The sequence below is a fragment of the Papaver somniferum genome, chromosome 2, assembly GCF_003573695.1.
Source record: "Papaver somniferum cultivar HN1 chromosome 2, ASM357369v1, whole genome shotgun sequence".
Classification (NCBI taxonomy): Eukaryota; Viridiplantae; Streptophyta; class Magnoliopsida; order Ranunculales; family Papaveraceae; genus Papaver; species Papaver somniferum.
The window spans coordinates 149478989-149551077 of record NC_039359.1 but is presented as its reverse complement, the minus strand read 5'-3'; the positions used below and the strand labels follow the sequence as shown (position 1 = coordinate 149551077).

At 37.5% G+C, this 72089-nt stretch overlaps 2 protein-coding genes and 2 pseudogenes across 2 annotated transcripts; 3 read left to right on the top strand and 1 right to left on the bottom strand.

Moving 5' to 3' along the window:
* The first annotated feature begins 16730 nt into the window (after positions 1 to 16730).
* LOC113352210 (zinc finger BED domain-containing protein RICESLEEPER 2-like) lies at positions 16731 to 18604 on the top strand. The gene is made up of 5 exons (XM_026596055.1): positions 16731 to 16880; positions 17120 to 17181; positions 17236 to 17832; positions 17920 to 18011; positions 18129 to 18604. The coding sequence occupies exons 1-5, from the start codon at positions 16731 to 16733 to the stop codon at positions 18602 to 18604; spliced, it is 1377 nt and encodes a 458-aa protein (XP_026451840.1).
* A 17279-nt stretch (positions 18605 to 35883) lies between these two features.
* Positions 35884 to 36954, bottom strand: LOC113349432 (annotated as a pseudogene).
* Positions 36955 to 41321: 4367 nt separating this feature from the next.
* LOC113349431 lies at positions 41322 to 48774 on the top strand (annotated as a pseudogene).
* On the top strand, positions 43483 to 44272 carry LOC113352209 (mucin-13-like). The gene is made up of 2 exons (XM_026596054.1): positions 43483 to 43920; positions 44045 to 44272. The coding sequence occupies exons 1-2, from the start codon at positions 43483 to 43485 to the stop codon at positions 44270 to 44272; spliced, it is 666 nt and encodes a 221-aa protein (XP_026451839.1).
* Positions 48775 to 72089: the final 23315 nt, after the last annotated feature.

Genomic DNA, 72089 nt, shown 5'->3' with positions numbered 1-72089 from the left:
TCAGGTGAAAACTTACCTGTACTATTATGCATATTTGGTTTTCGGAATTTAACAATTAAAACCGTTCGCATACTGGTATGCAAAAAAGGTTCAATCATATCACAATAGTTTGCATACTAGTATGCATACTATAATGTATCCAGACAAAGGTTTATCGTTCTAAACTCCCAATTCAATCATTGAAACATCCTTAGAAGATGACAATAGCTGTCACACACAAACTATTAACTTATAAGTAATTTTCAAGTGATTGAATGATCAATACGAAACATTCCGAGTCGACATCAAATGACTATCTCACAAGAATCATGTAAGATGTTTCAAGCCAATTTTCACATGATCATATTTTGACTTATTATTTAGTTTCCAACAAATAAATTATTTCCAACTAAACTCGTCAAGAATGATGATGAACGTAGCTAAAGCAAAAAGCTTTCAACTCGTATTTCGAGAAATAGATAAGTGAGGTAAACTCAGCTTCAAATATCAAATGTGCATAATATGAAAGTATATATATCTATACGAATTAGTCTCATTAAGAGATAGAATATAATATACTTCTAACTGATAGATAAGTTTTAGTCTCTACATACCTTTTGTTGATGAAGTTCCTCCAAGCTCCCCTCAGTAGATCTTCGTCTTGAATCGGTGAACATCGTGAATTCTAAAGCTCAACTATACATTCTATCATAATCCGAGACATAGCGATAAGTATACTAGAAATCAAGACTTATAGTTTTGATAACTAAACAAACAAGCTTGAGATAACAAGGCTTGCGAGTTCGACCGAGCAGTGCTCTAACACCCATGCTAATTAAATAAGTAATTTTATGCTTTCGTGTTTGACTGTATAAATTAGTAGTACATATATGTTGTACTAAAAAAACTGGTTTACTTTGACTAATATGATCTATCGGTGCAAATACGATAGTTTTTTTTTTTTGGATTTTGATAGTGCGAATTAGCAGTACATATCTGTAATACCGTAAAAACCTAGTTGACTTTGACTAGTATGATCCATCAGAACATATATAACAGTTTCCCTTTCTTTTGACAGTTTAAATTAGCTATATTATCTCTTGTATTGAGAAAAACCTTATTCATTTCGTTTTATACACTATGAAATTCCAGTACATAAATCATATACTGAAACAAAACTATGATGTTGATTGTGTTAAGTTTTATACACTTTGAACTTCCAGTACATAAATGAAATACTGAAACAAAACTATGATTGTGTTTAGTTTTATATACTATATATGAACTTCCAGTACATAAATGGTATACTGAAGAAAAAACTATGATGTAGATTGTATTTAGTTTTATACACTATGAACTTCCTGTACATAAATGATATACTGAAACAAAACTATGATTGTGTTTATTTTTTTATACCATGAATCCCAGTACATAAACGATATGCTGAAATAAAACTAGTTAATTTTGCAGGTAAGGTTGTGACGAAATCCAAAAGGAAGTTATGTAGATCTGGTCTGACCGCATTGCATACTCTTGTACATAAAATTAGAACGAGACGCCAGTCGCAAAAGATTAGTGAACCCTCTTATGGAAATTTATTCTTAATGATATGGTATACTAACTATATGTGCAGGTGGTCATTGCTCGTGATTAAAGTCTGCATTTTCCTGGAAGAAGTTGGATTCAAAGCAGTCTATTTTTGGATAAGGGGCATATAAAGTGTATACGAAAAAAATGGTTTAGTTTTTTTATTTTCGTAGATTCGTCGCTTATTTGATAAAAAAAAGTTTTTGTAGTATCTAACTTAAGTGAAAGAATGTGATAATCGAGTCACTGAATTCCTGATTAGCTCAGTAATGATTGTGTGGTAATATTGGATGGTTATAGAATTCGAGTGCAGTTTCGCTACACTATGGTACTTGAGTAAAATGTTGTAGTACATATATGTTGTACTGCTTTGGTTTTTCTTTGTACATATCTGTAAATTTCCAATTTATGTAAGAATGTTCAGTGCATTTATATTGTTTACTGCTCGGGAAGCTACATTGCTTATAATAGTGAAACATTTTAGTACATGATTGATGTACTATTTTGATTTCACTTCGAAATGTTCGTGAACTGTAAACAAATCTCTTGTTTTCCCCATGACAAAGTCATAATCATTCACCAAATTGTTTCCAGAAAATGTACCAAAAATGTACTCAATTCCTTCGCTGTAAAAAAGTAAATAAATGTAAAAAACAACATTTGTAGACATATACGAAATTTATATGAATCTACAAGAGTTTTCTGTAACCATTAACTTCCTATTATGTTTTTTAAATGACTGGGTAAATACAATATTGGTATTATGAAAAATCAATTTTCAAATAGAAAAACCACTGAATTCATACAAAGTTTCCATAGTTGTTGTATCGCAGAACTGAGATGAGAACTTTTCCAAGATTTGCAGCACCCCCTGCAAATAGACGAGGCTCAAACCAATAAAGGGATTGCAAGTAGCGGGAATCAAATTGCAAGTAGTGAATTTATTTTGATCATCTGATTAGTAGTGAGTTCATTTTGATCATCTGATACGTCTATCTACAAAGAAAGAGCACATAAAAAATGAGCACACCAAACAGTCAATATATATGCACTTCAAAAACTGAGTACATAAAGAACACACTCTTTAAGGAACTGGCAGTACATAAAATGAGCACTCCTAAAAAGTAATAAGATACTAATATCAAAGCTCCAAACAATTCCTTTTATAAATAATAATCGCCGAAAACGTGTTCCTTAATGCAAGAGCACATAAAAATGAGAACATAAAGAACGCACTTTGTGAAAGTGAGAGTACACAAAAATCCCCAAAAAAGAAAAAATATTAACATCAAAGATCCAAACAATTCCCTTTCTATTACAGTACATTAGATTATTATCATATCTTCGCCTGCTGAAACACCATTAAACATATTTGTTTAAAAAGCATACTAGTTACTATCAAGCCGTTCATAGTCAATCCCCTCAAATGTTAGAAATTACCGAGAGGGGATCTATATCTAGGTAAAGAAAATGAAATATACACACAATGATGATATATAATCAGCATTATCAATCAAATATACTCCATTTTGCGACTACCAAAACTTAAATAAAAACAAAGTTAACAAACATTAAATGTGCAAGTCATTCACAGTACATTAAATCCTAAACACCCAAGCTTAAGATAAGTATATGGTCCCTTTATGTTGCCATAAACACAAATCCATAAACAATAAATCTTATCCAAACAGGAAATCCCCTGAATATAAAATAAAAAATAATAATGTTTTGAACTTATGCGGTGAGTGATGATTAACGTTTCATTTTATCATCATGAAAAGTACTGGGCTATACTTCCAGCAAACTCTAATAAGTAATTAGGAACACATAAGTATCTTATTTTATGGGAACTATTGTCAACTAATCATTGAAAAGGACCTCTAAATCACCGGATTAGACCACTCGTAACAGTAATGAAGCTGGCGAGAATGAACCTGTATATGAAGACTTTGCCAAGTACAAATTCATCATATATTGAGCGGTTATTGCAACGTCAGAGATCCATGTAGAAGACATCTATGCAGGAATTATCTCTGCATGCCTGCAAAGAAAGAAGAGAATACAAAATGAGAACAATGTATAAAAAATCTGTTAGATCACTGCTCGGTCGAACTCGCAAGCATTGATATCTCAAGATTGTTTGTCAAGTTTAGTTGCCAAAACTATAAGTCTTCATTTATAGTCTGCTTATAGCTAAGTATCGGATTAGGATAGAAAGTGTAGTTGAGCATTAGACTTCACGACGTTCATCGATTGAAGACAAAGAACTACTAATGGGATATTATAGAACTTCAACAATAGGTTTGTGGAGATTTGAATTCATCTATCACTCAAAAGTCTATCTACTCAATCTCATATTTGACACAAAAGTCGTATTGCTATATAGACTTCAATTATGCACGTTTGATATTTCGAGCTGATTTAACTCGCTTACATATTTCTCTAAATATGTGTTGGTAAGTTTTCGCTTTAACCAAGTTCATCTTATATTCTTGACGAAATTCAAAAGATGATCATGTGAAAATCACCTGGTAACATCTTACATGATTTGCGTGAGAGTCATTTGATATAGACTCAGAATGCTTCGTATTGATCATTCGATCACTTGAAAATTTCCTTGAAGCTAATAGTTTGTGTGAGACAGCTATTGTCGTCTTCAAAGAATGTTTCAATGATTGAAATAAGAGTTTAAAACACTTAAAAATGATTGGATTTTAAGCACAGTATGCGTACTTGCATATGTGTAATCCAAGTCCGGGAACCATAGTATGCATACCTGTATGCGTACTGGTTAGTTAATGAAAGTCTGGGAACTATAATATGCATACCGGTATGCGTACTAACGTAAGTTCAAGTTCCAGAATTTTCTGCTGAGTTTGGTTTATATTTAGTGGTATGCGTACCCGTTCGCATACTGGCGAGCCCAAACTTAGTCCGGCTACTTAGGTATGCGTCCCCATATGCATACTTGAGTAAGTTAAGTTCTAAAATCGATTTTGTTTAGGAAATAATACATTTATATAATAAGGAACGCAATCTTTTGCAAACCATGGTTATAATGTTCATGAATTGATTCAAGTGAATAAAAAATCGTTTTTGCTTCAATTGTGTCTTATGTACTTCTATGAGAATATAAACAATTGAACAACTCTAGAACTAGTTCATTTGAGTCATTTGTACTAGTTATGGTTAATATGAATAAAAGTGTTCATATGGATAACTTCAGTTAACTATTGTTGAGCCAACAAAGGTGTACACGTTTAGGTACGACTACCCATATCTAAATGAAGTCACTTTTCAACTGTGTGTACCAAGCTAAGTTCGATCTAACGGTTGAAAGATATTAGCTTGAGTCTAATCAGGTTTTCATCTAACGGTTAATATGAATGCTTTGTTACCAAGGTAACATTGATTTGAAACCCTGATTTGAAGATTATATAAGGGAGAACTCTAGAAACTGGGAAACCTAATCCCCACACCTGCTGTGTGATATTAGTTGCGACTAGAGTCAATTCTCCTTTAACTTAGGGTTTTCCATAACCCTGTAGGTTAACGACTTGAATACTTCATTGGGATTGTGAAGCCAGACCCAACTATTTTCTCTATAGTTGCGTGTTCAGATCTTGTCGTTTTCTATCGTGATTGAGTACTATCTTCTCTAAGATTTGCTCGAGATTTAATCTCCGATAGAAAAGATAAAAATTAGTCACAAACATCTTCGTCTCATCGTTTGTGATTCCACGATATCTTGTTTCGCTATCATGCGATTAAGATTATTGTGAGGTGATTGATATTTCTAGGCGAGAATATAAGTCTGGTATATCAATTGGTTCTTGTTCACCTTGATTTATCAAAAAAAGGTACAAAACTCATAGGTTTATCTGTGGGAGATAGATTTATCTGTTCAATAGACTTTTCTGTGTGAGACAGATTGGTTTATCAAGTCTTCGACTTTGGATCATAGCAACTCTTAGTTATGGGTGAGATCAACTAAGGGAATCAAGTGCGTAGAGGCTTGCCGGGATTCAGAGACGTAAGGAGCGCAAATGTACCTTGATCAGTGTGAGATTGGTTAGGGCTCAACTACATTCCAGTCCGAAGTTAACTTGGAGTAGGCTAGTGTTTGTAGCGGCTTAATACAATGTGGTGTTCAAATCTGGACTAGGTCCCGTGGTCTTTCTGCATTTGCAATTTCCTCGTTAACAAAATTTCTGGTGTCTGTGTTATTTCATTTTCGTATTATATTTGTTTATATAATTGAAATGTCACAGGTTGTACGTAAGTTCAATCAATTGTGAATCCAACCTTTGGTTGTTGATTAAATTGATTGACACTTGGGCATTGGTTTTTGATACCGTCCAAGTTATTTATTATATTTAATCGGGCTCGCAAATTCCTATTTGTTTGATTGCATATTGAATTGAGAAATTGAGATATAACTCTTTGATATAGTTTTCTTAGATTGAGTCTGACTATCTAGATGATTATCTTGAAAGTATATTGGAGTTAGTCCATACAGATTGCTAAGTAAAATATTGGGTGTGGTTGTTAGACTCCCCGCTTTTGCAATTGGTATCAGAGCAGGAAAACACGTCAAAGACCTTATAAGTGTGTGTTTGTAGCGATCTGACTCTATGGACATAAGTGTTATCTCTATAAACGTACCGCCAGTCTTCGATGGATCGAATTACCTGTGGTGGAAAATTGCAATGCGTGCCTTTCTTCAAGCGTGTGATTTCCAATCATGGGTTTACGTTGTTAATGGCTATGATCCTCCGGTTGTTACGATAGGAACTGTAGCTGTTCTAAAGGATATCAGTGATTATGATGCTGTCGAGAATATTCTTGCTACAAAACAGAATTATGACGGATTGAATACAATAATCCATTCCATTACCCCAGATCTTCAGCACCATGTGACTACGTGCACTCGGTCTAAAGATGCTTGGGATATCTTAGATACCGTATTTGAAGGAAATACCTGTGAGAAAGAAGCTAGGTTTCAAAACCAAAATTTGATTGGGTAAACCTTCGTATGGCAGATGAAGATTCATATGATGAGTTTAATCACAAAGTGTTTGAAATTGTTAATGCATCTTTTGCGTTGGGTAAGATTACTCCTGAAAAGGACATTGCGATGAAAATTCTCATATCATTTCCATTTAGATATGATTCTAAGAAACATGCTATCGTTGAAGGAATTAACCTTGATGTGCTTTCCAGAAATAGTCTCGTTGGGAAGTTAAAGATCTTTGATCATGAGCATGTATCCATATCTGGAAAGGATATTGCTTTCAAAGCACAAAAGAACACTAAAATACTTGATAAAAGTAAAAATGTTGGCATCTCTGAAGATGATCCTTCTGAAACTGATTCATCAGATGAAGATCTTGACAAGTCAGTCTCTTTGATCACAAGACAGTTTAGATATCTTCTTTTGAAGAGAAGTAAACAGTTCACTAGAGATAAACCTAGCTAAGTCATCAGTTAAACCTCATAATCGTGTTCCTCCTAAAAACAGAGATACTGACGATACTGATGATGAGGATATGCCACAGAGCTTCAAGTGTAAAGGCTTTGGTCATTTTGAAAATGAGTGTCCAAATCGTAGAAAATACACTAGAAACAAAGGTCTTACTGCAACTCTTGATGAAATATCTGATCAGTATAATTCTAATGAAGACGAAAAATCAAGTGTTGCACTCCTCTGTGAAAATATTAAATTTGAAAATTGTAGCAATACATACATCAATCTCGATATTCTTCCGGGAGAAACTTCAACCACCTTGGAGGATAAAACGGATTTCTCTTTGTCTACTGAAAATTCTTTTTTCTAATATTTCAGGTTCTACCATTTGTCTAGCAGCCTGCATATCCATGACGTCTGAACTATCCTCCATATTTACATGTTCTTATTGTACTCTCAAGGGTCATGAACTCTCCAAATGTTTCAACTACAAACATAAGATAATATATGTCAACAAACTTCAACGAATAGCAAATTGATTAGCAAACAAGCTCAAACTAGTTCAGAAACTGTCTGAGGTATGTAATCTCATATCTTCTCCGAAGAAGTTAGTTTCCAAAAATAAATAAATAGACCACTAGAGGAAAAAATACGGTCTAAACAGTCTGTGAAACAGGGTCCTAAGAATTCCATTCAAGAAGGTTATGGTGGACAGATTATTGTTCACCCCAGCATAACTTAAATGTGTTTGTTGTGTATCTTGTCTCATGTGTCTGGTTCAAAAGAGACAAGGGTTTGCACACTTCAGGCTTTAGGAAAAGAGAAAAAGAATTTTTCATGTTTTGTTTCTTGTTTTTGGTCTAGTTTTCACCATTTTGGAATTTTTCCATCTTTTCATATCTAATTGATATTGAAAAGGGTTTTCCTGTTTGATTCATAAAAGAGGGTTAATATCGATAATTTTTCCCTCTCTAGGGTTGTAAGTTGTGCGAACGTGAAATTTTTGATTGTTTAAAGGTTTCATAACCCTACATTCTTTTTTCCTTCTCTAAAAACTCTTTCTATCATAAGATTTCTAGTTGAGATTGATTTGTGATTTCCTCACACAATCATACTTGTATGGAGACTCCAAGCATTATGTCTTCTGATGGAAAATATGTTAATATGATTGTTAAGCCATCAATCATGAAGGAAAAATATAAATCTCCTTTACCTCAAACTTTGAAAAGAAAAAAAAGAAATGTGAGGAAGCCAAGGGCCGTTCCTTCAAATTCCCAGAAATTTTCTGGTGTTCTTAAAGAGTTGAAGGAAACAAGAAAGGATATTTAGCTAATAAAGGCTATTGTTTTGAGGAATATCGAAATTCAGAAGGCCTTGGTTCAGCATCAGTCTAGAAGGTTTGTTGGAATTGACCCCCATCTTCATGAACCTTATGTTCCCATGGCTGTGACGACAAGGAGTTCGGGGACGATAAAGAATTTTTTAGAGGATTTAATATCTAGGAAACTTCTTATGAGAATTTATTCTTGTGTTTTAAGAAGGATAATTAGGGTTTAGCAATTATTGTGAGTACACATAGCTATTTCCAACGATTTTCATCTTGCAATGTTTTTAGATTTATTTATTTAAATTCTAAAGTTTATTTGGAAGATGATTTTGCAGTATCAATCTTTATGGTTTTATACATTGCAATTTGTTATGGACATGTGTGTTCGCGTCCGTGAACTGTGATTGTCCCATATTTGCTCAAAAGTTAAGTCTATCATATGTCTTTATTGGTAAAAGATACAATGAACTTTTGACAACAAAGTTAAGCCTATTATGTCATTATGCAAATATTAATGGAAGATATGATGAACTTTTGTTTACAAAGATTAAGTTTATTACATGTCTCTATGCAAATATTGATGAAAAATAGAATGAATCTTTGAAGATTCCGCAGTATTGGTCTTTCCCTGATCCACATCTTTGTGTAAATACTGTGCGGCTCAGTAATTTCTCTTATGTGAGAATTTTCGATTAAATTAATCATGGTTTCTCTTGTGGTTAATTTAATTGAGTATTTTGGATACAAATTCATGTTTCATATGATTTGTTAATGTCCAAAGAAATCCTCCTTTTCTTGTGAAAGTAAGGTCGCTCTTGTTGTTCTTTCGGGAATGACATTTTATGGGGGAGAGTTCTTAATTGAACGAGTGCTTAATTGCCAAATATTTGTGGCGAGTGCGACTGTAGAATATTGTAGGAGTTTTCTTGTATCTTTATAAACTCCTTGATGAATACACTAGTTTCGGCTATGTGAAATGAAATCATCGAAACAAAGTTGATATGTTCTCTTTTGGTCATGAAATATCTCTATGGAAATTTCATTGGAATCCCACTAGTTTTCGTACCTTTTCCAATTTATATTGACAAAAATTGGGGAGAATTAATGTGTGTTCAAACTACAAATACATACAGTTTGCGTATCATTATGTAAGAGGGAGTGGTTTTCATGTCAGATGAAGTATTGACTAAGGGGAAGTGATACATATCACCATAGTATTGTTGTCAAAATTGTTATACAATTGGACTTTGATGTTGTGTAATAATACTATGACACTGTATAACAATGATTGAGAGATATTGTTTTCTCATTGTTATAGCTATGGATCTTCAACAACTATGATGTTGAGTTGAACACGTTCAGAATCACTGGAGTACTTGGAAGTGACGAAAATTCCGAGTAACGTTGAAGAACCAAGGAAATAAAGCATTTGGATGAGAAGCTAGGACGTTTGTTTATTTTGTAATCCATATATATTGATAGTTTTGTCACTAAAATTATAAAGGTGGAGATTGTTAGAGCATTGCACGGTCAAACTCGCAAGCGTTTCTATCTCAAGCTTGTTTTTCAAGTTTAGTTGCCCAAACTATAAGTCTTTATTTCAAGTATACTTGTAGCTAAGTCTCGGATTATGATAGAAAGTGTGGTTGAGCATTAGACTTCACAACGTTCATCGATTGAAGACGAAGAACTACTAAGGGGAGCTTGTGAAACTTCATCAACAAAAGGTATTTGGAGACTTGAACTCATCTATCACTCAAAAGTCTATCTACTCTATCTCCTATTTGACACAAAAGTCATATTGCTATATAGACTTCAATTATGCACATTTGATATTTCGAGCTGAGTTTAACTCGCTTACATATTTCTCGAAATATGTGTTGGTAAGCTTTCGCTTTAACCAAGTTCATCTATTATTCTTGACGAAAGTCAAAAGATGATCATGTGAAAATCACCTGGTAACATCTTACATGATTTGTGTGAGACAGTCATTTGATGTAGACTCGTAATGTTTCGTATTGATCATTTGATCACTTGAAATTGCCTTGAAGATAATAGTTTGTGTGAGACAACTATTGTCTTCTTCAAAGAATGTTTCAATGATTGAAATAAGAGTTTAGAACATTTAATCATGATTGGATTATAAGCACACTATGCGTACTTGCATATGTGTAATCCAAGTCCGGGAACCATAGTATGCATACCCGTATGCGTACTGGTTGGTTAATGAAAGTCTGGGAACTATAGTATTCACACCGGTATACGTACTTGCGTAAGTTCAAGTTCCGGAATTTTATGTTGAGTTTGGTCTATATTTAGTGGTATGCGTACCCGTTCGCATAGTGGCGAACCCAAACTTAGTCCGGCTCCTTAGGTATGCGTTCCCGTATGCATGCTTGAGTAAGTTAAGTTCTAAAATTGGTTTGTTCATGAAATAATACATTTATAAAATAAGGAATGCAATCTTTTGCAATTCGTGTCTATAATGTTCATGAATTGATTCAAGTGAATCAAAATCGATTTTGATTCAATTGTGTCTTGTATACTTATATGAGAATATAACAAATTGTACAACTCTAGAACTAGTTTCATTTGAGTCATTTGAACTAGTTATGGCTAAGATGAATAAGGTTGATATGAAAGTGTTCATATGACTAACTTTAGTTAACTATTGTTGAGCCAACGAAGGTGTACACTTTTAGGTACGGTTATCCATATCTAAATGAAGTCACTTTTCAATATGTGTACCAAGCTAAGTTCGATCTAACGGTTGAAAGATATTAGCTTGAGTCTAATCAGGTTTTCATCTGACGGTGAACATTGAATGCTTTTTTACCAAGGTAATATTGATTGCAAACCCTGATTTTAAGATTATATAAGGAAGAACTCTAGCAACTGGGAAACCTAATCCCCACACCTCATGTGTGATACTAGTTTCAACTAGAGTCGATTCTCCTTTAATCTTAGGTTTTTCATAACCCTGTAGGTTAACGACTTGAAGACTTCATTGGGATTGTGAATCCAGAACCAACTATTTTATCTGTAGTTGCGTGTTCTGATCTTGTTGTTTTCTATCGTGATTGAGAAATATCTTCTCTAAGATTTGCTCGAGATTTAATCTCCGATAGGCAAGATAAAAAGTAGTTACAAACATCTTTGTCTCATCGTTTGTGATTCCACAATATCTTGTTTCGCTACCATGCGATTAAGATTATTGTGAGGTGACTAATATTTCTAGGCTGTTCTTCGGGACTATAAGTCCGATATATCAATTGGTACCTATTCACCTTGATTTATCAAAAGACGGAACAAAACTCATAAGTTTATATGTGGAGGACAGATTTATCTATTCAATAGACTTTTATGTGTGAGACAGATTGGTTTATCAAGTCCTCGACTTTGGGTCTTAGCAATACTTAGTTGTGCCTGGGATCAACTAAGGGAATCAAGTGCGTAGAGTCCTGCTGGGATTCAACGACGTAAGGAGAGAAATTGTACCTTGATCAGTGTGAGAATAGTTAGGGCTTAACTACATTCCAGTTCGAAGTTAACTTGGAGTAGGCTAGTGTCTGTATTGGCTTAATACAATGTGGTGTTCAAATCTGGACTAGGTCCCTGAGTTTTTCTGTATTTGCAGTTTCCTCGTTAACAAAATTTCTGGTGTCTGTGTTATTAATTTTCCGCATTATATTTGTTTATATAATTGAAATATCATAGGTCGTTCATAAGTTCAATCAATTGTGATCTAACCTTTGGTTGTTGATTAAATTGATCGACACTTGGATATTGGTTTTTGATACTGACCAAGTTATTTCTTATATTCAATCGGGATCACAAATTCCTATTTGTTTGATTGCAGATTGAATGAGAAATTGAGATATAACCTTTTGATATACTTTTCTTAAGATTGAGTCTGACTGTCTAATCGATTCTCTTGAAAGTATATTGGAGTTAGTCCATACAGATTGCTAAGCGAAATATTGGGTGTGGTTGTTAGACCCCCGTTTTTACAAAATCTACTTCAAATTATTGGTACATAAAGAACGTACTCTAAGAAACTGACAGTACATAAAAGACTAACTCCCAAATATTGAAAACATATTAGGAACAACGAACCTGCGAAAACAAAACAAATTAACACTAATTTCAGAGCCAAAAAGCACAAACATATACACACAAAAAAGATAGATGTTAAAAAACTAATTAATAGATACAAAAAATCATTTCATCTTTAGTAATTCATATATGAACCGCTAATTCATTATCTAAATCAACTCCAAGACAAAAAAAATTGATGAATCTATAAATATAACAGAAGCGAAATCAGTTTTAATTCAGTATTTCATATACGTACTGCTAGATCATAAGTATTAACTGAATAAAACAATGAACAAAACAAGATTAAAGCAGTTCTTTTCAGTATGCCATATATGTACCTTTGATTCATAACTAAAAATCAACTGCATGTCAAAGAAACGTATAAATCTATGATTACAACAGAATCAAAACAGTTATATCTCAGTATTACATATATGTACTTCTGGATCAAGCAAAAAAGGTAAATAAAACTATGAATTTAACAAAAATAAAGCAGTTTTTATCAGTACGCCATATATGTATTGCTGAATCAAACAATCTGTAACTACAAACAAGCATCATTTTAACAAAAAAACAGAAACAAAAGGAAAAATATAATCAAATTGAAAGTTAAAGACATAATAATCTAACAAAGAAATCGAATAATTACAAACAAGATTCATTAAAGAACAACAAAAACAAAACACAAACAAAAATCTAACTTAAAATTACTAAAATAATAAAACAGAGTTACAGAAACATCATGTTCATGATCTGATCATCGTGAAATCAGTTGAAAACAAACCTAAAACATCACTAAATCGGTCTAATCATCAAGATTGAGTCGAAAACAAATCAGAAACACAAAAATATCAGCAATAGGAGAAAGAAGAATGAAAGATTATCACACTACATAAAAGATTATCACACTACATATCTGAAAACTAAAAAGAATCAGCAAAAACCCTAGGTCGACAAGTCCAGAAGCAAAAACAGAAGAGATTAGTTTCGGATCATAGAAAACTAATGGAGAAAAATTGAGGAAAGTTGAAATATCCGTAAAAACAAAAAAGGCTATTTATGAAATTTTTGAATTACACGTGATTGGTCTCGCACGTGTGACAGACCTGGAATTAAAAATTTTGATCTTTTTTTTTTTTTTTAAGTTTAGACCTCCCATTATGATTTCTTAATGGGTGAACCTGCTACTAACTAGGCACAATGTGTTAGTACCAATTCCTAATTCCTACTTAAAAGATTGTGGTAACATTGATTCTAAGCTATGATCTTGTGGTTGTGATAATGTTAAGAATACGGCTATGGTGATATCTATAATTACCAAAACTGGTGTACCGTGTACATCATAATTTACCGTGATGAAATAGAACAATAATTAATGTTGTTATTTCATTGTTTTATTTCCAAAATCAAATTAAGAAAAAAGTGGATGAGAATGACCTGCCCTATGAAAAAGATTGTTTTATTTCCAAAAACCAAATTAAGGATAAAGTAACTGATTTGGTTTAGATGTGAATGACTTGTATTATGGAGAAAAAACGTGTCTTCCAAAAGTAGTTACCACACCCTCTTATACTTTTAATTTGTTTGGTGACTCAAACAAACTACATTAGTCTTAATTAAACCAAGGGAATATCAGCCAATAATATGATAAGGGTTTTGGAGATTAATATAGGTAGTAGTTCCCCAGTCAGACAAAACAAAGTCTTTGGTGAAATTTTCGATTAGTTCCAAGAAAATGGATGGGAAAAGAAAGAAGACCCACAAACCATTTATGTAATAATGATGTTGCAGCTAATTAGGTTACACTAATTAGCAAAATGAGATGCTCTTATAAAGTGGCCTCTGGCTCTCGTAAAGTTCTAGTTTGCTATGTACCTACAAAATGTACGATAAGCAAGGGGACCTTAACTGTGGATATTTGCCCAGTGTACAAACTTTTCTTCATGTAATTTCGTTTCAGTTTATTAAGAAAAAAAAATGTAAGATTGCTAATAGGGAATACCAGATTAAGTGGGGTATCAAAATCAAGATAAGAAAAAACATATTTTTATATTTGACAAAATAAGTTTTATTTTGGCTTGGTACGTCTCACTTAACCTGGCACCCCATTAGCAGGCTTGAAAAAATGTTTCAGAAAAAAAGTGAGTTCAATCGGCTGACAACTATATAAAAAATTCTCAGTAATTAGATGTGACAAAATCTCTCACCTCATGTCCGATTAATGTTTTCTTGCGAGCAAACAACTTCTTACTTCTCCCAAGATTAGGCGAGGATTAGGGCTGCACACTAACCGCACTGAAACCGGACCGAACCGCAGATCCAATGGTCGATCACGGTTTTCATTTTAATAACAGTCAGATCTACGGTTCGGTGCACGATTCTACCTATAACCGTTAACTAACCGCACCGAAAAACTGATTTAATAGGGACCGTCGATTAGTTTTTATCCTGATTAAACCTAGCCATCTAGATAAAGCCTACACCATATATATTTCGAAACCCTAATCGCTACAGTCTTTTCTCTTCTTCGTTTCTCTTCCTTAGTTCCTCTCACTCTTAACCTCAGTCTCCTCCACCACCAGTAAACGATAGAACCACAACCCTGATCTTTCAAACCACCTCCATAAAGTAATCCTCAAACCCCTATCTAGTAAGTAAATAGATCTCTTGTTCTATTTCTCATTCTCGTTTCGACTGATTTGTTTGTTTTTCACTTTCTAGGGTTTTTTTTTAATTATTCTTCTATTAGGACTTAGGGTTTCTTTTATCGAAATCATTTGCTTGTTGTTTTGTGTTTATCAATCAATTTCTATTGTCAAATCTTATTTTTCTGATTACAGTCAAAGGTTTTTTATTTTAGGTTTTGGTTGAGTTAAGGGGAGGAACTCAAGGAAGGAGTCTGAAAGTTATTATATTCAGTTTGAGTTAAAGGAAGGAAGGAGTCTGATTACACGTAACTACTAACTAGTTCAATCTTCATTTTGACTTGTTCTGGTTTTGAACTTAGGGTTTGTTGATGTAAAATGTTTTGAAAAAGGTTTGTTGATTAATGAAGTGATTTATGATCTGTGACTGTGTGAAAAAGGGTTTTAATGGGTGTTGAATTAGTCAGGTTTACTATGAAATTGAAAGAGCACTTTGGATTTTGCTTGTTTGAGATATTAATGGTATGTGCCTGAAATTGAATGAATAGTTTGGATTTTGGTGGAGATTTATCATGTTTGATGTGATGAAAATCATATCCAAATTATTTTTTCAAATTTTGTTGTATTAATAACTTTGTAGGTGCTAGCCATTTCCAACTTTTGTTGTTTGCTTTTAATTAAAATTGAGTTAGATGGCAGGCAATGTCACTCACATGAAGTGCAGTTTCATTATCAAGTTCAGAATCAGAACTAACTTGATTGTTTTAAGAAATATGTGTGCTTGTATTAAGAAGTAAGAACTAACTTGTTTACCTTTGGCAGGGCAATGATTGGATCAAGTTCAGCTTCATTATCAAGCTGCAAGATGGCAAATGCATCTCCCTCTCCATCCACTGCAGCTGGTTCTACTGATGTGACACTATCTATAACACCTCAAGTTGATGCTACTCAAGAAACACAAGCTACACAAGATACACAATAGGCTACACAGGACCCTGCACCTGAAGTTTTACCGAAGAAGAAGGGGAAAACTAGATCAAAAGTTTGGAATGACTTTATAAGGATCAGCGAAGAAAAAACACAGTATAAGCATTGTAAGAAGAAAATGCAAGCACATAGTAGAGGAAATGGAACTTCCAGCATGAAGATACATTTAGGCACATGTCCAGAGAATCCCAACAAGAAGCTCAAGGGACAAAATAGTTTGGTGTTTCCACCACCAAGGCCTGGAAAGTCATCACAGCTGGTTGCAGTAAGTTATGACAAGGATATGTGTAGAAGAAGATTGACTGAGTTTGTCGTCATAGATGAACTGCCATTTAGAATTGTAGAAGGAGACGGGTTTAGAAGATATAGTGAACAGCTGGAACCTAGATTCAAGGTGCCAAGCAGGATGACCATTTACAGAGATCTTTTAATTATGTACAAAGATGAGAAAGAGAAGTTGAAGAAATACTTCAAGGAAAGTAAACAAAGAGTCTCTCTTACAACTGATACATGGACCTCTCCAAACAACTTCAATTATATGTGTGTGACAGTGCACTTTATTGATATCCATTGGAAATTTCAAAAGAGGATCATCCTGTTTTGCTTGATCAAGGGTCATACTGGAGAGGAGATTGGGTAAATGCTTGAGAAATGTTTGCTGGATTGGGGTCTAGAAGATCTTTTTGGTGTGACTTTGGACAATGTCAGTGCAAATAGTGTCGCAATTGAGTATCTTCAAACCAGTGTCATCAATTGGACAGGAGCAACAATGAGATCTCAATACATGCAGGTATAATTACTTTTCTTAGCTCTATTGCTATGTTTATTCTATACTTCTAGTAGGTTGATAGCATATATATTCAATATGAAACTTAAAACTGATTATATCTTAGTAATGGTTTTGTGCAGGTTGTTTAAGTTACATTTTAGTGTAGGTTGATTAAGGTACATGAAATGACATGCTTTATGATACTTCTTTGTACTTGTTACTGATTTTTTGATGATATTTACTTGTTTCATTCTTATCAGGTAAGGTGTGATGCACATGTTCTTGCGCTTGTTGTCAAAGATGTTGTGTTGTTGTATCACAAGTCAGTTGGAAGGATCAGATAAGTTATCAAGTTTGTTACCGGTTCTCCCTCTAGGTTGTCCAAATTCAAAGAATGTGCTGCTCTCGAGAAGATTGATTGTAAGAAGATGGTTTTCCTTGATGTGAAGACCAGGTGGAATGCTACGTATTTGATGCTTGAATCTGCCATTCCATATGAAAAGGTATTTAAGAGGTTAGAAAGGGAGGACAAGAGCTTTCGTTCTAAGTATATTTTCAAAGAATCTGAAAGTGAAGGTTTACCTAATACCGATGATGATACTGTTGTAATTGATAATGAAGATTATTATCTTAGTTCATCTAGTGAATCTGAATGTGAGGGAGATGTATCTAGAAAGAAGAATACTAAGAAAAAGAACAAGCCCCGTCATCATGCTCCCTATGCTGCAGACTGGTCATATGCTAGGTGTCTTGTTAAGTGTTTAAAAATCTTCTTTGATGTTAGTGTTAAGTTCTCGGCTTCAGTTCAGGTTACTTCACATGAATTTATATGGCAGTTGGCATTGATCCATGAACAGTTGGTTCGTCTTAGAGATATAGGAAACCGAGATCCTCATATTTCTAGGATGACAGAAATAATGTTTCGAAAGTACAACGCATATTGGGGGGATTATGAAGATATGAACTCTGTTATGTATTTTGCTAAGTTGCTTGATCCTCGGGAGAAATAATCTGGTTTGAAATTTGATCTGGAGTGTTTGTATGAGCAAGATGATTTCAGGGTTACAACTGTTTTGAAGGCTGTGAAACAAGATATGGGAAGACTTTATGATGAGTACACCAGCATGTATTCAAATGCCAATGTAGAGGAAGGTGACATCATTACTTACTATTGATCATCATTAGTTCATTACTTAATATTGCTTATCTGCTTTTTATCATAAAGATTGTTATCATCATTACTTACTATTGATTGTTCTGATGTCTTAGGTATTGGGTCAACAGCTGCTGCTGGTGTTGATGACATGGTTGTTTCTGTGCAAAAAGAGAACATTGAGGATATGCTTGAGTCAAGGAAGAAAAGGAGAAGAACGAATGTTCATAGCACTCATCCAAAGTCAGAACTTGAAAGGTATTTGCTTGATGACTGTGAAGCGTCTACCAGGGAGTTTGATATTCTAGCATGGTGGCAGGCTAATAGTATCAAGTACAAGGTTCTATCACTTATGGCGAAGGATATTTTGGCAATACCAGTGGCTTCTGTTGCATCAGAATCTGCATTCAGTACCGGAAAGCGCATTCTTACCCCATGGAGAAGCTCGCTATCTTCCAGGACAGTTGAAGCACTTCTCTGTACGCAAAGCTGGTTACAGAAACCTATCTCTCATGATTTTTTGTGTGACTATGTACCAGATGACAATTCCAACATTGAAGATAGTAATAGAATCTCTTCTCTTTTGACTTGAAATTTGAATGAATGTTATCTTCTTTTATCTGTTAGTTTTTATACCTTTTATCATTAGACTTCATTGAATATATTTGAATATTTCTTCTTTGCATTCTTGTTGCAGAAATTTTGGGAAAGGATGAAGATTAAGGGGATGATTGGCTTGAGAGATGGATGGACTGCAATCTTTTACTGGTCTGCTACTTGAGAAATGAAGATCAAATGGATGACTCTTTTTCTTTTACTGGCAACTCTTTATGCTACTTGCTTTTTAACTTTGGTTTCATCGGACTTTTTGGTTAATCTTTAGACTTAAGACTTTGGTCAACTTGTTTGTGAACTTCAACTCTGTTTTTAATCTGTAGACTATGGTTATCTTGTCAAGACTTAAGTATGGAATGTAGTATCAGTTTATTAGAAATTCAGAAATTCAGAATGTATTTATGTACAGGTGCAGGGTATAGGTGAAAACCGAACCGAACCTTAACCGAATATTATCGGTACGGTTAAAAACGAACCGAATACTAAAAAGTTCGGCTGCAGTTTTAATTGTGATAACCGCACCGAACACAGTTAGGTGAACGGTTTTAGCTATAACCGCACCCAACCGAACCGTGTGCAGGCTTAGCGAGGATTGGTGAAAAATGTTGGATCGGATAATATCTTTTCTAGAACTAGTTTTTACCCGATAATTTTCTTTTATACTTCTCTTATATTGTAAATAACTAAATATCATGAGTCCAGTCTTTACACATTCTCTAGTGCGTGTACGTGCATGCACACTCATATATTTGGTAGGTATTCTTATTCGGAAACAATTTGTCCAAAACTATGCTTCAAAAAAAGAAAAGAAAAAAAAAACTTGTCCAAAACTCTTCTAACATACCGCCGGCAACAATCGGAACGAAAATCAAATCATTTAAGAAAATGCTACTATCCACGTTTTTGGATAATAAAACAAATAACCACGTTTTTGTGACTCCTTCATAACAGTAATAATTTTTGTTGGTATTCCTTGTTTTCTCATGAGATGCATGCACTAACTTTTTTCTTGTGCATTTAGTTTTTACCATTTTCAGCATGAAAGTTAGAGACTAGGAAGCTTCCTTGTTGTCCAATATGGAACTAGTCAATTAATGCTGAAGTATGAGGAGGTGTTTCATGTGCTAATGCATTTTTAGCAATCCGCTTGCTATCCACCTAACCTACTGGTTTGTTTCTCAATACATGCTTGAAACCAAATTAAGGAAAAAGTAAGTGATTTTGATTTAGATGAGAATGACTTGTACTATGGAAAAAAACGACTCTTCCAAAAGCAGCTACTCCACCTTCTTATACTTTTGATTTGTTTGGTTAGTGAACAAATTAATATTTGATTCAAGTCGAAGTCAGATCATATTTCGAGCCACAGACATTCCATGATTCAATAATGACGTACAACTCTCTTTTCTTAATGTAGATTAGTTTCACGTGTTACTCTTTCCTTCCTATTTCTGGAATGAAATGATGTACGCGTTTTGGTTATTTGTTTTATTATATAGTAGTTTCTTAAATGATTTTATTTTCGTTCAAATTGTTGCGGGAGGTATGTTAGTAGAGTTTTGGACAAGTTGTTTCAAAACAAGTGATATCAAATATGAGTGCACATGTACACGCACTAGACAATGTGTAAAGACTGGACTCATGATATTTAGTCATTTACAATAAGAGAAATATAAAAGAAAATTATCTGGTAAAAACTAGTTCTAGAAAAGATATTATCCGATCCAACATTTTTCACAAATCCTCGTCTAATCTTGGGAGAAGTTGTTGGCTCTGAAGAAAACGTTAATCGGACATGAAGTGAGAGGTTTATCGCATCTAATTACTATAATCTTTGATTCCTTTCTCACTGTAGTTTTCACCCATGTGACTCTTCTTTTATAGTTTTTCTTCTGCATTAAGTTTTACCATTTTCTGCATGAAATTAAGACTCGGAAACTTCCTTGCTTTCTCAAATTATTCGGAAACTTCCTTGCTTTCTCAAATTATTCGGAAACTTCCTTGCTTGCAGACTTGTCATTTAGTATTAGGGGAAGAAGAGGGATTCTTTGTTTATGTTGTTTATCTTAAAAAAAAAAAAACTATGGTGGATAATTAGTGGAGTGGTAATAATTAAATGTCGCGTGATTGTATTGTCTGTGGAGTAGATAGTGTATAAAACCGAGAATCACATCCAGTATGCCAATGAGGATCCGCAGCTCAATGGTTACGGACCAATTTTTGGTGCAAGTGTTCGCAAGTCATGGAAAAGGTAATTAACTGGTGGACTACTAGTGGAGTGGTAAAATTTCATGGTTTTGGTAATAAGTACATGGAGATATCCACATACCAAACAACATAGGTATGTCACTTCTTGATTTGGGGTCATTATGATTTTCACTTTCAACATGCATTAAAACCCTAGATTATTGTGAACACATAAATCACGAAGCCATTCACGTGTTCACAGACAATATTCGCATACATCCTAATTTTAGAATTGTACGTCGTATGCGTAACGGGGATGATTATATCGATTCATCGACTCGAAGCCTTCGGGCTTGTCATTGTCTAGTCGAATATTATCATAAATAATGTTCGTATAAAGGAATAAGACGAGAATCAAGTATAAATGTAAAGCATATGAAGTTTAACGCTGAATGTAAGGTGCTGAAATATAAATAAGACAGATTTACGTGGTTCGGCACTAAGGCCTACATCCACGGGGTTGGTGTTTCACTATGTATTTGAATGGTTACAAAGATAGTCGAATGACTTTGGAGTATACATAGGTCTGCGGAAGTAGGGGGATTACTTACTCTTCCTATTTCTCTCTCTTATATTCTCCTATAATTGCTCTCAATTGGTCGACCACTTCTCTCTTAGTGGAGAGGGGTATTTATAGGGTTGGAGTGGGTCCCATTTCTGAGGCGCCGTTGTAATCTTATCTTCTTGTGCTTTGTGCCTATTACGCAGAGGTCTTCGGCATATGCCGCGGCCTGAGCTTGAATACGAAGGATTATCCTCGCCTCTTCCACGAGCTGATTGACACGTGTATATCTCTTTGGTATTTAATGCGGGTAGATGGATGTTTGCTCGTGTCAGACAAGTGTCTCTTTGTCTGGTCACATCTGTGTCAGCCAAACTTCCTCTCGGCCATTGATCTGGGATCTTCCTCGGGATTGAGTGTGATAACACCCAAGGGGTATTATCTGGTGCTCCTCTGATCCATCATACCTCTGTGATCCTCTGTCCCTGACCGTCAGATTTGCTGACCGGTGGCATCTTCTGATGAGATGCTTGCTATCATGTTTTGATATCTTGTTTTGCATGCCTTCCACGTGTCTCTTTCTGTACACGTGGTGGATGATGAAAGGTGTACATACAATTTTCCCCTCTTCTTCTAACTTGGGCGTATTTTGTAATTTTGAAGAAGAAAGGTAGTCCTACACGTTTCCCACTTTGCATTAACTTTCCCCGTAACTGCTCCTTGGTACGAGGAGCAGTTATTATCTTCTCTAGATTCATAAATAGGAAAGAGAATGTGAAAAAAAAAACTTTATTCTCTTCTTGTCAGTGTTCATTCTCTTCTTGTTTTCTATTCTTGTTCTTTAGTCATTTATTATCATTATTCTTGCGAGGAAGATAACAACATTCAATTTTCTGTTTCTTTCGCTCTCGATCGTTGTTGCCCCTGTATCTTTTGATATCTCCGATCCTCCTTTCTTCGACTATGGTTGGTGCTTGTCGTCCTCTTCTATACAGGTATGGGGTTTTTCATTAGCTTGTTCATCATTGATTTATCTATGTCTACCCGTTTGTCTCCTGCTGCTGTATTTTTGGTTTTGTGATGAGGATCATACATGTTGAAGCATATATGCTTGCCCCTGTTCTTTGTTACAACGTCTGTGAGTCTGTATCTGAGTATTATCCCTGGAGTCGGATGAAGTAATTTTTAGTTATTAGGGTTTTTAATGTTTATCCGGATGAACCATCAATTATGGGTTTTTTGATCTTTAGTGATCTCCTCGTATTCCTCTCTAAACTGTTTTTGTGTTTCCTTGTAGATATGTCTGATCGTCCGCGAGCTCCTTACCAAACCCCGTCGTCTAGTTCGCCAAGATCCCCTCCGCATCGAGATTCTGACAGATCTCCACTTGGGGAAGGTCCTTACAAGTCTTCGCAACCGGATCCTCGGGGTCATAGGGTTTCATCTTCCTCCGGTGCGAAGGTTGTTCCTACTAGGAAAGGGGATGTGCCGAAGGGTCCTTCTGGATCTAGGTATGCTGTTAACCGCGCCCCTTATCGTCCTCGTGAAGATTCTAGGAGTACGTAGGCTCATCCTCGTGATGACTCTAGGACAACGCGGGCTGCTCCTCCTCGTACTGAAATAGTGGATGTTCCGCCCCTTCGTTCGATGACTCCTCCTTCATTGCCTCCGCAGAAGTCTTTGCCGACTCCTCCCGCGGTTTCTTTCAAATGGAAGTACTCCAAGGGTACTATGTCGAGAGCTGATCCGTCTAAAAATCTTCCTTCTAAAAGGAAATCTTCGGAATTGAGTCCTACTTCTTCTTCCGCAGACGAAGAAGAAACTGTCCCCGTGATACGCAGCATTTCAGTTGGTAAGAAGAAGGTCACTTTCAAGCATATTGATCTTGAGATGTTCAAGGAAAAACATGAACTTCAAGCTTTTGAGGTTCGCTTCTATGCCCCTGACGATGATATCACTTACGAGCTCCTTGCTAAGTATAAGTTTGACGAGTTTCATATGTTGACTACGGTTGGAGCCTTCGAGGCGGGTCTCATGTTGCCCCTATATAAGTCGGGTGACTCCTTTTATTATGACGTGTTGGCTAGTCGCGAAGGCTCTTCCACGAACACTCATAATCGTTCTGTGTCACAATTATCTGGGAATTATCTTCGTTCACTGAAGGAATGTTACCTGCGAAGCAAGGGAAAGACTATGATGACATGCTATGTTCCAAATCCTGCTGGGAGAGAGTGGTACACTCCTCAGAATTTTAACAGTTCTTTTGGGGATTATGTCAACAGTAGAAACCGTAAGCCGTGGAGTGTTAGTCTTCGTAATATTGCTGCTCCCCGTGGTGAAATTCGTCTTTTGAGTGAGGTGAGCGATGCCAAGCTGAAGTATGTTCCTGGTACTGAGGGATCTGCTAAGCGGAAACTCTTTCCTGCTCGTGAAAGGATTAAACGTGACCATGATTATGAATGGCATGCTATTGTTATTGAAGTAGTTGGTCCTTGGACTTATGGATGGATTCCGGGTCCGCGCGGTTGGCGTCCTTCTGAAAATAGCAAGCCTCGTGAAACTCCTCCTGCTCATTATGGAGATTTCTGTCCTTGGCGTCCGAATTTCGCGGACATGAATTTTCCTTATGCTCTTGATGTCGTTGATGGGGATGGGGATGAGGAGGAGGGTTCTGGTGCTACCCATCCAACGAAGACTGCTGCTGCTACCAAGGTATAGTTTCTTCTTATATTCTCTATTCTATTTTCCCCTTTTTCCTTGCTTGAAATAATTTTCATTTTTGAAGTGAGGGAAAAAATGAGCCTTTGTGGGGATGTGTACTGGTTTGTAGGTGTCGAATAAGAAGAAACTTGGACCCAAACAATCTTCTATGGTGGTTACCGGTGAGGCTGAGGTTTATGAGGAGGTTACGAGTCCTGTGAACGAAGGGTATGGTGAGGATGAAGAAATGTCCGATGGAGAAGAGCGTACCGACACTTCTCACCCTGATGATGAAGGTGGTAATGGTGAAGAAGAAGTTGTCGCGAGTGGTGATGGTGGGTATGATGGTAATACTACCGTTGGTGGTACTGGCGAGGGTGGATCTCCCCCTGTTGGTGATGACATTGTCGGTGTGGGTACTCTGCCCGTTATTTCCCCTGAATTTTCTTTCGGTAGAATATATTACGCGGGGGAATCCTTTGATGTGAATGCTGCCATGGGTCTTGCCGAAGACTTCTCATTGCTTTCCCCAAATGATGATTGGGATGTGCTTGGGAGTCTTGGCAAAGAGGGTACCACTGATCAGCAAGCTGAGAACGCAGGTGGTCATGCTGAGGGTGGTAATGTCGAGACTTGCGCGGGTGAGGAGATAACCGCCAAGGGGAAGTCTGCGGTTGAGTCTCCTTCAGAGGATTTCCCTTACTTGCTAATGCCTGAAGGTGAAGATGACATTTTGGCTTGTCTTAAGAAGAAGAACCTGATGTTCGTTCCTAACCCTGCCCCAGTGGTCACTGGTGAGAAGAATTCCGACGCTTATACTCTTCGGATGATGAAATTGTCTTCTGAAGCCCGCGTTGCTGAGATGTGGGAGAAGAATCTGAGAGCTTCAGAAGCTAACCTAGTGGTTGACCCTCCCTCCTCTGTTGCTGATATGATGGTCATAGCTGATGGGTACCAATACGGTTTTCCCCAGCAGCGTGTCTTAGAGGTAAATCCTTGTACTTTTTTCTTCATGATATCTGAACCTTGTATTCTTCATGATATCTGATCCCTTTGGTATAATAATGTTTGTTGTTTGTGACATAGATGATGAGGAGCGAACATTGTAACCATGTTCTATACCAATTCTTCAAAGCAAAGTCTTTAAAGTTGGAGGCCAAGCTTCGTCATAGAGAAGAGGAACTGTCTGCGGCTGAAGTGGAAATAAATGAACTGAGGGGCCGTCTGAAGGAAAAGAACAGCTGGGTAACGCTGAGGAGAGTCTTCGTTCAGAACTTGCTATAGTCCGCAACGAATTGGAGCAGACTCGTAGAAATGTCTCGTCCTTCACAGGTTCGTATTTTACGGATCTTTCACTCCTCGTGATTCCCTATCTGTATTTTGGTGTTCTGTCTGAGTCTCCCCACCCTATCTTCAGTGGGTGGAGTCCCCGAGCTGATATGGCTTCGGAAAGAAAGGGAACGACAGAAATCGTATTGCAGAGTTGGTGGGTAAGTTGAAAAGCGAAGCCGTAAAGTGGAATGCTCGTGCTGATGAGCACAACGCCTTAACAGCTGAGTGGCGTGAAAAGCGAACACTGATGGTTGATATGCAAAATAAGTACAATCATGACCGTTGTCTGTTTAATGGTACGCTGCTATGGACGCGTGACAACCTGCGTGATGCTCGAGAACATGCTTCGGACTTAGAGGCTAGAGTGCGTTTTTGGAAGGAGAGTTACAACAGGCTCGTTTTTCTTAGGCCCCGGGGTTAGGGATAGTATGCTGCGTCTTTCCGAGGAAAGAGATAATGCTAGGGCCGAGGTTGGTGCTCTTAGTAAAGCCCTAGCAGCGTCTCGAGCTGATGATGTTGCTCGCCAAGTGGAGTCTGAAAGAGATCTTGAAGTGAATGTGTATCGACTCCATAAAAGGATGGGGGAGATGAATGACGAAGTCAACCATCTTCGTCACTTGGATTCAATGAAGCAGGTAGACTTAGACGCGAGTCAATTTGCTCTTACGAACCTTCAAACGGATTATAAGAAACTATCCAACGAATATGACTTTCTTGATGAGGCTCGGGACGCAGTTGTTAATGAGTATGAAGAGGCTTCGGCTAATGTCGAAGGTATAACCTCGTTTTATCGAGTGTGATTCTGTTATTTCTTCGTTTTAACCCCTTGGTATTTCTTGTTTTCAGCACTCGGGGGACAGCTTCACGCAGCAAATGATGAGCTTAAAAAAACTCAATATGCCTTAGTGCAGCAGGAAGGACAAGCCAACTATTTCAAAGGGTTGGCCGCGTCTCGTGAGGAAGCAGCGGAGATTGCCTCCAAAGAGGCGGAACGCCTATCTGCATTGTTGTCTCAGGCCAACCAGCGGACCATTGTTATCACTTATAAAGCTCGATGTCAGTTGGCTGAAGAGACCAACAAAGTCCTAGATAAGATTGAACTTGGTTTTAAAGTAGAACATGGTCTTGTCAAGAGTTATCCGCGTCGTCCCCTTCCAGCGCCCTTGCCTGGTTCTTCTGGGACCTCTTCAGGTGGTAGCGTACCTTCATCTCGCAGAGACAATCCTGTTGATGGAGTTGTATCGTCCAAGTAGATTTCTTTTATTAGTCATAGAAAGTTGATCCTATATAATTTCGGATCATTTTTTGATGTGTTTACTACTTTATCTTATTAGATGAATCTTGTAATCAAATTTTATGAAATGGATCATCCTTTTGGCATACCTTCGTGATCGTCTTGAGACCTGTCACCCCGCTGGCGAATCCTGGGCCAGAGGATTCCCAAACGGTGGGGGCTGAGGCAACGTTCTAGGATATGGAATGCTAATTTGAAAATATTTACATGCACCCATTCCGTCGACCCGCTGCCTTAAAATTGGTTGGGTATCTCTTTCTGCTGGGTGCCTTCCCCCTGGTCTTACACTCATAGACACTGATATGGGAGCCCTGAAAGATTGTAGATTAACTACTTTCCCCAATATTGTTAATTTATTATGTAATGTACATGCGTTCATCTAGCGGGCCTTTTGACCATTTCGTTTGCTTGAGGATTTCCCAAAAAGTTTGTTTGATTGATAGGTTGAGGCCTATTATTCCTCGTCCAGAGATAGAAACATGTAAAGCGGTTACGCTGCCTTCTTCTTCTGGTATTCTTCACGCAGATGCAAAGCTGCGTTGTTCCTATGGGTAGTACGGTTTGAGCCATTTAGCATTCCAAGGGTGACGGAGGACCTCGCCTTTCAGATTGCGGAGATAGTAGGAACCGTTTCCCGCAATGTTATGTATTATAAAAGGTCCTCCCCATGTAGGTGCTAACTTTCCCCATTTCTTCTCTCGTTGATACTGCAGGATTGTTCTTAGCACATACTGCCCTTCTACAAAATTTCGAAGCTTAACCTTTTTGTTGTACTCTCTCGCTAGTCTCCATTGATAATTTTCCATCTTTTGCAATGTTGCTTCCCTCCTTCCTTCCAGGTCGTCCCCTGTCGAAGAGCATGTCTATGTTTTTCCCCTGTAATTGTTTACCATTATCGGACACGATTTCCGCTGGTATGCCGAACCTGCAAATAATGTTTTGGAATATGAAAGTAAACACGTCCACGTCTCTGATCGTGGCTAAGGCTTTGGCTTCCACCCATTTACTGAAGTAGTCCGTGGCTACTATCAAAAATCGTCTTTTCCCTGATCCTTCGATGAAAGTCCCAACGATATCTATGCCCCATTTTTCAAATGGCCACGGAATATCCACAGAATTCAACTTTGTTGCTGGTGTGTGTATCTTTTTGGCGAAACGCTGGCATTCTTCACATCGTCGGGACATTCTTGCAGCATCTTATATCATTGTGGGCCAGTAATATCCTTGTATTTTTGCTTTGTCGGCTAGTGATCTCATGCCGCTATGATTCCCTGCGTCACCATAATGGATGTAGTTTAGAATTCGATGCCCCTCTTTCCTGGATAAGCAACATAGTAACGGTCCGAGGAAAGATTTCTTGTATAGGATCCCATCCCGAAGATCATATCTTCTTACTTTGGAGAGTATATTTCTGGTTTGTTTGTGATCCACGGGTAAGGTTCCCTCCTTGAGAAACGCATGGATCATCATTCTCCAATCATCTTCGTTGTTGAAATCTTCGTCTTGATTTGCTCTTGACAGGATATATTCTTCGTCAAAATCGTCACGGATGTCTTCTCCCACCTGATCTTCGATATTTTCTTCCACTGTATCTTGATTTGTAGCCAAGGAAAATTGTGATGCAATCGAAGGCTCGTATACTTTGATAGCTTCGATACTCTTGTCCTTCAGCATGGATGTTATATATGCTAGGGCATCCGCGTGCCTGAGATCCCTTCTGCATAAGTTCCGGAATTTGATGTTCGGAATTTGCGATGCCAATGTTTGGACCAAGGCCATGTAAGCTGAGAGGGTGTCGTCGTACACGTTTTATTCGAGCCCTATTTGCCGTATGACAAGCTGCGAATCACTTTTCAGTCTTACATCAGTTACCCCCATCTCTATTATTAAGCGGAGGGCATGTACGACTTCCTCGTATTCGACGATGTTGTTAGTATGCTCTTTGAATTCTAACCTGAGTGCATGTACGATCCTTTCTCCAGTTGGGGTGGTGATGACAATGCCTATTCCCGCCCCTTCCTCATTTTTGGAACCATCAACGAAGACTTCCCATTGTCTTTGACTCACGGGTTCGAGGACATCAACTGGATCCTTGCTTTCCTCGTCGGCTTCTGGTATTCCCATAATCTCTTCATCGTTGTCCAGGGGGAGGTCTGCTAAGAAATCCGCCAAAACTTGGGATTTTTGGGAATGTTGAATTTCATGAATGATGTTGAATTGGTCCAGGTGGGTGTTCCACTTGGCTATTCTACCTACTTTTCCCGTGCTATTGAGGACTGCTTCTAGTGGTGCTTTGCATGGGATGCGGATGAAGTGAGTTAGGAAATAGGTTCTCAGCTTTTGAGTAGCCCATACCAATGCCAGGATGAGTTGTTCGATCTTCGAGTAATTCCTTTCCGCAGAATTGAGGGTCTTGCTGACATAATAGATAGGTTGTTCTATCTTCATATTGGTTTTGACCAACACTGCGCTAACTGCGTCTTCTGTCGCTGCTATGTACAATGCCAAAATCTCATCAGGATCAGGCTTCTGCAAGATTGGGATTGAAGCTAGGTGTTCCTTGATTCTTTGGAAGGCTTCTTCGCATTCTGCGGTCCATTCAAACTTACTCCTTTTTTTGAGAATATTGAAAAAATGTTTGCATTTGTCCGAGGATCGGGAAATAAATCTGCCCAAGGCTGCTAAGGACCCATTGAGATTTTGCACTTCTTTTAAATTCTTCGGAGATGGCATTTCCACTATAGCCTGAATCTTCGCGGGGTCTACCTCAATACCCCTTTTTGTTACCAGATATCCGAGGAATTTCCCTGAGGTAACCCTGAAAGTGCATTTTTCTGGATTTACTTTCATGTGATGTTTCCTCATTGCTTCGAAAATATCTCTCAGGTCCTGGTGGTGATCTATGCACAGCCTACTTTTGACGAGCATGTCATCAACGTAGACTTCTAGGGTACTACCAATCCATGGCCTGAAGATAGCATCGACCATTCTTTGGTACGTTGACCCTGCGTTTCGAAGTCCAAAGGGCATTCTAGTGTAGCAATAAAGGCCATGCGGGATGTAGAATGTTGTGTGTAGTTGATCTTCTTCTGCCAGGGCTACTTGTTTGTAACCAGAATATTCGTCCATAAATGACAGCTCTTCGTATCCTTCCATTGCTTCGACCAGTTGATCTATGCTCGGCAGGGGATAGCTGTCCTTTGGACATGCCTTGTTGAGGTTAGTAAAGTCGATGCATATCCTAACCCCTCCATTTTTCTTAGGAACGACGACCATGTTGGAGATCCATGTACGGTATTTGACTTCCTTGATGAAGCCTGCTTCTAGTAGTTTCCGAAGTTTTTTTCTACTGCCTTATGATACTCTGGTGCAACTTTTCTCATTTTCTGCCTGAAAGGTGGCGTGCCTGGTTTGATGCGCAGCTCGTGTTGGATTATTTTCGGATCAATCCCCGGCATGTCTCCTAACTTCCAGGCGAATACATCCGCGTATTCTTTAAGTAATTTGGTTAAGGAATCTTCTCTTTTTCGTCCATTATGGTCCCTACTTTGATCATCTTCGGGTTTTCTTCCGTTCCTATGTTGATTTCTTTTACGGGCTCCACTGGTGTGAACACCGGCTTCGGGTCCCCAAGGACTGGGACGTTCTTTAATTGCTATTTGGTATGTTTCTGTCCTTCGTTGGCTGCTGAAGTACTTGCCTCTGTGTTAAGGACATTATCATCTTTGTCAAGCCCTTCCTTGTGGTTTCCTTGAGGAACAGGTCTATGGCCTTTTCTTTCGCAGCTTCTTTATTTTTGATCCTTTGGGTTTTTCGCTGCTCTTCCTGTTCGTTGTTGATACGATCCTGAGTGGTCTGGCACTCTTTTGCAGAGACCCGATCTCCCTTGATTTCCATCACTCCCTCGGGTGTAGGGAACCTGAGATATTGGTAGTAAGTTGCTGCCACTCCCTTGAGTTTTATGTACCCACTTTCGTCCAATAATGGCGTTATAGGGGGATGGGGCGTCAACCACGCTGAATCGTGTTTCTACTTTCATGGGCCCGGCGTTCACCTGCAACACGATGTCTCCCAATGGCTTTGTGGGCTCCGTTGAACCCGTAGATGGTGTAATAAGAGGTCATTAGTTTCATCATGGAGCTTCATCCGTTTGAAGGCGTCGTAGAATAGAACGTTCACTGAGCTTCCCCGTCGATGAGGATCTTTTTGAGGTTACATCCGGCCACTGGTAGTGTGAGGACCAAGGGATCGTTATGGTCTTCCATATCTCTTCTTCGATATCTTCAGTATCGAAGATGATAGGTGCGTCCATCCACTCTTCGTGCTCGTCCACCTCTACGCCATCAATCTTATATAATTCGCAGTGGTCTTCGAATTGCTTCGTAGCCTCTTTCCTATCTGCGCTGTAAGTGAGGGCCCTGCGGCTTCGGAACACGAGATGGTGTTGATTGTGCGGTTTCCCTCTGGAAGTTGGACTTGCTTGGTTCGTTTGGATCTGTCCTCGGTGACCTCCTTTCGTATGTATTGCTTGAGTTCGCCAGCATCAATCAATTTTTGGATCATTATTTTGAGGTTTTTGCATTTCTCGGTCTGGTGTCCATTGAAGCAATGATACTCACAGTAATCTTTAGACTTCTCGGTTCTTGGGGGCTGTTTTCCCTTAGACCACGGCCACTCCAAATTTTCCCTTCCTTTGATCTCTCGCAAGATCCGAGCGTAGCTAGCATTGAGCTTCGTGTAAACCTGATCTTCGAATTTTCGATCGTCTTTTCGTCGTTCATCTCTTCGTTCCTTCCTATCTTCGTGAGGCCGTTCCACTGAGCTATTTCTTTTGGCCCCGCTGGTTTGTTCTGCGGAATTGGTACGGTGAGACCTCTGCGTTTGTGCCCTCGGGTTCTCACGCTGGATTTCTTCAAGACGAGCGTACTTCTCAATAATTATTCGAAGATCTCCTTCTGTCTTAGGTACGCTTCCGTGGATCTCAACAAATAGTGGACTCATTCGGTCTAATCCCCACTTGTAGCAGTTGATACTTACTACGGGATCCACACTCCCTATGGCTTGGCAGATCTTGTGCCATCTGTTGGTGTATTCCCTCGTGTTCTCCTTGTAACCAATTGCCAGAGAAAAAAGTTTATCCATTCCGGTGTTGACAGCTTTGTTGTACATGTAGGTTCTCAAGAATTTCTCTGCGAGTTGATCGTAGGAGTTGATGGAATCAGGTGGCAGGTTGTCAAACCAAGACAAAGCCGATCCCTTCAGACTTGATGGGAAATATCTACAGAGGACGGCGTCGTTTTGACTCCATCGGGCTAAGATACGATTATAATACCGGATATGTGCCGCGGGATCACTGGATCCGTCATAGCATTCAAAAGTTGGGACAGGGCACTTTAACGGAATGGGGGTATTTGCCAGGCGATGAGTTAGGGGCGTGGAGTTAGCTTCTTTCATCACCTCTTCAAGCCTTCCTCCGCCTTGTCTGGCTTTTAACTGCCTGATCTCAGCCATCATCTCATCAGCAGTCCTCCATTGCGGTAATATCCCACGTTCTCATGCTCAGTTGAGCGTTTCTTTCTTCGAACTTCACTGTCATAATAGTCTAAGTCTTCGGCATATTCCGGATCGGATGCACTGCTTCCCCTGGCGGCGTTTGCTAGGATGATTCTTCGGTCTCGATTAGGCTCTGGTGCTTTAGAATTTGCTTCGTCCAGTTGTTGGCTAGTCTTCGTGCTTTGGGCAATCCTATCTTTCAAGTCTTGGTTCTCCCTGGCCAGAAGAGCTACGGCATCTGCGTAGACCTGCTGGCTCTTTTTCAATTCTTCGAGCTCTACCATCAGTCGGTGGGACTGGTTTGATCCCTGATTGGGAGTTCCGGCTTGTACCCCTACGGCCATAGTTCCCCCTTCGTCTACTGTGTGTATTAAGGGTGGCCGAGGATCAGCTTCAATTGTTGGTATCTCCAAGTTTGGTCCCCTCGGTTGAGCTTCCACCCGCGGTACTAAAACCACTGGTATGGTTTGATTCTGACCGTTGGTTGACGGCATTCCGAAGACTGGTGGATGTGCGGGCTGATGTGTCATAGATTCTGCCACCCCTTCTCTTTTTGTTGATGGATTTGGTTTGAAACCAAAGTCTTGTTAGCTTCTGTAGCCTGGAGGGCCGCAACAGTTGCGTTGTTCTTTGTGGCTGCTGCTTTGAGAGCCGCGGCTGCAATGGAGTTAGTGTTCATAGGTGAGGTGATTTCCGCAGCATCCTGCCTCTGAGTAGCTGTTTTAGCTTTGTCTCCTTTCTGCTTGCTTCGGGTCATGACCGGGGTAATCCTCGGTGTCTCCTTTGATGAGGCTTTGGTTTTTCCTGCCTCTAGTATCTTTTCCATTTTTAATCTTTTTCTGCATAGGGGAATAAATAAAGAACCAAAGATATCCACGAGGATCGGGTTAGTGCCATTCGTATCCGCAAGATTATTGGAATAGAAGGAAATGAGCTGCCCAAGGGCCTTAATAAAAGAGAAATGTAAAGACTTCATCGGTCTAGTTTTTGCAATACAAATCCTCTAATAAACAATCATGGACCTTGTTTTCAGACTACTTTTGAAAAGAAAACTCTTGAAAAGGCAGATCCGTCGCGAGAACTCATGAATCTGGATTATTAAGTCTTAGTTTTAAAAGAAAACGCCTCACGTGCAAATCTGTGATAGATAGCCGTGGATTTGTCTGCTTTGAAATGGTGTTTGTGAAAATGAAGACCATGAACCCAGAATAAAAAAGGTTTTGAAAGCACGCTGAACCCAGAATAAAAAAGGTTTTGAAAGCACGCTGAACCCAGAATAGGGCACAACCATAATGCGCGTTTAAGGTGAAATCACAGGATAAGATAAATCTTTTACCGGGACAAAGTCCCTGTTTCTAGCGCCAGATTGTGAACACATAAATCACGAAGCCATCCACGTGTTCACAAACAATATTCGCATACATCCTAATTCTAGAATTGTACGTCGTATGCGTAACGGGGATGATTATATCGATTCATCGACTCGAAGCCTTCGGGCTTGTCATTGTCTAGTCGAATATTATCATAAATAATGTTCGTATAAAGGAATAAACCAAGAATCAAGTATAAATGTAAAGCATATGAAGTTTAACGCTGAATGTAAGGTGCTGAAATGTAAATAAGACAGATTTACGTGGTTCGGCACTAAGGCCTACATCCACGGGGTTGGTGTTTCACTATGTATTGAATGGTTACAAAGATAGTCGAATGACTTTAGAGTATACATAGGTCTGCGGAAGTAGGGGGATTACTTACTCTTCCTATTTCTCTCTCCTATATTCTCCTATAATTGCTCTCAATTGGTCGACCACTTCTCTCTTAGTGGAGAGGGGTATTTATAGGGTTGGAGTGGGTCCCATTTCTGAGGCGCCGTTGTAATCTTATCTTCTTATGCTTTGTGCCTATTACGCAGAGGTCTTCGGCATATGCCGCGGCCTGAGCTTGAATACGAAGGATTATCCTCGCCTCTTCCACGAGCTGATTGACACGTGTATATCTCTTTGGTATTTAATGCGGGTAGATGGATGTCTGCTCGTGTCAGACAAGTGTCTCTTTGTCTGGCCACATCTGTGTCAGCCAAACTTCCTCTCGACCGCTGATCTGGGATCTTCCTCGGGATTGGGTGTGATAACACCCAAGGGGTATTATCTGGTGCTCCTCTGAGCCATCATACCTCTGTGATCCTCTGTCCCTGACCATCAGATTTGCTGACCGGTGGCATCTTCTGATGAGATGCTTGTTATCATGTTTTGATATCTTATTTTGCATGCCTTCCACGTGTCTCTTTTTGTGCACGTGGTGGATGATGAAAGGTGTACATAGAACTATATATATTTGTTGTACCATAATCATGGGTTTAACTCCCCTTTGGCTAGTTATGTGTCCCTCCCCATTCTCGCGGGGTTAACTTTAACCCCCACAAAGGAGCTTTTATTTGTCTTTCTTTATATTTTTGTGCATTATTTTTGGCTAGCCTATGACCATACACTAGTATATATATATATTGCTTGCAGGAGGACAATCTTAAATCTAATACAGGGATGGGCATGAGTAGAACGGATTGCGACTATTATTCGATAACTATGATTATTAATGTCGATCTGTACCGGGATAATGCCCATTAAAGGGCACATGTATATATATGTCAGGTGATATAACCATTAGTCTGCCGAAGAGTATGCATGTTTTCCTTCAACTCATTATAAGACATTGAAATGCACCGTGACCCACTAGTACAAACCTTTATATAGGCCACATTTTTTGGTTTATAGCCTAATCACGTTTCAGGTTATTTGCGTGGCTAATTGTCGTAGGTATAACTATAGCCACGTTTTGTGTTACTCTGTAGCCATAATGAACCATTTGGTCATGGATTTAAACCTAAACCCATCAACTGTAGTTAAAGGGAAACATTTGGTCTTGGGTTTCGATTTAAAACCCATTATATGTAGCCATAGATGCGTAGATGGCCACATTAAGCAATTATGTATGTGTCGAATGTGTACGGTGGCAATAGACACACCTATTAACCGTGACGAAAAGGAAATTTATTTAGCCACTTTAAAAAAACATATGTGTCCAAAATGTAGTGTTCATTACATGTCTGTATCAAACGACAACATCTTCCCATGACAAATTAAACAACAAAATATTGATAAATTTTTTATACTTAGATTAATTCACCGAAAAAAATTCGGTAAAACCAAGAATCAAAGAAATCCATTATAATTCTCAAAAAAAAAAAGACAACTATACTAGTAAATTGAAAATAGTGAGCATCTCACTATCCTAGTTACTGCAAGACGACATTTACCTCTCCACATTCCAAAAGAAATCCACTATCTAGTAAACTGAAGATAGTGAGCATCTCATTATATGAGTTACTGCGAGACAACATTTACTTCTCCGCATTCCATAAGAATAAGCATAAGGTGACAATTGCGGTCTAAACTGAATATAGCAGTTACAAAATCTTGCTCTATATAGTGCCAACCAATGAAAACAAAACATAATAGCATTAGAAATACTTCAAAATAAGGAAAGAGAGCAATCCAAAGTAATTCTTTAATAAACTATCTGAAACCTATCGGAATTTTATCATCATATAAAAACTTAAGCAGTAGCAAACTCAAGCAGTAACGGATCCTTGTGCTGCAAGAAGCTCCCTTGCCTCTTTGATGATGATTAACTTGATACCCTTGCCCTTGGGGAGGGTCACCCATGGCTTTGAACCCTTACCATTATTGAAGACATTTGCAAAACAATTGGCAAATTCATGACCGGTGTTATCCTGGATGTGAAGGGTATCAAAACTTCCCTTATGCTTTTATATGTTCCTAATGACACCAACACGGTCTCTGTTTCTTCGTCCAGTGACCATGACAACGATGACAATGCCAAATTTGATGAAATTAATCTTGTTGCTCTCAAGATCAAGCCTGATGGTATTGTTGGCCTTGACAAGGGGATATGGGTAGCGGATAGTGAGGCCATCAAATGTGTTGATGTATGGGATACCCTTTGTTCCAAAATGCACATTAGGGACCTTGCAAGCTTGAACTGCAACCGTGAAATGTTTTGTGAATCACATTTTCTTAGTAAAATTTAAGTCTATGAACTCCCAGAAGACAACTTTTTTTTATAACTAACCACATATAGAGAGTGTTGATTAGGCTACAAAAAGAAAAGGTTTAATTATACCCGTACGGCAGTGAAAAGAACAAAACAGAAAGACTGACCTTCGCCTCTTCATCCTTGATTGAGTGGAGTCTGAAACGACCCTTGGTGTCGTAAAGGGGATGGAAGTTCTCATTTTTCTTGGGAATTGACATGACATCTGAAAAATAAACCAATAAAATCACAAAGGTAAGTAACAGAATAAATGGTATACTGAGAATAAAAAAATTGAGAATAGGAATCACATTTTGTTAACTGAGAATAAAAAATTGGCTATGCAATTTCTTGGGGAACCATTACATAAGCATACAACGAAACATTAACTAATTATTGATTCCATCAATAATGATCGTGGGTTCTTAATCTTTGTGTAGCTAAGTTATCGTGGGTTCTTTATCATTCCACCAAAAGGGTATTGTCTTGTCTGTTCTGACCTTGCCATGAACAAGGATATGCCTTTGCATCAAGATAGCACAACTTCAGGGTATGTGAGAGCATAATTCAACCTATTTCCCAAAATAAGAATCAAAATAGTGAGCATCTCACTATATTCAGTTGTAGGAAAGAAGTTTTTCCATGAAGCTTCCTTTTCTTAGAAATTGGTGGAGAACTGGAAGATTGCATAGCTAGACGATTCAATATCCCCAGTTACTGTAGCATTGACATCTAACTGCAGCATGTAGGGTATCAGTGTGATTACATTATGCCGTGCAAGAGAGCGAGTCTCTCTTCCTACCAGCGTAATTCTTGCAGTCCATGCATTTTCAGAACAGAGAATGTTGGTTTGGAAGCACGGTTTTCATCAACTCTGAACCAGCCATTAACATCTAACAAAATAAAAGATAATAACCCATGGACAAGTTTTTAAGAACTCGATGAGTTAGACCACATACCTTAGTGTCAATAACTCGATGAGAACTACTAACAATCTTTGGTCGGAATGCATTCGGATTAAGCTCTAAAATTAGATTCCACAGTCTCTTGCCTAAAAGTCTTATTCTCAACATTGTTAGAACAACTTGTGCGGTTGCATCCATCACAGTAAACTACTGAACCAAAGAACTAACTAAATCAAATTAGATAACTAAACCTCCAAATAATTTTTGAAAAATAAAAATCACATTAATAAAGCCCCAAAATCAATATGTGATTACAGGGAACAAGGTAAATTGATATACCTTCTTTACTTCATCTTCAAAATCAATGCCTTCCTTCTTCACCTGTTTCCTCGTCAAGATATGCCACCCCGAAATTTGAAATCTAAAATGCCGAAAATAGATACATATATTGATATCAACAAATGATCCTGAAATCAAATTGCTATTATCAAAATGAATTGAAACTCTATAGTAAACGGAATAAAGCTACATATGATTCTGTATTCACACAAAACAAACAGACACATTTAAAGGCTAATTCCGGTGCTCGTCTTACTAATCCATTTAGTCATAATTATGAACCATTAAAAGTTTGATGTATCTTCATTCTGGGATCAATCTGTTTACGAATTTCATTAAACCCCAGCAAACTTTCCTTCGGAGAGTTATCATTCTTATTGTCTGCTTCTTGTTTCCCTCTCCTCATGAATTTAGACCTATCCTGCCAATCCTGCTTTCTGCCTAACTTCATAACATATCCAAAAATGCAAGGATTCACTAATTGCACCCAACAATTTTAAGGAGTTCAACCAACTTATGCTTTTAATTACAAGAACTTAGAATTTCAACAGTGCATAAGCACTATTAATTATAAATTCATAATCAATCCCTCATGACACCACATTGCATATGTACTCACCAAGTTTCTGAATAAGAAAAAATGACTCATCTCTTGAAACATGGATTACAATGAAATTTTTGAACAACGCAACAAATTTTAAATCAAATCATACCCATAATCTGAAAACTCCAATCATCAAATCTATATACAGTCATAAACAATACAAGAATAACAAAGAGACCTAGCTTTTATTTATTTTGAACCGATTCATGTGAATCCAATCAAATAATAATTCACATAATTGATAAAGAATTACAGATCTTCGTACCCCCGCAATCAATATACGATTATAGGAAAAATATAAATCTAATCGAGCAAAAAAAAAAGGAAAAAGATAAATCCATACATTATCTTTTTCTCCAAAATCTCTGAAAAATCAATAACTTAATAAGAGAAGATCTATAATTACCATATGTTTTGATTTACGGTTGATTAACCACTCAGCGAGGTATTGCTTTCTGATTTTGTTGAGAAAAAAAATACTTTACTTCTTGTTTATTGATATTCTGGTGGTGAACATGGAAGTGGTGAAGTTCTGTTCATGGGTTTTCTCGGAGGGTTCGAGCTTGGAAAGAGAAGAAGAGTAAACAAAGAGGAAGGAATATGATAAGATGAGGTTAATTAGGGTTTTGAGGGAAAAGAAAAACTACTGAAATTTTAGGGGGGAAATAGAGCGCCAAAACTTCGTTGTTCCCGCCCATGGAGATTCACAATTTTCCCTTGTATAAGATGGTAATCCATATAAGTTTCTGTGTTTGCATTTTTATTCATTCGATCAAAGATTCTGATCAATGCAGATTTTCTTTGTGTGACTTAAATACCACACGTCAAATCATGATTGGTCGAATTGTCTTTATGTGATTTAAACAACAATTGCAAGAAGTTATTCCTCCAATAATTTAAATTCGCTAATAATGTAAGGTGGATCAGTAGTCGAATTAAAATTGTGGATAATTAGTCAAAATAAGCGTTATCCAGTGATTGTGAGATGAAAATGGGTACAATTTGACCGAATCAGTTGGGATTGGATGGATAATCGGTCATATTGAGTATCATCTAGTGTATTTGAGTATGATTTGATAGAATATGGTAAAATTGACTAAATTTGAATTAAATTTGTGGATAATTAGTCAAAGTAAGTGTTATCCGGTGATTGTCAAAGAAAGTTGAGTATAATTGGATCGAACTAAATGGAATTAGGTAGATAATCTATCATGTTGAGTATGATCAAGTGATATTAAGTATGTTTTGATCGGATTGGGCAAATTTGTGGATATCAATCAAAGTGAGTGTTATCCATTGATTGTCGAAGAAAGTTGAGTATAATCGGTTTCAATTAGATGAAAACAAGTGGATAATCAGTTATATTGTGTGTGATTAGTGATTTCGAGTATAATTTGATGGAGAAGACTAAAGTTGAGTAAAATCGGATTAAATATGTGGGTAATAGGTAAGAAATAAGCGTTCTTCAATGATTGTGGAAGAAAGTTGAGTATAATTGGATCGAATTAGATAGAATTAGGTGGATAATCTGTTATACCGAGTGTGATATAGTGATTCTGAATATGATTTCATATAATGAAGTGAATTAGATTAAGTTTTTGGACAACCAGTCAAGGAAAACGTTATACAACGATAGTGAGAGAAACTTGTACATAATTGGATTGAATTACATGGAATTGGGTATCGTTTAGCGATGTCGAGCATGATTTGATGGGATGAAGTAAAATTAAGTAAAATTGGATTAAATTTCTCGTTAATTAGTCAAAGTAAGAGTTATCTAATGATCATGAAAGAAAGTTGAGTATAACTAGTTTGAATTGGATGGAATTACGTGGATAATCAAATCATATTGAATATGATCTGGTGATGCTAAATATGATCTCACAGAATAAAGTATCATTGTGTAGGATACAACAATAAACCTTAAAAGAAAAATCTAATGTAAATCGGAAAATTTATTGCGAAACTTGAACAAAAACTAGTACATCGAGTAAAATTATGAATTCTTAAGAAAAATTATCCGTGAAGTTATAAAGCCCTATCAAATAAGGTTTCTTGTTGGTAAAAATTCTAGAAAAATTCAACCATTGTGTTTAGATTAGTAGTCCCATATTTTCCGGGAAATCTAAGATCATGCGGTTTATAATCCTTAGGGAAACTCCACTCATTACCAATCGGTTTTGAGTTGGATGCCCATATAATTCTAACACGTTGAATAAATAATCACCAGGAAGATTACATCAAAGTTTGTGATCCTGGTTAATTTACGCCGAGATATCTAGAGTCCACTACGATCACGTGGGATCGAACGAAGTCCGAAATACCTGGTTAATTTACGCCGAGATATCTTGAGTCCATTGCGATCGCGTGGGATCGAACGAAGTCCGAAATACGCCGATATATCTAGAGTCCATTGCGATCACGAAGAATCGAACGAAGTCTGAAATCGTATCGGTATCTTTGACTTTTCTTTGAAACATAAAATAACTTTATTAGGTTAGAAAAAAATTATGTGCGATTATGTTGTGCCAAAGAGTCAGCTATTATAATATATTTTGGTTCAAGAAAAATGAAACAATATGGTTTCGTACTGTTGTTGAGAATAATCCTGGTTGGCGTCCGTATGTTGCTTGATTTGATAATATTGTAATTGAAAATAATCCTGGATGGTTTTCATCTGCTGCTTGGTTTGATAATCTATCTATACGATGTTTGGTTCCCCTCTGACTGGTTGTGGTTTAGTATTTAATTTGATGTGAAATTAATCTTATTGCATATTTAATTTCTGACATCACATAGCGTTCTTGTCCCTATGATCATGGTTTTTTTTTTTAAGATAAAAATGTGATCCTAGAATTACACCTTGGTAAAAATTGTGTAGGTTGATTAAAATTAAAGAGAACCAAGTTAAAAAAATAAAATTCCCATATGTTTTTTTTTGGTCTTGAACCCACGTGAATTAATAAATATTAAGTACTGTAATTATAAAATTCCCATATGTTAAATAAAATGTTAAAATGTGTTTGCACTTTACTTTAATACCCTTTTGGTATATGTAGTTTGTTTTTGCAAATCCAACATTTTAGTAATTTTCAGTTCTCACTCTTATTAGGTTTGTGTTTCCTCGTTATTTGTTTGCTCCTCCTCCGGCAACCATAGAGAAAAGCAAACGTATGCAGCGGCGCAAGATTTATCTCTAACTTCCCCCTGTTTTTTTTCTCTCAACTGAAAACCTCTCATTTCCTTCAAACCAAATCAAGAAACACTGTTAACTACTGAGATCGAAAAGAAATTTCATCGACAAAGCTATATGAGTATCAAAAATGAAAACTTTAAGGGCTGATTGAAGTAGAAGAAGATGGTGTTTTTCATTACTGCGACTCGAACAAGAAAATGGTATTCAGGGTTAGTTACTCGATCCGCTTTATTTTTCTTCACATTAACTTACAGATCCCAATAGATTTTAGTTTTATTAATTGTTGTTTTCTTTGTGTAGATTCATAAGTTTGTTTGAAGTTTCATCAACTAAAGAAGAAGAATCCTTAACCTGGGTTCCTTTTGGGTTCTGTTGATACTTGATATTGGGTATTTCTTAAAACCCCCTTTTTTCAAGCCCTAATCTAATTTCGCATCAATTATTTCGGAGCCATATTCTTCCCAGTGTTTGAGAAAGAGAATTTTTTTCATTGAATTCTTTTATTGGAATTTCACCGAAGAAAAATGGAATTGATATTTTGTTTTAGTATAGATGAGGAGAAAAGTTCCTGATAAATACTTTGATTTCTCCGTCACTTCCAAGACAAATAATTTCGTATATTTTCTGTTTGATCCATGTGTTTTACAAAAATTTTGTTTTTTTTGTTTTGCTGATTTGGGTTTCGGTGGTGCTAAAGATGCAGAGCTTCCCCAAGTATTGAGAGGATTAATTTATGATGATCAAATCACTCCCGAACTGTATCAAAGGATATCTCCAATAATCCATGTGGAAGGCAAAGATGTCACTACCGTTTCTTGTTCTCCAATGAATTCTAGTTTTGAACTCGTAGTCGTCTTTTGAGGTTACTGGCAAAGCAGTTCTGTGAGGGTAGGATCTTAATCCTCTTAATCTTATGCTACATTTTTGTAATTTGGCTTGATTTGTTACCATTTAGTAGTTGCAACTTGCAAACAGAACTAAGCAGAGTGATACAAATGCATGAGTGGAATTAACTTTGATTTGTGTTTATCGCGTATTCATCTACATTTTTTGAATATATCCAAGTAGCTATGTTTGTTGGTTCAAGATATTTTAATAGCGGAATACCTCACTTTGACAGGTTTCCATCGTTGTGGCTTGTATGTGTTTCCAATTCTGCTGTCCAGAAACTCATGAAAATATACTGTACTTTCTAAGTTCAGTCTCATTCATCTTCTTGAAGTGTTTTGTTTTCAAATGTTTTAGTTGTGAATCTGTTTTATCATGATGTTCATCTCATGTATTTTGATGTTTTTTTTACTACTTTGATGGCTTTCTTATTATAATGCAGGGTACTTCTGGGGTGCCAAAACAATCCCAAGCACAACAGGCTGAAGCTAAATGTTATTCTTCCAACAATCGTATGGGATTGAGAGCAGGAGCTAATCCAAGTTTTACTTCGCAGGGGACTGAAGCTATAATCAACTCTATCAATGGCTCTCAATGTAGTGTTAATTAAGTGGAGTACCATTCCTGTAACAGCAGATTGTATTCTTTATTCAAGTCTTTATCGGTTCTTACACTTATAAGGTTGTTAACAGGTCTTGTAACTGTATGGCCGATATACTTGCCAAAACTTGTGATATTTGTGCCAAGTCTCGAGTCCTGGATGAATGGCCTTATGGCATTTTGCTTATGCAGTAATAAGCTACCCTCTTGAATAAAAAGTGTTTTGATGTTTTAAATATTCTCCTTTTATTTTCGTTGATGCAATTATACATTCTTTGGACGGATGTAGGTGTCCCACAGGTTTAATCCATGGAAGTACTAAAAGTATCACCTAACTATAAGTGAAGATTCTTTGGACGGATGTAAGTGTCCCACAGGTTTAATCCATTGAAGTACCAAAAGTATCACCCGTAAGTGAAGATTCGACTTTCAGTCCAAGTGGAGACAGTGACCTGTTACGAAAAACTCTATAAATACCCTCAAGTTTTGACAAGAGTTCTTCCTCCTACACAATCGCATAATCTCATACTTGTTGTTTTCTTTGCTCTCGTGTAGTTAAATTTATTAAGAAAGCAAGCAGTCAGTATGGCTTCATCTTCTTCAGTATTGTTCATACTGATTTGGATAACAATTTTGATTTCGTCAACACCTTCACTAACTTCAACCGCGACTGGTCTAGATATTAATCAAAGATTTGCTTCTTCAACAGAAGATGGTGTGGAGAATCCAAACTATCCTTCTTCCTCTTTTTCATCATCACCCCCTGCTTCATTAGCATCAGCATCACCTGGTGAGGATAATCAAAACTATTCTTCTTCCTCTTTTTCATCATCACCCCCTGCATCATTAGCATCAGCAGCACCTGGTGAGGATAATCCAAACTATTCTACTTCATCTTCTTCATCATCATCAACTGCATCAGCACCTTCATACACCCCCAACTCTGTGTCTTTTTCTTTATCACAAGATTCACCACCTCATTATTCTTCAGCATCACGCAAACTTGCTTCTTCAAACCCCACAGTCAGAGGGAAACCATCCCCTACTTTAGATGTCCCCGACACACCACCAAAGGACAGTTCTTCTGGATCTCAATTGGGCTTTTACCGCTTTTCTAGTGGCTAGTGTACTGTTGAATATCTTACAGGTCTCCTTAATTGGCTGCAAAAATAATGGAGGTGGAGGAGAAGAAGAAGGTGAGATTGCAGTAGCAGCACCAAGCACACAGACGTGTACCTGGTGCTCGTGCTGCTCCAAGACTACAGTGGTTAAGGTGATGAAAACGATGACGATGAGGAGAAATGAGGCTCCAGAACAAGGACAAGAAGTATCATCATCAGCAAAAGCAGCAGAAACAAGTGATAGTAATGTTTGATAATTCTGGTAGTTACAGTTATGACGTGTAAATGCAAGCTTGTCTGGGTTCTTCTGAGAATTCAATATTGGTTTAATTTTTAAGATAAAAAAATAGGTTACTGTTTTCACTATACGTGTATATGGGTTTACAAAGTAGTATTGGGGGTGCACCCGTTTGTATAATGGATCTCTCTCAATCAATATATATGGATTTGATTTTTATTTATATTTTTGTGTCTCTCTCCGGATCGCAATTTCATTTTATCCATGGTTTTGCTTGTTAAAGATTCAGAATTTCAGTATAAGTGGTGTCTGGTTTTGATTTCATTACAGTTGTCAGAGTTTTTTCCTTATAGATCTAACAGTGGAAAATTGTGAATGTGTTCAATTTGGGTCATCATGTTTTTCTTTGTCTTATGGTGTGATTTCGAGATCGGTTGTTGTTGTATGTGTTTTTGAATTTGGGCAGAAAAGGGTTTAATCCCAGTTTTTCCAACCCTCAATTTCCCAAATCATTACTCAATTGTAATTGATCGTCTGAACCCTGAATCACAATGGAGTTATTAAAACTACTTTACGGATCCGGTATCTGGTGATAAATTCTGAATGCAGAGTAAAAAACTCTCAGAGCCCTTAAAACTTCTCATTTCCTTGTAACTACTAATAAATCTCTCGTTTCATTCTAATGTTTGATTTTTGATTCTAGATTGATTGAATCTGATCTTGTGGGAAATCACTTTTGTGTTAGGTTAAGAAGAAAATGATAACAGTACCAGGGTCTTTGATTTGGGAGATCGTCAAGAGGAACAACGCTTTCTTCATCAAAGAGTGTGGAAATGGAAATCAAATGGTTCAGTTCAGTAAAGAACCTAACAATCTCTACAATTGCTAACTCCTTCAAACACTCTGGTAAGTAAACAAACAACTGGTCTTGTGTTTTGAGTTGTGATTTAGGTACGTTTTGATTTTATTGGTGAGATTTTACGGATTTTGTTAATAATTTTTGTTGGTGGTGATTTGGGTATTGCAGGGTTAGCGAATGCAAAGACAGTTTCAGTTCAAGCTGGAAAAGATTCGGGTGTTGTTCTTGCTACTAGTACCAAGACTAACAAACAGAAGAACCCTTCATCTTTGGTACACAAAACTGTCATGAAGAAGGAATTCAGTAGAATGGCAAAGGCTGTTGCCAACAAGGTAATTTATTAAATAAACCCTTTACTCGTGTTTGTCAGATTTTGTTATCTAAGTTTTATGATGCATATTTGGATAGCTTGATTGTGTTCGTGTAAATGAATTTTGTAATCTGGTAGTATATATGATCCGGCACGATGCAGAATAATGTATGCTTGGTGTAAGAATACGAGTTCATATTGTGATGGGTTAGCTGGAATTTTGAGTATAATTTAGTAATGGAGTCTCTCATTCTAGTTGTCATGTTTTAGGGTGGAACTGTTAATAGTGAAGCCTTTTGATACTCTGTTAGCTTAATTTACAAAGAAATTAGTCCGTGTTCTGTTTTATGTTTCAAATAGATTGAAGAGTTGCAGTATGGTGTGGTCAGTTATGTTTTGCGTCTTATTGCTTCCATCAAGGTTGAGCTGCTATGTGTACTTGGAACTGGGTTACTAGTTTTGTTAGGATTTTGATTGCTCGATGCTGGTTTTAGTGCAAGTGTTTTAAACCTACAGTGGGGTTACATACTGACCTTGTATGATTATATACTTAAAACTAGCGTTTCTTCCTTTCTCGACTACTGGTGCCTTTGTGGCATGCGTTTGGTGCTCTAGATATACTTACTCTTCTTAGGTTTTTTCTTAGTGCTATAAAATGAGTTTGGAATTTCCGCTGAAAACTTGCCACGAGTCAAGTCTAGCATGTCTTTTTGTCTTGGAGTAAAGTACTTATTTCGTCACTTCATCAATCGCATTTGCGTTCCTTTTCTTCTCCTCCCCCTCATCTTCACATCCCACTGCTATCAAAACCCCAATTCAATACACGAACTGTCCATTACAGAACTCAAGAAACCAGTCATAATCTTAATCTCTTCAGATGGGTTTCGATTTGGGTATCAATATAAACCCCCAATACCCAACATTCATCATTTAATCAGTAATGGGACTGAAGCAGAAATGGGTTTAATTCCAGTTTTTCCAACACTCAATTTCCCAAATCATTACTCAATTGCAACTGGTCTTTACCCTGAATCACAATGGAGTTGTTAAAACCACTTTACTGATCCTGGTGATAAATTCTTAATGCAGAGTGATGAACCAAAATGGTGGTTCTTTAGTAGTCTCTAAAACTCTCAGAGTAGCAGCACAAAGAAGAAGAAAATCCCTGAACTTATCATTTCCTCTAAGTATAAAAAAATCTCGTGCTTGATTCGATTCTTATGATTTATTTTTGATTGTATTTGATCTTGTGTGAAATCCCTTTCTGTTAGGTTAAGAAGCAAATGACAACATTTCTAGGGTCTTTGATTTGAGGGATCGTCAAGAGGAACAATGCTTTCTGCGGCAAAGAGTTTGGAAATGGAAATCAAATGGTTCAGTTCAGTAGATAACTAATAATGTTTACAATTGTTAACTCTTTCAAACACTCTGGTAAGTACACAAACTACTGGTCTTGTGTTGAGTTGTGATTTGGGTTTTGTTTTGATTTACTGGTGAAATGTCTTGGGGGTTTTCATAATGATTTTTGTTGGTGGTGATTTGGGTATTGTGGGGTTCAAGCTGGAAAAGATTCGGGTGTTGTTCTTGCTACTAGTACCAAGACTAACAAACAGAAGAACCCTTCACCTTTGGCACACAAAACTGTCATGAAGAAGGAATTCAGTAGTAGAATGACTAAGGCTGTTGCCAACAGGTAATTTATTAAACAAACCCTTGACCCATGTTTATCAGATTTTGTTATTGAAGTTTTATGATGCATACATGTAAGAATATGAGTTTGTGTAGATGAGGTTTGTAATCTGGGTAGTGTATAATTCTGCAAGATGTAAGAATATGAGTTCATACTGTGATGGGTTAGCTGGACTTTGGAATAATTTAGTAATGGAGTCTAGTTGTCATGTTGTCGTCTGGAACTGTTAAGAGTGAAGTCCAATCGATAGCATTTGACTTGATTTCAATCTGGGTAAACCGTGAATATGATTTGGGTACTAGATAAGACTATTACTACTCACCACTGTCAGAACATTGGAGATTAACTAATGTTGTTTACATGTTCGATAAAATGACCAAAAGCCAATTTTGCAATAAAGTTCATAGTGTTTATCAAGTTACCTAGATCAGTGACATTTATCATTCTCTTTGTGATGATGTTTACCAAAATGGGCATATCTAATTTTACTTGAAACCCATCGTTAGTTAGAGAATACACTAGAAAGATTGCGTGTATACTATGGTTACTGCCAAGGAATCAGTTTTGCCATGTTGGTCCCGACGTGGAGCAAAAACCGAGAATTGAGAATTCATGTTCTTATACTTATTTATGTAACAACTAATAATTTTATAATGCCATCACTTTATATGCATTGTTTGTATAACTAAAATATAATATCTAGTTAATCTCTGATCCTTGCAGGTCCTAGAGGAAAGCAGAGAAACTGCAACTAACCGTTCAGAAAAACTAAAGTAATATCTAGGTAAAGAGTGTTCTCTTTTCTCTGTAAAATGACCGAAGTCTCAGAAAGATGGCTTCAAAATCATCAAATTCATTGAAATATCTCCACAAATTCCTTCAATCCCAGTACAAACCTTTCATGGGTTTCTTTTTGAATGTCCACTTTCTGTTTCATTTCAGTTGTAATTTATTTCAAGGCTACTGCAGCTGATGATGGAAGGTGAAGAGACCTGAAAAGCTTACAGTAATTTGTATGCCCGGCGGAATCTCCCCAGTGTATTGCCGAGGATGCTTCTCTCTCTCTCTCACCTCTTGCAAAGACTTGTTTCACTGAGAATCTCCATGGAAATGGATTGGTCATTATGAAGCAAAGTAGGCACTCTTGGTTCAATCAGATTCTACTGCTATCTTTTCTATGTTCAGCTCAGAAAGATCCTTTGATACATTCAAGCAAGATGGACTTGGATTATCAATCACATCCAGTTTCTCCATTTTAGCCACAGAAGCAGAGAAACCAACTTATCAGCAGATTTCTTTGCTAAAAAAAGAACTTATCTTGATAGAGATCAACTCGGGCAATATCATACTTAGCCTGATGCTTTGAATCGTCTTGAATGGCCATATGCTTCCTCCAGTAGGAATCATATGATTTCTTTGCTTGGTGCATCTTCTTCTGCTTCTGCTTCTGCTTCTCTTTTTTTTTTTCTTTTTTCTTTTGTGCTTGGACTATGTATTTTGGGCATTGGCATTTTTCATGGGTTTTCTCTGGTGGGCTTTTTAGTCCTGGCATTGTCCCGGTATTTTGGGCTAAATTGATTAATGACTCTAAAGTCTAAACAAGAACGATTTTTTTAGGGACCATGGTTTTTTTTGGGGGACCATGGTCTTATTAGGCTAACCTCCATATACTTATAAGGGGTGTCCCAAAGTTAGGTAAATACCCATTTACCTTTACTTTAATTTAATTAAAACTAACTTAATAAATATATTAATCTAATAATATACATCTAATCTAAATGAATTTATTAATCAATATCAAAATCAAAAGAGCAATCGAAAATTTTTAGTTTTGAAAAAAAGTTTATTCTCTTCTTCTTCTCTCTTTCCTTGACGTTCCTCGTTCGACTGAAAAACCCATCAATCTTTTTAATTCGTTTTTGGATAGAAAAATTGAGTAGTAATCATCAAAATATGGTTTAAATGGATGTTAAAGTGGCATGTTCGGTTAGGAATAGTTTTAAAAAAAACTAGTTTTGTAACCGAACATTCTGAAACCAAGAACACGAAGAACACTTCGGTTATCACGAATTTAATTTTTCATAACCGAACTCGGAGTTCTGTTGGCTCGCAAAAAATTCTAAAACTAGTTAGTAACCGAACTCTACCCATAATACAAAAAAAAATGTAACCGAACTGTGTTATCTTTCCTACTATGTTGAGTTATGATATAACCGAACTTTACCTACCTTGTTCGGTTGGTTCACAAAAATTTCTAAAACTATCTAGTAACCGAACTCTACTCATATTCCAAAAAGAATTTTTTTCCCAATGTAACCAAATTGTGTTATTTTGCCTACTATGTTGAGTTTCAATTTAACCGAACTTGTTCCACTATGTTCGGTTTGTTCGCAAAAATTCTTGACAAACCGAACTCTTCACTAATTGCATACATGTGGAGTTCGGTTAGATATGTTGTTGGGTTAAAGTTTGCGAACCAACCGGACATTACTCTGTAAGTCCTATAAACAAAGTTCGGTAACCTGTGTGTATGGAAAAGGTAACCGAACAACTAAAAACCTCCATTAAAGAACGAGTTCGGTAACTTGCGTATATGGAAAATGTAACCGAACTACACTTTCAGATGAGTTCGGTAACCTGTTCTTCACATAAGGTAACCGAACAAGCCCAAATCTACCCTAAAAATTTACAGTTTTTTGGAAATTTGGAGCAATTCAACCAACATTATCTAAGTTTGAAACATACCTGGGTACCAAAATACTCTTCCTCCGGTTGTGGTTGGTAAAATCCTTTGTTTTTCATGTTTTCTTTCTTCATCTTCTCCAACTTTACTCTCTCAATAATTCTGCTTCTTTTAAAAAAAAACCATCTGATTTTTTAATATCATTAATTATCTTTAACTTAATCATTTTAGTAATCACTACACTAACTGTTATTAACACTAACTAATCATTACCAAAAAATTAATCAAGAGGGTAATTTAGGTATTAATATAAATATATAGATAAGGAGTGACCTAGATTTACTTCTAATGTCTTTACCCAAAATAAAACCATGGTCCCCCAAAATAACCATGGTCCCCAAAAAACCGTTCCTAAACAAGAACCATGTTTTAAGGCATACCTAAATTTTTTTGGGCATATCATATAAAGACAAAAATGGGTTATCACGTAATAATCTTAAAATTCCCCTATCCATATATTTTGCTTAATGTCAATACATCCCTTTTATTTTTTTTGATGAGGCTTCATCAGAGAATTGGATCAATTGATGAGGCTTCATCAGAGATGTAAATACCTAGATAATTCATCAATGTGTATTAACCTTGAGCCAATATCTCATGTTACAATAGTTACAGGGATCACAAAATAAATATCAACATCCTTATTGCTTTATCAATCAAAGTCACCTTGACCCCAATACTGCCTCTTTTAATATGTTGCTCACTTGCTCTTTGGCAACTTCCAATATAAAAATCTCTACGAGAGCTGAAAAACCAAAACCTTTTTTCTTTTTTGAGGTGTCTAAACGGTAACTGCACCCAGTAAAGAACAAGCATAAGCGGAAAACTAAGCCGAGTTTACAAATCAAGAAAACCCCAGAATTGATTTCAACTCTTTTTACCTTTTAAGAATTACAACAAACTCGTGCATTCTCATATAAGGTGTGGTCATATTTTCTTGGATACTTTAAAGTTTCTTGGATACTTTAAAGTTGGCTTCGTGATGAATGAGACAACAGAAGGTTGCGTTAAATCATGGAAAAAGAAATTTCCCAAGAGTCGTGCTATCACGCGTGCATCCGCGTGATAGTGTAAATGAACTCGCATATGGGAACCGTTAGATGCATATCACAGCTGTTGATCCGTAAATCAGGGAAGCTATATCATTTTCTATACATTTTATTATTTAAACACCCTGAAACCTTGTACATATTTTACATTCAGCCCTTGCCTATCAGAAAAAGCTAACTAAAGAGATCCAGATATCTCCATTTTCCTATCATGAAGTTCAATATGAATTATAGGAGTACAATTTTTCCAAAATTACCGATTTAAATAAAATTTTATTGTTTATAATAAGTACGTATTTTGATATCATACGAATCACAATATGCATGATCAGTTTTCAAATCACGACCTGTATCTCAATAACCTTCAAAATAGTCTACTGATGATCGACACCCAGTTTTCTCAACTCAATCGATTCGATACCTAGTCTTCTCAACACATCTGAATAATCATATTAATAAATTATGGGTATCGATACGGATCATCGATTAAACGGAAAACAAATCAAACAGAAATAAAGATTGCGAAGCCATTAACGTGGTTCGGCACTAGCGCCTACATCCACGGAGAAACCCAATAGGGTGAAATAGATTATGATCTCCAGAGAGTTTGATCATTCTGGGATAATATTATAGTTACACGATGAGTCCTATTTATAGGATTATTGAATCAAAAGTAAACCTAGAGTAGCAAAATACATTGACTAGGTAAACTAACTTATCTATCTAGAATAACGGAGTTACTAGCCAGAATGCGTAATCCTATGCATGACTTGGTCTTGTAATTATCTTCTCCACACGTCCGTTGAATGCACCATAAGCTAACTAACCACCTCGAACACCTCGGTGGCTAATATGTGTGCCATATAATCCAACACCCCCTCAAGTTGGACACGGAGAGAAATGAAGTGTGCAACTTGGACAATATCTTGGAAAGAAACCTTGTAAACGAAACTTTGTATGACGTACTTCGACCATGGCATGGATGCTTCATTCACGTACTTGGAAGTGGCAGTTGAACTTTATGAGATGACTTTTTTTTTTACGCCAGCAACTTGATTTAGGCTCCTTTGCCTTCTTTTCTTTTCACAATCTTCATTTTAGCATCACCATTTTGGTATTGTCCATTGTAGACAAGACATCTTGGTTTGTTGATTTTTTTTTTAACAAAGACAAGATATTGTAGACAACCAACAGCTTGGAACAGAATCAACAGATGGTTGTTTAAGAAAGTTGCCACAAATGAAAACTATAATTTCAAAAAGTTATCAATAGCTAAAACAGTTTGTTGATGCTTCTACAGGTAAGATCTCTGTGTAGAATGACAAACCATTTCTCTTTATAAGTGATTGAAAACTGGAGTTGGAATTCAAAGATGATGTACGTACAAGGTGATGGGTACTGTACATCTCCATGACAATGGTATAGTAGAACTCAGAAATGTAGTTGAAGAAACTAGGAGAAGCTCCAGTAGATAGTGGAACTGATCATACTCAAGAAGAAACATAACATTATTGTCTCCTTGGAACTTATGCTGGAAAAGCATAAAAGATGACGAATCGATTTGATCGATCAAAACCAATATTGGTGAAAGATATGTTTCAGATTATGATCAGGATATTGAGATAAATCCATCATCTGATCTTGAAAATAAAAGAAAAATTGTGGAACACTACCTGCTGAATCAGTGGTAAAGAGTATTGACCAAGTAATGTTATCGCCTTCTTTTGAAGGGTACTTCCCATTTGATTACGAAGATCCATATCCATAGTCAACAACTATGATAAAGAACTCATGAAGTTGATGATAATTGATTTCAAACTCAACATCTTTGCTTGAATACAGAAAAGACTGCTTTATTGATGAACACGTTCCTTTCATTGTACAACAAGAACCACTGCAATGGCTATAGATGCGGACCATTGCTGATCTATGGTGGAAGAAAAGTAATTGAGACTGATAGTTCTACGTGTTAGCTTGCGAAGAACACCAAAACTATTTGCTATGAGTTTCACGGAATGAAACTTATGTTTTCTAGAAACATAAAAAGGAAGAAGGGAAGTTTACTGTAACAAAATGATGTTACCAAAATCTTAAATGAGATAATATTTTCCGTAAATATTCAGAAATAAAGGATGGATATCCCGTAGAAGATGGAAAATCCGAAAATATGGAAACTTCCATAATAAATGAATTGATCACCAGATTTTGGCAAGGATTTCGAAAAATGGAGATAAATACTCATAATTACCATAAAAATTAGGCGAAGAGTATTGATATTAAGAGAATATCTTGCCGTGAACAATGGCAAAATATTAATTGAATATCATGTTCGCTATATCGACATGACATACCGAAAAAAATAGACTCATGGATTGAACGTGGGTTTGAAACCACATATTGGAGAATCCAACTGTGTACATGAAAATATTCGGTCTTGAGAAAGCAAAGCCTCAGTGAGATAACCTTGTTAAACAGATGAACAAGATATCCGGAAAACGGAATACTCTTTGGAAAATTTCCGAAAAATAGAGAAAAGTTTTCGGGATTGAACTCTTGGCAAACAAAAAAAAAACAAGGAAGAAATAAATTCCAGTGAATGGTTACAGTGAACATGATATTCAATTAATATTTTGCCAAAGAGTATTCCACGACGTGTTTGATTAAATTAATTGCTATATATAATAGCAACGAAGAAGAAAATGAAAATCAATGGAATAATTATTACCTCATCTATATCAAGGAGCCAAATACTTCAGATGAAGATTTTAAAACACACGAATCTTATATGCAAAATCGTGAATACTATACCATCTCTTTACTGTTTGATGGCTTCAAAACAAAAAGAGCATCGACTAGTTTAGATGCAAACAAAAGGGAAGAATGGAAGAAAGACACTGATCCTTCTCCAAAGTTCGAGAACCAATTTTGATGACAAGGAAATTGAATTTGATGAACTTCCCTGTTATTCAAGATACTACCTTAAGAAATATGGGTAGTAGAGAAAGTATGAGCACCATGTAAACATCAAACCAAATGCTGATAGGTGCGAAAATGAAGATTTTAATTTTGTAGCGGAAGCAATATGAGCGGATCTCCCCGCTCTGATACCATAATAAATTATGGGTATCGAGACGGATCATCGGTTAAACGGAAAGCAAATCAAACAGAAATAAAGAAGGCGAAGCCATTAACGTGGTTCGGCACTAACGCCTACATCCACGGAGAAACCCAATAGACTAACTCCTCTAGAGAGTTTGATCATTCTGGGATGATATTATAGTTACACGATGAGTCCTATTTATAGGATTATTGAATCAAAAGTAAACCTAAAGTAGCAAAATACATTGACTAGGTAAACTAACTTATCCAGCTAGAATAACGGAGTTACTAGCCAGAATGTGTAATCTTATGCATGACTTGGTCTTGTAATTATCTTCTCCACACGTCCGTTCAATGCACCATAAGCTAACTAACCACCTCGGTGGCTAATATGTGTGCCATATAATCCAACACATATATAAAGCTTGTTCAAATTTGCTATTATAATTGTGGATTATTTTTAGCCAGTGATCTGATCATGATTTTAATTGATTTTAATTGTGGTTGTGATTGTGTTTCTTTATCTTGAATAGAAGACAGAAGGCTTTACGTAGTTAGGGATTATGGACATAAACAGAAGGATTAGAAACCAAACAGGGGTTTGAAAGCACAATGATTAGAAACCTTTAAAAAATTTGTGGTGGTGGTAATACTTGGTTTCCATGAAAGCTCTTCACTTGCAGATCATGTTCAAGGAGAAAGAGATTCATAACACCTAGCATGGAGGACCGAATACTAAATTTATGTAGAGTTTATGGTTGCTATAAAAAGTAAAATATAAATGGAATAATAAATTTCACTGTTTTTGGGATCATCAATTGTTGTACAGATCGAACGGCTTATACATGCGAGTTTATTTTAGCTGTCACGTGGATGCGCGCGCGACTGCAGGACTAAATTTCCCAATGCAATTCATAACTTCATACTAAACAACCTTACTTATGCGATATGGTGGGCTCTATGGATCGAAAAAAATATAAGGACTTTTCACAACAAGAATTACGAACCAACTGATGTAATTATAGCGGTTAAATCACTTTTGTTTCTATGGGGACTCCGCTCTCAAGCTTTTAAAGGTTTGTATTTTGATGATTTGGTACATAATTGGGAAGCAAAGATTTATATGTAACTTTGCACCCAACTAGGTTCTTTTAGCACTGCAAAGTTATTCACTTTTTGATGAAAAACTAACTAAATTCTAACAATATGGTAAGGAAATGATAAAACATCTAGTGTTGTTGATTAAATTTTAGGATTTTTTATTTGCATACTGCAGACAGATATCTTTGTAAAAACCTAATTGGATACAGTTTCATTTACATTTATATAAACCTCAGTTGATTAGATAGATTTTCGCTACGATCAAGAAAGCCAAATTTGGTTTAAAACGTATTATTGTTACAATAGATAAAACATTACTCACCTTAGGTCCTCTAAGCAAAAGTTGTTGTCCAAATGAGGAAATTAAGTCGAACAACATGGCAACTTTGCATCTCAACTTTACTGCATTATTTGTGCTTAATATAGATTTTCATCACGTTTCATTTGTGGGTCTTTCGGGGTCAGGGGAAAAATGAAAGGAAAGAAGATGAGGCGTTTAATCATCTAACACCAAAAGCACATGAATAGACCTTGTTAAGCGGTTTGTTTATGCTTTCGAATTTCATGAATAATTACAGAGATTTTTCAAGCAACCGCAGAGAATCCGGATTATGATATAAGTGAAGATAGAAGATGAAAAAGGAGACGATGGATATACCTTCTGGTTTTTATTTCTCGGGTTTGAGATTTTTCTTCAGCGCTCGAGAATGAGAACCGTTTCAGTATCAAAAAGGATTTATCTATCCAAAAATATTTGCATTTATGGATTTTTCTTAGGATAATAACATCCATGGATTTATCTATTGCGAGAGTGAATCTGGACCACCACTTACACAGACTAAATTAGTCAAACTGTGCTTTATACTTTTTGGTTTTTATTGTTCGAGTTGGAGATTTTTCTACAACGCTCGAGAATGAGAACCGTTTCAGTATCAAAAAGGATTTATCTATCCAAAAATATTTGCATTTATAAATTTTTCTTAGGATAATAACAGCCATGGATTTATCTATTGCGAGAATGAATCTGAACCACCACTTACTCTTGATATGAACTTAACAAGTGGGCTTAAGACCGACCAACTATGAAAAAAAATGTGAAAGCACAAGTAGTTTGTAAGTGGGAGATAAAACTGAATCAAAAAATAACTCGTATAGATAAAGAGGGAAGATCCATACACACATTAACTCTCATACTTTCAAGCTAACATGTCGAGGGTGTGATCGTCTTGCAAAAATCATATACCAATTAAAAATGAGCACATTTCGAAAAGAACAACACTGTCATATATTACTTTAAAAATAGGCTTTCGTCTATCTAGTTGGACACTAAAAAAATATTTTCTTCGCCTATATTACTTGGACGAAGAAATATTATGTATTTTTCAGTTTGTCTTATATGGATTTTGATACCCTTTCTACTAAGTTTATACCCCATTAATAATGCTGTAAAATATGAGTGGTTCAACATGAAAGTTGGGATAAACTCAGTTAAACAAAAAAAAAACGGGTGGTACTCTATTAGGGAAACATACGAAGGCTCTCTAGGCATATTTCACGATTTTCCCGAAAAACAATTTGGAAATTCATATTCAGTTACAAAGTTAAAACTTTCAAAAATACAAGGGACAAGAAATTTTGAGATCATCCTCTCTACAAGGTTATTTTTTAGTTTTTTCATGGGCCCTATTCAGATCCTATAATTTCAAAAATCCAATTTTTGTTGTGCTTGTATATGTATTGATGGTGGTTTTTAGCCTAGGGTTAAAATCGTAAAACCTTACCTCTGAGATGACGTCACTACCACCAGTAGCGCATTTATTGAATCAATCATCATGCTTACGTAAGAATTACCAAGATACCTTTTTTTTATATACATGTGTCATGTTCACAGCAGAACCCTTAGTATTAACCGACATCATCTTCGTATATACCAAACCCTAATTCTCACGCCACCGTGCCAATGGCAAACCATGCCATCCACGACTCCGCGCCAAGGCACGCCAACCATGCCAGCCGCGTCACCGTGCCAATAGAAAACCATGCCAGCTACCTCTCCGCGCCAAGGCATGACAACCATGCCAGCCGCGCCACCGTGCCAATGGAAAACCATGCCAGCCACGTATCCGCGCCAAGGCATGCCAACCGCGCCACCGTGCCAATTGTAAACCATGCCAGCCACGTCTCCGCGCCAAGGCATGCCGACCATGCCAATAGCAAACCATGCCAGCCACGTCTCCGCGCCAAGGCACGACAACCATGACAGCCGCGACACCGCCAATGGAGAACCATGCCATCCACGTCTCCGTGCCAAGGCATGCAAACCATGCCATCCGCGCCACCATGCCAATGGCAAACCATGCCAGCCACGTCTCCGCGCCAAGGCATGCCAACCATGCCATCCACGTCTCCGCGCCAAGGCATGCCAACCATGCCAGCCGCGCCACCGTGCCAATGGCAAACCATGCCAGCCACGTCTCCGCGCCAAGGCATGCCAACCATGCAAGCCACGCCACCGTGCCAATGGAAAACCATGCCATCCACGTATCCGCGCCAAGGCATGACAACCATGCCAGTCGCGCCACTGTGCCAATGGCAAACCATGCCATCCACGTCTAAACCGTGCCAAAGCCATGCCGGCCCTGCTACATGCCACTGGCTGCCAAAACGAAAGATTGCAACAATCAACGACCAAGTTCGCCACCAAACGCATGGCAACTTGCGGCCAAAGACAAACATCACGGTTTTTACCAAAACCCTAATTTTGGCCGCAACTACACTATGCCAAAGCCATGCCGGCCCTAAACCATGTCGATGGCTGCCAAACGAAGGGTTGCAACAATCGACGACCACCCTTTCCAGCGCTAACATCTTTCATCCTTCTAGCACTAACAGCTTGCAGCTTTCCAGCGCCAGCAGCTTGCATCTTCCCAGCGCCAGCAGCTTGCATCTTTCCAGCACCAGCAACTTGCATCCTTTCCAGCGCTAACAACTTTCATCCTTCCAGCGCTAACAGATTGCATCTTTCCATCGCCATATTCTCCGCTCTACAACCAGCCAGAGCAGCTCCATCCTCACCCTTCGCAACAACGCCTTGTCTCCAACACTCCGTGATCAAAACCACGCCATCTCCGCACGATACACCTATGATCACCAGAACCAGAGTCGCTTCTGCCACCCCCAACGTTTCTTCAAGTATGACAGATCCAACCGTCATCTGAGACGCTGCCACTCCACTATCAGGGAAAGATACTGCAAGAGTCGGAATAAGCCGACTTCCTTTTACCACTGTTGATTTGATGGAAAGACAAAAGATTCTCGTAAGGCTCAGACATACGTGTTTATATCTCGGAAATAGATACCTATTGAAAAAGCGGGGGTCTAACAACACCACCCAATATTTCGCTTAGCAATATGTATGGACTAACTCCGAAATACTTTGCTATAGAATCAACTAGACAGTCAGACTCAATCTAGATAAAAGTATCTCAAGAAGTTAATATCTCTCTCTTGATTTGATTTTTACTCAAGCTAAAAACAATAGCGAGTCTTTATCAAATACAAGGAATAACTTGGACGGTACCAAAGACCAATGTCCAAGGATCAATCAATATCAATGAACAACCAAAGGTTGGATTTCCAATTGATGTTCACAAACGCACAACCTGTATTATTTCAATTATATAAAATATAATGCGGAAAAGAAATAACACAGACACCAGAAATTTTGTTAACGAGGAAACCGCAAATGCAGAAAAACCTCGGGACCTGGTCCAGATTGAATACACACTGTATTAAATCGCTACAGAAACTAGCCTACTCCAATCTAACTTCGGACTGGACTATAGTTGAACCCAAATCAGTCTCCCACCGATCCAAGGTACAGTTGTACTCCTACGTCTCTGATCCCAGCAGGATACTGCGCACTTGATTCCCTTAGCTGATCTCATCCACAACCAAGATTTGCTGTAATCCAAAATCACAGACTTGATAATAAAAAGATCTGTCTCACACAGAAAAGTCTATCGAAGGAAAAATCTGTCTCCCACAGATAAACCCTAGATTTTGTTCCGTCTTAAGATATAAAATCAAGGTGAACAGGAACCAATTGATAATCCGGTCTTATATTCCGGAAGAACAGCCTAGATTAATCAATCACCTCTCTACAATCCTTCCTGACTACACAGGCTGTTTGTCGAGGAATCACAAATAGTGAGACGAAGATGTTTGTGACTTCTTTATCTTGCATGTTGGAGAACTCTCACGATCTCAAGACAATCAATCGATTGTACTCGTACGATAGAAGATGCAAGATCAGATCACACAACTGCGATAAAAGTAGTATCAGTCTGGCTTCACAATCCCAATGGAGTCTTTAAGTGGTTAACCTGGTTTTAGAGAAGAAAACCAAAGGTTAAAGGAGAATCGACTCTAGCTAGCGCAATAGTATCACATAGACGTGTGGGGATTAGTTTTGCACAATGCTAGATGTCTCCTTTATATAGCCTTCAAATCAGGGTTTTGCCTTAGTTACAAAGCAATCCTTATTCACCATTAGATGAAAACCTGTTTAGATTCAAGCTAATATTTCTCAACCGTTAGATCGAAAACTTAGCTTGTCACACACACTTGGGTAGACGTTTACTGGGTTCATGAAAACCATGCCCAAACGTGTATGCGTATGTTGGTTCAACATAGTAACCCAAAAAGGTTAACCATATGAGCATTTCATATTAACCTTGTTCCTCTTCACCATAACTAGTTCAATTGACTCAAATGAACTAGTTAAAGAGTTGTTCAATTGCTATGAGATCTTATGTAACTACACAAGACACAATTGAAACAAAGATGATTCGATTAGATTAAATCGTTTCATGAACTTTATAGCCACGGTTTGCATAAAGCATTCCTTAGTAATTTAAGTTTCATTTTCAGAGCACATCTTTAGATCATAACCTCTTAAGTTCACAAACAAGTTAGCGGACTTAAGTTAATCGGTTGAGTTTTCCAAACTCAGCAGAAATTCTCGAAAAGAGAAATTCCGTCAGTGCGCGGACTGGGTTCGCGGACTTAGCACACAAACGAGTTTTCCAGCAGAAATTCTCGGTCAGAACTTCCGACAGTTCGCGGATTGAGTCTGCGGACTGGGTTCGCGGATTGAGTCTGCGGACTGGGTTCGCGGATTGAGTCTGCGGACTGGGTTCATGGACTTGGCTAGCCAATTCCACAATCATTTTGATTTCTCTTGATCAACAAAGTTCGAAAACTTCGGTTCAAGGAATACATGGTTATGTAATCTAAACTCTCGCTCCAATCATTGAGACATTCTCAGAGGACGCTATGTAGCCGTTATTTACAGACCGATTCATGTCAGAGCAATTCTCAAAGTGATTTAAACTTTTCATGACTTTTGTCACTAGGTGAAGATAAACTTGATCAAAGCGAAACGCTTTACCAACACATAATTTCGAGATATAGATAGGAAATGAATACTCAACTCGAAATGTCAAATGTGTATGATCTAGTCTATATAGCATACGACTTTTGTCTCATAAGAAGTAGGAGATAGAATAGATAGACTTTTGAGTGATTGATAAGTTCAAGTCTCCACATACCTTTTTGTTGATGAAGTTCCACGGTTTCTTATATAGATCTTCGTTGTTGTATGATGAATCGCCATGAAGTCCTTGAGCTCAACTACACTTTTCTATCGTAGTCCGAGACTTAGATATGTAGGCTAGAAATCAAGCCTCATATTTTTGATCACTAACATTGACAAACATGCTTGAGATAGCAACGCATGCGAGGTTGACCGATCTATGCTCTAACAATCTCCCCCTTTGTCAATTTTAGTGACAAAACTATTAATACATACAGAATACAAAAAAGATAAACTTTAGTGGCTCTATTCCATAGTCTAATCTTCAATGTTCCCTGAAATCTTCGTCCTTCCAAGTACTCCAATGTTCCCAAAGGTTGTAAGTTTAGCATCACCGTTGTTGAAGATCTGTAGCAATAACAATGAGAGAAATCGAGATTCTCGATCATTATTATACAGTGTCATAGTATTATTATGTAACATCAAAGTCCAATTGTATCACGACTTTAACAATAATACTACGGTGATATGTATCACTCCCCCTTAGTCAATACTCCATCTCGATCATGGAAACCACTCCCCCTTACACAATGATCCGAAAACCATATGTTTTTGTAGTATGAACTACATTATTTCTCCTTTTTTTTCAATAAAATTGGCAAAGGTACAAGAACGGGTTCTGATAGGCGCATTTATGTGCCTAAATTTTCCGTTGGTACTCGTTTTCGTCCTTATTATGGTGTTTTGTGTATTTTTAGGTATTTTTGGAAAATAAATATTGTTGGAAAAATCGGCTCGAAAAATCACTCGGAAGACCGCCGGAGGACACTTGCTATACGGAGCCCAGATTTGGTTAAGGGGAACCTCAATTACTAAGGGGCACTCCAAAAAGGCAGCTGCTATTCGCACCCCACAACTGGTTATGGGGACACCATCTTCTTCGTTTGAAACTTAAAAACTGGCGGGAAAAATGTGGCAGCTCTCTGAGAATTTTCGATCGAAATTTGAAGATGTTATAATGTGATTCAATGGCTAAAACTTCACGGGAACACTTGACTGAGATATACAGGCGTGGTATGGGCTTCAAAATCATCCGGATTTGGTTGGATAATCGGCAGTGAAGAAAACAGGGTTGCTCAGGTTTTGGTTGCTCCATCACGAGTTCTGTGTAGTTGGCGTGTGGATTGATAGAGTTTTACTTCTGGTGGAACGTGAAAACAATGCCCTGAGAGTATATCGACATCAGCAGGCGTGTGAAGAGGCGAGAAAGGAAAGAAAATTTCCTTTATTATTTTTTCTTTACTGTCGAGATATGGGAAGATTTTTTGGAGTAATGAGCGAAGATTCTTAGTCCAAAGGTGTATAAATAGGCTACTGGGGTCGAGCAGAAGAGGGACGGAGAGATTGGGAGAGAAAAAGTGCACCACAGAGCGAAAAATCAAATTTGCAGAGCTGTCATTTCTGCTGCTGCAAAACTGAAGAACACGAAGAACGTACCTGCACCAGCAGTCGTTTTTGAACAGTGACAACGACTCATTCTGTGGGTCGCAGTTTACAGGCAGACTTAAAAACGCAACAGCAACAGTAACGGCTCTTTCTAACGGCTTTTGCAACCATTTATAAGTGTTGAAAACCCGATTTTTATTATAATTCTCCCTTATTCATCATTTGTAACCCTTTGAGCATAAATGAAATCAACTTTTAAGCGTGTTTCCAACATGATGAGCGGCTAATTCTGTCGTAACCAAGGCAATGGGTGAAGCTATTCACACATGAACAATGGGTAACTATTTCATTTTCTCTAATATTTAATTATAATTCACTCAATCACTGCTTTTGCAGAGTTCTTAAAAGTTTACATAATTTTCTTCATTAGTTGTGACTCAATTAGATAGGTTATGCTTTGGTTAGATAATTTATGCTTAAGGGATACAATTAATTTTTGGGAATATGTTTGATTATTTGTGGATTAAGAAATAAAGGATTAAAAGGATAATTAGAGTTATGAAATATTTGACATCATTCATGTGTAATAGTGGATTCTAGTGTCTTGGTTATTTTCCAATCACTTGAAATCAATTTTGAGTTAAGTTTTCTATATTTTTAAGTTCTATTAAGTCTAGAATTCATTGCCTTCACAAGCCTCAACGAACTCTTTACTACAACATCTTTGAAAATACCATCAATTTTTGGCGCCGCCGACGCGGACTTGTCTTTAGGATAGAGTTTTTAGATTTTTTTTTTTTTAGTTTTTTTTGTTCTTCTTTACGTTTTTGGGTTTTTGTCTTTTCCTTTCAGATTTTGGGAATTTGGAGCGAAAGAAATTTTTGGAAAAGCTTTTGGCGAATATTTAAAGACTTGAAGTAAAAGGCAAAGCGAAAGGAGCTAAAGAAGAAGAGTTTTTTTTATTTTATAAAAAAAGAGAAAAATAAGAGAGTGTTATTTTATTAGATTGTATTAGTTTTTCTTTTTCTTTTTGCACTTTATTTTTTGGACCTTTCTTTTGGACTTTGGACATTTGGACATTAATTTTTTTTTAAACCCTACAGAAGGGTAGATTAAATATTAAACTATTTGCAGAGAAGGACGGTGGTTACGATATCACCTCGGACCATCGGGTTCGTACACAACATAGGAGTTGTGGCCCGAGTCGACGACAACGGTTCATCCCCCGTTTGGAACGGGAGGTAAGTTTGTCGAAACACTCGCGAATCCCCTGTCAGCGAGTTACTGTATTCCTTCGTTTGCATATATGCTGAGGAACTGAAAACGGTTGTTTTAAATTCCTAGTAAAGGGCAAGGACTGGCCATACAAGATAAGGCTTCGGATTTCATCACCGTTCTCTTCTTTCCTGCCTTAGAAAAACGAAACCAAACGCGAACCTAAGCTTTAAAATTTGGAATAGAACGAGACCTATAGAGTAACGATCTTAGTAGGAAAGTCGTTCGAGAAATATTGGTTACTCTTTTAGCATACTTCGAAGTTCATGATGGTCTCTGTGAGTTGAATGCGTGACTACGCCTCCTTGTGATAGCGGTGAGGCCTTGGGTATCAAAGCTCCACTGAGCTTCCCTCGCCTCAATTCAACTTACTTTGACTCGGATTGACTCCAGAGGGGTTTGCTTAAATTGTAACGAATTCCCTTTCGAAGGATTAGAAGCTGGTCTAGAAACAATCTAAGTGGAGCCATCATGCTCTTTGTTTGCTAGAATTCAGTAGGTTTGCTGTGGTGGAGTCAGCCTTGTTTGTGTTTGCATAGAACTTTCCTTCCCTTTTAGGGATTTTCTTTTTAGTTTTGTTTTTCTAGTGTATGCCCGAGGTAGAACGGGCTTGGAAAAGAAACACTCTAGGTCGTCTGATTAGTGATAAACCTAGTAGTTCTTCTTGTGAAGGCAGGGAGCTCGAAGACTCTTCTTTAGAGAGCCCCGTTTTTTGAAACTTCAGTTTTGAGAATATGCTTCTTTGTGAAGAAAGTACTCCTAGTCCTTTGGTAGTGCCAGAAATGGCAACTTTAAAAGCTTTGTTGAACCCAACTAGGACCTCTCGTCCTTCTTGTATCAAGTTAGCTGAAACCGTGGCAAATTATGAACTCAAACCTAGGACTGTACAGATGCTCCCAACCTTTTTAGGAAAAGAGAATGAGAACCCCTATTTTCATATTACGGAATTTGAGGAAGTGTGTAGTACTCTGAAAATTAAAAACCTTAGTGATGATGCACTGAAACTTAGGTTATTCCCCTTTTCCTTAAAAGATAAATCCAAATCTTGGCTGTATAGTTTGGATTCTGGGTCAATTGAAACCTATGAAAAACTTACATCTGCCTTTATACATAAGTTTTTCCCAAGGCACAAAACATCATCTATTAGGACACAAATTTGTACTTTTGCTCAACAAGAGGGAGAATCTTTATATAGGTATTTAGAAAGGTTCAATGACTTAATATCTCAATGTCCTCATCATGGTTTAGAGAAGGTTAGGTTAATTCAGATCCTCTACGAGGGCTTAGATTATTCAACAACAACCATGGTTGAGTCCTTATGCACAGGTGGGTTTGAGAATAAAACTGTTGATGAGGCGATGACATTTTTGAATGAAATCTCCAATAAGACCCAACAATGGGAAAATAATAGGGACCCCAGAAAACAATTCTTCTAAGTAGAGGAAATGTCAATAGGGTAGAAGGATCCTATGAGTCAGATGCTAAAATAGCAGCCATGGCCAAAAGGTTGGAAGCGTTGGAATTAGGTAATTCTAGTGGTACTAATGGTAGAATAGAGCCTTTTTGGGAAGGCCATACTATTGAAGAGCAAGCCAATGCTATTTATAACAACACTAGATTCGATAACCGTCAGAAGTTTGACCCTTATTCAGAAACCTATAACCCTGGCTGGAGAAACCATCCCAACCTTTCTTGGTCTAAGGGCCAGAATCAAGGTCAGTCTAGTAACTCTCAAGCTTCCCCAGGTTTTGTCTATCCTAAGAACCCTTCATCCCCGACACAGTTTCAGAACCCTTCGGATAAGAAGATTATGAGTTTAGAAGAGTCTCTTGCTTTGTTAACTCGTAATACTATGCAGTTTCAGCAATCTGTTGCTCAAGGTATGGAAGAAAATAAGAGAATAGGTCAGGCTAACTCTCAGGCTATTTCCGAGTTGAAAACCCAGGTTAGTCATATAAATGAGTCTTTAAGAGAAATAGGTAAATTTCCTAGTCAAACTCAACCAAACCCTAGAGGAATTAATGAAATAGGTGAAAGACCATCCGATCATGTAAACGCTATTAAAACCCTTAGGAGCGGTAGAGAGATAGACAACAAGGTTTCCATGCCTAATAGTGAACATGCTGTAGTTCACCCTTCTGAGCCAGAGAATGAGAAAACTGATAGAGTCTCCAAAGAGACCAATGAGGGTCCTGCTGAGCCCGACTTTGTTCCCAGAGTCCCGTTTCCCCAGCTGCTAGTTCCGACTAAGAGGGACTCCAACTTTAATGATATATTGGAGGTTTTTAAGCAAATTACTATCAACCTACCGTTGTTGGATGCGATTAAGCAGATTCCGGCTTATGCCAAGTTCCTTAAGGACTTGTGTACACGAAAGCGTAAGCTTAGTGTCCAGAAGAAAGCCTTCCTAGCTAGTCACGTGAGTTCCATTATTAAGAATACCACTACTCCTAAGTATAAAGACCCAGGGTCCCCTACCATTTCTTGCACAATAGGTAAACACCGTGTTGAGAAATCTTTGCTTGACTTAGGAGCCAGTGTGAATTTACTTCCATACCATGTGTACCTTAAGCTAGGACTTGGTGAGATGAAAACTACCCATATGAAACTCCAGTTAGCTGATAGGTCCGTTAAAATTCCTCGTGGTGTGATCGAGGATGTTCTTATTGAGGTCGACAAGTTTATTTATCCAGTGGATTTTGTTATCCTAGATACCCAACCTGTCCCTGACCTAGAGAACCAAATACCGGTGATTTTAGGTCGCCCATTTTTAGCAACATCCAATGCGATCATTAACTGTCGAACTGGTATTATGAATTTGTCTTTTGGTAATATGACTATTGAGATGAACATCTTTCACATTAGTAAGCTGCCCCATGAACTGGATGACTCGAGCATAGAAGAGGTGAACATGATAGGCACCTTAGTAGAGGAGTCATTACCAAACACTTTGATAGAAGACCATTAGAGAAATGCCTAGATCACTTTGGGATTGATTTTGATGATGATGATGTGATTAATGAGGTGAATGCTTTGTTAGATTTAACCCCTTTGTTAGACACTAGTAATGGATGGAAACCTAAGTTCGAACCTTTACCCGTTTCCGAGTCTACCCTAGTTCCTTCGTTGGAAAAGCCTCCCAAGTTGGACCTTAAACCATTATCAAATACCCTGAAGTATGTGTTTTTAGGACCATCTGAAACTTTACCTGTAATTATAGCATCCGACTTGTATAGTGATCAGGAAAGTAGGCTAGTGATTGTCCTTCATAATAACAAGGAAGATTTAGGGTGGACCATAGCAGACATTAAGGGTATAAGTCCTACTGTTTGTATGCATCAGATCTATTTAGAGGAAGATACCAAACCTTCTAGGGAGATGCAACGTCGACTGAACCCTAATATGAAAGAAGTTGTTCGAACCGAGGTTCTGAAGCTGTTAGATGCAGGCATTATCTACCCCATTTCAGACAGTAAGTGGGTCAGCCCCGTTGAGGTTGTTCCCAAGAAATCCGGTATTACTGTAGTCCAGAATGATAACAATGAGTTAATCCCAACCCGAATAACCACGAGTTGGCGTGTCTATATTGACTATAGAAAATTGAACAAGGTCACTAGGAAGGACCACTTTCCCCTTCCCTTCATCGACCAAATGCTAGAGAAATTAGCCATTATTGATTTTTAGATGGATACTGCGGTTATAGACAGGTTCCTATTGCCCCAGAAGACCAAGAGAAAACCACTTTTACCTGTCCCTTTGGTACCTTTGCGTATAGACGCATGCCTTTCGGCCTATGTAATGCCCCTGCGACCTTTCAGCGTTGTATGATGAGCATATTTTCTGACATGGTAGAACGGTTCTTAGAGATCTTTATGGATGATTTTCAGTGTTTGGTTCGTCTTTCGATGAGTGCTTGCATCATTTGTCATTAGTTTTGACTAGGTGTAAGGAAAAGAATTTAGTGCTTAATTGGGAGAAATGTCACTTCATGGTTCGTTCAGGAATTGTTTTAGGGCATATCGTATCTTTAAAGGGTATAGAGGTAGATAGAGCCGAAGTTAACCTTATTAAAACTTTACCGGTCCCAAAAACCGTAGAAGGTATTAGGTCATTCTTAGGGCATGCTGGTTTTTATCGTCGATTCATTAAGGATTTTAGCTTGATTTCTAGACCTCTTTGCAATTTGCTTGCAAAAGATGTTAAGTTTTTCTTTGATGATGCTTGTTTAGAGGCTTTCGAGAAGCTTAAAACTTTACTCACTACCGCCCCCATAGTCCAGGCACCCAACTGGAACCTACCCTTTGAAATCATGTGCGATGCTCAGATTATGCTATTGGTGTTGTGTTAGGTCAGCGACAAAACAAGTTACTTCATGTAATTTACTATGCTAGCAAAACTCTGAATGATGCCCAGTTGAACTATACCACTACGGAGAAGGAACTGTTAGCCATTGTGTTTGCCTTAGACAAGTTTAGACCCTATCTCTTAGGTTCTAAGATCGTAACATATACTGATCATGCTGCTTTGAAATATGTTTTTTCTAAGAAGGATAAGAAACCTAGATTGATTAGGTGGATCCTTTTGTTACAAGAGTTTTCTCCGGACATTAGAGACAAAAAGGGTGCATAAAATGTAGTAGCAGACCACTTGTCTAGACTTGTTGTGGATACCCTTAATGATTCCCTTCATATAAGGGACAGCTTTCCTGATGAACAATTGTTCTTTGTTACCCAATTACCTTGGTATGCGAATATAGTGAACTATCTTGTTACTGGTCGAATGCCCCAACATTGGGGTAAACAAGAGCGTTCTAGATTTTTAGCTGAGGTTAAGCACTTCTTTTGGGATGATCCTTATTTGTTTAAGTATTGTCCAGACCAGATTATTAGGAGATGTATACCTGAGAGTGACCAGTCCAGTATTATTTCCTTTTGTCATGATCATGCGTGTGGAGGTCACTTTAGTGCTAAGAAGACTGCTGCTAAGATATTGCAGTCTGGATTCTATTGGCCTTCGTTGTTTAAAGACTCCCACAGTTATTGTGTTACTTGTGAATGTTGCCAGAAATTAGGAACCATTTTCCGTAGGAACATGATGCCCTTGAACCATATTTTAGTTGTCGAGGTCTTTGATGTGTGGGGTATTGACTTTATAGGTCTGTTTCCTAATTCTTTTAGTAACCTATACATCCTTGTCGCTGTAGACTATGTCTCTAAGTGAATTGAGGCGGTTGTGTGCAAAACCAATGACCATAGGGTTGTGATTGATTTCTTGAAAAATAATATTCTTACACGTTTTGGTACACCGCGAGCTATAATTAGTGATGGTGGGTCGCACTTATGTAATGGACCTTTTAGGCTTTTGATGAAGAAATATGGTATTACACATAAGGTAGCTACCCCGTATCATCCACAGACTAGTGGTCAGGTTGAGGTTTCCAATAGGGAGATAAAACGTATATTAGAGAAAACAGTTAATCCTAATCGGAAAGACTGGTCGTCTAGGCTTACTGATGCCTTATGGGCTTACCGTACTGCGTTTAAGACCCCCATTGGAATGTCGCCTTATCGGCTAGTGTATGGCAAGGCATGTCATTTACCTTTAGAGTTAGAACATAGAGCTTATTGGGCTTTTAAACAGCTAAACTTTTCTCTTGACAAGGCAGGAGCCCATAGGAAACTCCAGCTCAATGAGTTGGACGAGATTCGTATAAATGCTTATGATAGTGCGAAGGAGTATAAGAACAAAATGAAACTTGTGCATGATAGAAATATTTTAAGGAAGTAATTTTCTCCAGGTCAAAAAGTCATTCTGTATGATACCCGCTTGCATCTTTTCCCTGGGAAGTTACATTCTCGGTGGACGGGTCCTTTTATTGTTCGCACTGTCTTTCCTCATGGAGCTGTTGAGATCGAGACACCGGATGGTAGTAGTTCTTCGAAAGTTAACAGTCAGAGATTGAAACCCTTTTTAGAGCCCTTTCCAACAGGTGATGTTGAGGAGGTCCCTCTGCAGGACCATGTTTACCCTTGATTGACCATCGAGGCGATTGTATGTTGTATATTAGTTTTTGATTTCTCTCTTCACCCAGGTACTATCTTTCCGACTTCTCTCTTTACCGATTCCTCATGTTACTTTACTTTTTGGTATTGCTATTTCATTAGAAACATTGAGGACAATGTTAGATTTACGTTTGGGGGTGGGGAAGAACTTTTTAGTTGCACTTTTGAAACTTCTAGCATCACATGGTACCCGGTTATCTAAGTTTACATATTGTTTATCACCGAAAATATAGAAATTGGAATGCTAGGGATAACAACCTTTTGAGACATTAGATAAAAAGACATTGAGATCCTTGAAATTCAAGAGAGAACTTGTTCCTTTTAGAGGGTAACCGTGATGGACCTAACCATACATGATGGAAAGGCAAGTAGGTCAGCAAAATGCCAGAAAGACAAATCAACCTCACAATGTAGTCTTAGTTACTGGATTGCGACTCTCTCTCAGTAGAAACTTATCATCATCAACAAGCGGAGCGACATCAAAATCTATGAAGAAAGTTGAAGACGTTTTAGGTTTAGAAGCAACAATAGAAGAGAATAATTCAAAAATCAAAGTTGAAGTTATAAGAGCAAATGATATAAGTTGTTCGAATTCATGATACCAAGACATCACAAGTTGCGAAGATCCAAGTTTTAAAGTCCTTCTCTCATGGTCATGTAAATTTTTATCTTGTAATTTTTTTTGTTCCCAAAAAAAAATGAAAAGAAAATGAAATGAAATGAAAAAAAAAAAAGAAAAAAAAAATGAAAAAAAAATGAAAAAAAATGAAAAAAATGAAAAAAGAAAAAAAAATCATCGTTACGTTTTGTTCAATAAGGCCAAAGGGAAGTATAAATTTATAAGTCAAGCAAGAAATCGAAGAGAAGAGTTAATTGTCAAGGTTCTATGAGGTTCGATAGTTTATCATCAACAGTTGAAGACCGAGGAAGACGTTGTTTTTACTGAGAAATATGAGAGAGTCGAAGAAAGATACATTTGGTTGCTTTGTTAGTCCGCTTTCAATCTGGCACAAGATCTTTCTAGCAGTGGTTTAACTCATCACACGTAATTAGTCCAGCAGTGTAGCAGATGTCCCTCTCATCTTTATCTCTCTCCTAATCTTATCCAGTTGTAAAGCAGCGGACGCATCTTACAATGTTTATCTAGCAGTGGTGCGGATGTGTCTCCCCTTTTCTTCAGTCAGCTTTAGAGCTGACACCTCTAATTTCTCTGGCATTCTAGTTACTTGGAGATAGGTTGAGAATATGTATGTCCTCATAGCTCTTTGGATATTTGTGACCAATTAGAAGTCATGGTTTTTGTGGGTACACCTCTGTTAAACCCACCCGAGACCAACTCGGTTTTATTTTTTAGTTGTGCTCGAGGACTAGCAAATAATAAATTTGGGGGTATTTGATAGGCGCATTTATGTGTCTAAATTGTCCTCAATGTTTCGTATTGTTGGTACTCGTTTTCGTCCTTATTATGGTGTTTTGTGTATTTTTAGGTATTTTTGGAAAATAAATATTGTTGGAAAAATCGGCTCGAAAAATCACTCGGAACACCCCAGGAGGAAACTTGCTATACGGAGCCCAGATTTGGTTAAGGGGCACCTCAATTACTAAGGGGCACCCCGAAAAGGCAGTTTCTATTCGCATCCCACAACTGTTTAGGGGGACACCATCTTCTTCGTTTGAAACTTAAAAATTGGCGGGAAAAATGTGGCAGCTCTCTGAGAATTTTCGATCGAAATTTGAAGATGTTATAATGTGATTCAATGGCTAAAACTTCACGGGAACACTTGACTGAGATATACAGGCGTGGTATGGGCTTCAAAATCATCCGGATTTGGTTGGATAATCGGCAGTGAAGAAAACAGGGTTGCTCGGGTTTTGGTTGCTCCATCACGAGTTCTGTGTAGTTGACGTGTGGATTGATAGAGTTTTACTTCTGGTGGAACGTGAAAACAATGCCCTGAGAGTATATCGACATCAGAAGGCATGTGAAGAGGCGAGAAAGGAAAGAAAATTTCCTTTATTATTTTTTCTTTACTGTCGAGGTATGGGAAGATTTTCTGGAGTAATAAACGAAGATTCTTAGTCCAAAGGTGTATAAATAGGCTACTGGGGTCGAGCAGAAGGGGGACAGAGAGATTGAGAGAGAAAAAGAGCACCACATAGAGAAAAATCAAATTTGCAGAGCTGCCATTTCTACTGCTGCAAAACTGAAGAACACGAAGAACGGACCTGCACCAGCAGTCGCTTTTGAACAGTGACAGCGACTCATTCTGTGGGTCGCAGTTTACAGGCAGACTTAAAAACGCAACAACAACAATAACGGCTCTTTGTAACGGCTTTTGCAACTAGTTATAAGCATTGAAACCCGATTTTTATTATAATTCTCCCTTATTCATCATTTGTAACCCTTTGAGCATAAATGAAATCAACTTTTGAGCGTGTTTCCAACATGATGAGCGGCTAATTCTGTCGTAACCAAGGCAATGGATGAAGGTATTCACACATGAACAATGGGTAACTATTTCATTTTCTCTAATATTTAATTATAATTCACTCAATCACTGCTTTTGCAGAGTTCTTAAAAGTTTACATAATTTTCTTCATTA

Excerpts from the sequence above, each read along its gene's own strand:
- LOC113352209 (XM_026596054.1), top strand. The coding sequence starts at position 43,483 with ATGGCTTCATCTTCTTCAGTATTGTTCATACTGATTTGGATAACAATT. Across the intron at positions 43,921-44,044 it reads TTGCTTCTTCAAACCCCACA|GTCTCCTTAATTGGCTGCAA; the intron begins GTCAGAGGGAAA and ends AATATCTTACAG.
- LOC113352210 (XM_026596055.1), top strand. The coding sequence starts at position 16,731 with ATGCTTGAGAAATGTTTGCTGGATTGGGGTCTAGAAGATCTTTTTGGT. Across the intron at positions 16,881-17,119 it reads TGAGATCTCAATACATGCAG|GTAAGGTGTGATGCACATGT; the intron begins GTATAATTACTT and ends CATTCTTATCAG. Across the intron at positions 17,833-17,919 it reads GAAGATATGAACTCTGTTAT|GGTTACAACTGTTTTGAAGG; the intron begins GTATTTTGCTAA and ends AGATGATTTCAG.